Source organism: Erigeron canadensis, chromosome 9 (genome assembly GCF_010389155.1).
Source record: "Erigeron canadensis isolate Cc75 chromosome 9, C_canadensis_v1, whole genome shotgun sequence".
Lineage (NCBI taxonomy): Eukaryota > Viridiplantae > Streptophyta > Magnoliopsida > Asterales > Asteraceae > Erigeron > Erigeron canadensis.
Window position 1 is genome coordinate 26,589,521 of NC_057769.1, and position 72,089 is coordinate 26,661,609.

Sequence of the window (72,089 nt, forward strand, 5' to 3'; positions counted from 1 at the left end):
TTCTTGGCACACCAAATACCTTCCCATCTCTTGAATCAGTGAATGCATAGCCAGCTCGGTAGTTGATCCAATACGAAGAAGGCATCTGTCTACCAGATTAGTGATTCCAATACTTGTGTTTATATTACATGCCTTTAATATTGTTTCAACAATATCTCTATGCATTCCAACAAAAAAACAAACAATATGCTTGAACAATTCCTTATCATTGCTATTAGACAAACTGTAAAAGCTCCCTATCAAGGCATTATATATACGGTAATCAAGTTCTGTCTTTAAGTTTTCGACGCATTCTTCCCAATAAAATGTTTCTCGATTATATAGAGACCTGCCAAGAGCTTCAAGAGCCAACGGATGTCCATCACAGTATTTCACAAGCTTTTCTATAAACTCTTCATAACCTTGTTTGGGATGTTTGCATTTGAATGCATGAAGACATAATAGCTCCACTGCTGCAGGTTCATATAAGCCTTCAGTTAAGAGCTTCGTATGCTTGGGTTTAACTTTTGATTTGAATAGTGCACACCTCTCTGTCAACGATGCGTCCGTTGTTGTTATTAAGACTTTGCTACCTGGATGAAATCCTTTGTTTCCAAGTAACGCATCCAATTGGTCGAGACTACCAATATCATCAAGAACTAAAAACACCTTCACACTGGCCAATGCTTTCTCAATCTTAGAGGTGTATGCAGAGGTATCATGAACTAGTGGCTTCTTCATTATTGATATGTCACCATAAAGTTGCTGTTGGACATCAAGCAATCCATTGAATTTTTCAGTACATCTTAAATTGATGCCTTCAATAAAGCTGCTCTTTTCAAATGTAGGAGAGTGCAGGTGGAAGACATATTTGGCCAAACATGTCTTTCCAATCCCACCCATGCCTAAAACTGTGAGAATATCAGCAGTATGACTGGAGGAACCATCCGTCAACCAAGCCTTGATTCCTTCAATTTGATGGTCCCTACCGATAAGGAGTGGCAACGTATCACTTAAGGGCACACCTAATATCTGACGGATATCAGTAACAATTTCTTCAATAAAATATGTCTCTTTCCTGAAAAAGGATTTTCAATAAAAATCCAAACTAAGCAAGGGCATTGGCTTTAGGCTAGTATACATAATTAAAAAAAAAAAAAGAAAAAGAAAAAAAGAGGGGTAGAGAGATTTGATTACCTGCCCTTGACGTCTTTCCCTTTTAAGTCGGCAACATCTGTGAGTGCCTTAATCCACCCATCCATCTTTTGGCCCCATCTCAGTCTTTTCTCTGCATTTGTTTCGGCCTCCATCTTCTGCCGATGCTCTGCCATGGCATCTCCAAAGCTGTTTTGTTGCTTCCTTACATTGGTGGGCTCAACGTGATAGAAAATGGGGATCACAATCTGGTCAGCTGTCAAACGCTGGTGAAGGATTAGTGCCAGCTCATCAAGACACCAAGTGGAAGTGGCGTAATTCTTGGACAGCACTATCACAGAAGCCCTTGATGATCTGATGGCATCCTCCAATTCGGGTTTCAGGTCTTCGCCGGTTTCGATCTCTTCATCATCCAGAAAGGTATTTATACCGGAATCAATAAGGGCGTTGTAGAGGTGATCCGTGAAGTTATTACCAGTATCGGAACCTTTGGAACTTAGAAACACATCATATCGTAGATCAGAAGTCGAAGAAGATCCTTGTGAAGTTTCAGTGTGAATAGCCATTATGAATTATTAAAGAAAACACATAGTTAAATAATGCATCATAAATTTTAATGACCAGTTAAAAGAACAGAACAAAAATGGTAACGTGCCCTAATCAAATCGGGAAAAAGTTTGGGACCAGAGAGGAAAGCATATATGAAAACATGGTAAAAAAAAATTTGACCGTCAAATTATAAAAGATCAAGGTACAGGCGATAAAAGTGAGAAAAGAAGGTAAAAATTTGGTGTTACATGTCGTGCATTGCTTTTCTCAACGCCCCATAATTCCACCTTGTTAGGGTGTTACATTTTGTTTAAGATTATTGATTCTCGGTCCAAGAATCGGGTTGTTCAGTACTTTGTTTCCCTTGCTAATTCGATTATAATGTTTTTTCGATATGGGGTTTCTCTTCTTAAGATGACTACTTTTGTTGAGTTACATTTTTTGCTCATCTTTAGACATATGATTTGTTTTTGAGCTTAAATTACTTAATTGCGGTCTATTTTTAGGGGTGGTTATTTACGTTTATTAATAGGGGTTACGAATAGTAAAATCCATTTTTGTTTATATAATATTCAAGTTTCCATGAGGATGTTACATATTATAGATTAGTCTACAGTGGACAGTTTCTTTAAGTATTATTATAGAGAGCAAAGAGACAAGACTAATTTTCAACAATGTGGAGGATATGCTTATAGATTAAAGAAATTAAAATGTAATAATATAGTGTTTTTTTTTAAATTTTTTTGAAAAATTGACTTTTATTCAATAAAGAACACCCACCAAATCAGTGGGTAGGTCACGGAAACATATACATATTTACACCTTATCGAAACTACACCATTTATCCCATGTAATCACATCCTTTTTCTTTTTAATTATATACCACAAAAAACTAATAGCTTTGATGTCCTGTACGATCTTCTCGGTGCTTGTCTTGCCATTGTTGAACACATTTTCGTTCCAGTCTTTCATAAAATCTAACAGGCCACGAACACAATTCCTTTGAAAACCATCCTTTTCTCCTTGCAAAATTCAGCCACATTATGTAGCTTAAAAAGGTCTTTAACCTCAAACATGAACAAAGGTGGAAATTTGCACCACACCCCCACCTCATGCCAAACTTCCAACACCACCCAGCAGAGGAGATTAAGTGTTCCACAGTCTCTTCTTCATGATTACACAACGAGCCCATGTTGCAGCTCCTTGTCTTAAAAGCCAAGTGTGTGGGGAGTCGATCCAAACCAACTCTCCACATGAATATATTACATTTTTTTCGCTACCCATTTGGACCATTTAAACACAAAAATGTTGTTGTTATTCTGTTCACTTCTAATGACACCTTTAATCGCCTTCACACTGAATTCAAAATCCTTTTACCCATTCCAGACCCATCTATCTTTTTGATCCATATGAAAGACGTCTCCAAGGGCTTTCCTCAGCTTCTATAACTCTTCATTAGCCTCGTTCCTTTCCAAAACACACCCATCATCCCGAAAAACCTCAAACCATCTTGTATTTTGATTATATTTATCAGCAACCAAACACTTTTTGTTATCATCCTTACTAAAGAATTGGATAAACATTTTGTATTTTGATTATATTTACCATCACCTACTTCCCCTTTCAACAGATTCTCTGAAACAATTCCCGATGCCTTAGTCTTACTAAGTGTCTTCACAATGGAGCTCTACACTCGCTCATTAATATATTATTCTCAAAAGTAAACACTATTTAAAACAAACTAAAGGTTGAATTTAGCACTCACCTTGGGATGGATAAGGTAATATATTATTTTATTCGGAAAACAATAATATGTTTGTATTAATAATGCTTAGCAATAAAATTTAAATTTTTACTCATAGGCTTAAATTCAATGAATGTATTGCATATTTTTTTTAAAAAATGTTTGTTTATTAATCATGTACTTATATATTATTTAAAGTCTCATAGTATTCGTGATAAACGAGTGTTTTTACAATTCATTTATACAGTTAGATATTCATAAAAAGATAGTGATTCAAAATATAATTTTAAAAGGTTCAATTATCATTTCAAAACTAAACAATTTCTATGTAAATAACGTATGATAATAGTAATAACAAATGTTACGTAAGTCGTTAGGACCTTCTAGGTCGGTCGATTTGGGAGTTGGAAGTACTCGGGTCTATGCGAGGAGTACTCGAGGGTCAAAGCGGCCATGGCAGGGAATAGTCGGAGTAGGGATGTGCAATTGACCCGAAAACCCGTAACCCATTTTTGACCCTCCCAAAACCGACCCGCCCGAGAGGGTAACAGATCGGGCCACGGTTCCCGTTTTGGTGTACTTTTTGGTTTCGGGTCGGGCAGGGTCTGCCGGTTTTTGACGCGTGAATGAACAAAAGTCCCTTATACACGACAACTGAACCGAAACCCGCCCGAACTCAGAACGAACCGACCCACCCGATAGGGTAATGGGCCGGGTCATGGTTCCCGTTTTGGTACATTTGCGGGTCACAGATTTGTACATGTCCGATAGGGTTGGGCCGATTTTTTACTCGCACACATCCCTAACTCGGAGTAATCGGCCTACCCGGCTCGATTCGACGTCCTACCTTGTAGCGAGTACCTAGAGAGTGTTCGGCTCGACTCAGGTAGCTTTCCAACAGTAATAATAATAATAATAATAATAATAATAATAATAATAATAATAATAATAATAATAATAATAATAATAATAATAATAATAATAATAATAGTCGTTCCAAATAATAACAAAAATACTAATTTCTTGTAACTTTTATGAAAATTTAATAAAAGTGTTATTTTTATAATAATAATAATTATAATTTATATTTGTGTGAAATTTTCATAAACAACAAAAACATATTTGTAAATGTGAATTCAGTATAGTAGTTGTGAGAGTGATAGTAAATTTAGTATAGTATTTGTAAGAGTGATAGTAAATATAGTATAGTAATAGTATAGTATAGTAACTAGATTTTAGATCCGTGTCCGACACTAAACACGGGATTTACGATATTCAACATTAGATCTTCATACATTCAATTCATAAAAGCTTATAATTTTGAAAATATACGGTGATGTGTCATATTTTATACCTATCTCCCACAATGCGTTTAGTTGATTTAGCATAGTTTTCGAGTCGTTTTAGTATATATTTGATACGTTCATGGTATTTGTTAGTGTTTCAGGTTACTAACAGGTACTTTAACGTAATTCTGGAAGAAACGACATTTTTGAGGTTCACAAAGGAGGATTCGGTTAAATAGAGTTACAAGACATAAGACGGCAAGGCGAGGCTAAAATGTTCACATAAAATGACGTATTTTGGACTCGACTAGATGAGGAGTGGCTGCAACAAATAATATGGACTTATAAATATGTACAAAAGGTGGTGGTGGCCTCGTTGCTTGTTCAGCCGAGAGAGTATACTACTAGTGAAGCAGCAGCCCAGAAGAAGAAAAAAAATGAAAGCCAAAGTGGGCTTTGGCCCCTCTTGTCTTGCGTCCGGCCCAAAAGAAGGAAAAAGAGGCAGTGGCCTTTTGTTTTTGTACGCAGCAAACAACATCAACAACTTGAGTATATATATTTTTGCAAGCTGCTCAATATAAAGATACTAGGTTACAATTAATAGGAGGTGTTGGTTCGGTGGGATTTGGAGAATTAGACGGTGGTGTAGGAAGTCAGCCGCAAAAAGACGAAAACACTTTGTTTTTGGTTTTTCGTTCGAGACAACAACCGCATAAAAAGTGAAATACATCATTCAGCGTTCATCAATCTCGTTCGACTTTTCAAACTCACTATTATTATTATTATTATTATTATTATTATTATTATTATTATTATTATTAGTTACTTATTGTTAAGACTTTATTGTTATACAATTATTATTATGGATTTTATTTATATGATAGTTGTTAATTTTATTTGTCTTCCCATGAGTAGCTAATCTTTTTATCATCCGTCTTGATGGAGTGATATAATATGTAGGATTGCACAATTTTATAATTCAAAGTTGATTTCAATTATCGTTGTGTCGGGATCTTGATGATTTAATTCCTTATTAATTATTATTTGATATTGGTGGCATATGTGTTCTTCGTTAGTGGTACTAGTTGAATACGTATGTGATTTTCTATTAATTTTTTGTCTATAAACAGTTATCACTAGTTCATGGTATGATAGTGAATGTCATTTAATAAAAGGGGTTATTTTGTCAACGTGTTGTGTAACGGTTGGTGGTACCACGTTATCTTCACATAGGTACAATTGTTAATTTGATAGTCAAACAAACTAGTTGGTTAGGGAAATTTTTTTAAGCGTTGGTGGTACCAGCTTTTACAAATTAAGGAACTGATTAATTAGGTGATTTAAATAATTTTACAAACGTTGGTGGTACCAGTTTGTGTCTTTGTTTTGTCACGATTATCTTTATCAACTTAATTTGAATTTGAGCTTCATTAATGTGCAATCCGAATATGTTGTTGAGCGGGGTCAAGACGGATGACTTTTAAATCTCTTTTGTCATAAAATACAACCAAATTCTCTTTTCGATTAATCCTGCGGGATTACTAACTATTTTCACTAACTATTGCAACGTGGCAACTCGGTCATAAAAACCCCTTTTTAATCTGAATTACTTTATTTGAACAATTGCTTACAAAGTCCTTGTGTTCGACCTCGGATTTACCGGTTTACTATACTGCATACGAACGGGTTCACTGTCTGTAAGTGTGTTGTAGTCAGTTTTCTAGTAGTTCGTGTTTTATAAATTTTATTACTCGATTTAACAAATCAAGTTTTTGACGCCGCTGCCGGGGACTTAGTTTAAGTAGTTGTTTTATTTTGTAATTCGATCCTTTCTTGTATTCATTTATGAGAAAGTTATTTGCTTTCTTAGCATAGCATAATTTAAGATTATTTTCTTTATTTTGTTTATTTAGTTTATCTTGTTTTATACACTTGCTTTTCACGGGGTTTCTTGCTTGTACTTTTACATATAAATTCAGATATGGAGGAATTTTTTAAGGAGTTCATGGAGCCAGGTGATACTTTTTCACCATCTGATTTTGGTGACATGACGATGGATGAGTTTTTAAAGGAATTCATGGAGCCTGGTGTGCCACAGAAAGCGAAGGAACCGGATCTCATCAGTTAATGCTCTCAGTCTGCTTTGCTCCATCTAATATTGAGTAAGATCATCGCACAAGAGGCCAAATTGCTTCCATTGCCTTTGATAGAAGTCAATTCAAAAGAAGATAATCATGTAGACTTCCCTCCAGACATGAAGAAACCAGCAAGTGTGGTTCAACCTTACATACTTCTGACTGAGCATATTAATTCTCCTTTCCATCTTTGGTTAGGTATTTTATTTTTCTGAGGTATATATAACTACTATCACTCCCACTTAAACTTAAGTGTGGGGGGAGACCCCCTACTACCTAGTAAATAAGGGTAGAGTCAAACTAATGACTTGAACAAAAATTAGCCCCGTGTTTTTATTTATTCAATTTTATTTTATTTTAATTTATGTATTATCTTTAATTTTTGTATTGTCTTTAATTTTTGTATTTTATAGTTTTCAATTAAGTTTTTCAGGTGTCGAGGGGTATAACGCAAGCTGGTAAGTCAGAAATGTTTCCCAGGTAAGTTAAAATTTTTGGAAAAAGGCTTGAAAGTCCAAATTCTTAGTGACCAGCCCATCTGGTCCCCCTTTTCTCTTTCTGAGGTCAAAATGAGACGTGACCTTCCTTTGGTCAAGTCGTGAACCCCTGGTGGACCCCTTCAAGACTCTCCATGACCCTTCTGTTTTCTGACCTCTCTATGGTCAATCTGTGAACCCCCTGAGACCCCATGTGCTTGGCTCTGTAGTTCAGATGCGACACGACCCCTCTGGTCATGCCGTGGCCCTTTTGTTCTGAACTGCATTTGGACCCCCTGTGCTTAGTTATGTGATTCTGATACGTCTGGACCAATAATCGTTATGTCGTGACCCATGTGTTTGTTTTTTTTTTAGAATTTCAGAATTTTATTTTAAAAAATCCATAAAAATTGAAAAAAATAAAAATTCCAAAAAAATTTGAAAAATAAAAAAATACAAAAATATTTTGATTTTTAGTTTTTTTTTTTTTTTTTTACTTTTTCGTATTTAGAATTTTTACTATTATTTTAGGTTTTTTTTTTAGTTTTTCTTTTTATGTTGGTATATTTAATATGTTTTCCGAGTGTGTTTAGAGCTTTAAGGATACATGCGGTTGAAATAAAGTTTACTGCTTATTTTTGGAATCAACCGAGCATCATGGAGCAAACATTAAACCCGGGAAGTTTCACTTTCTTTTACTCTTTTTATTTTATTTTTCCTATTTCCCATAATTTTAATTAGTTTCTTGTACATTTGGGACATTGTACAACTCAAGTGTGGGGGGAAATGTAAATAGGAAAAAGCCGGGTTGTTTTGGGTAAATTTGAAACTTTTGCATACTTGTCCTTGTAGTTAATTGCTTTTGTCACTTAATTATAGATATTAATAAGCAATTTGACTACACCCTTGGTACAAAGTTTTATATGTGTGGAATGTGTTTTGACTGATTAGCGTGGCATCCCTTCTGGATTAATAACATTACTAGTATGCTTATAGCACCAAAACACCAAAATTGTGAGATATATTGATTCATTTTAGTATGATAGGTGTACGGTTTTGGATTTATTAGCCTTGTAAATTTGTCCATCTCTTAGGCTTTTGGATTTATCCAGAAGTAAGGGTCTCTTTTAAAGCTCTGAACTATGATGTGCAAGTTTGAGGTTGGTTTTTTCATTTCCGGATTTTTTCATTTGCTATGAGTGTGCCGGTGATAGCGTTGATTCTAGAACTTGTCCTGGTTGATCGTTCCGTGGTTTTCTAGATGATGAAGAGGCAAATTTAAAATTAAACCTTTGTTCTTTGTATTTTCACACCTTGTTTCGTAAACATTTGTTATATGTGCATGTTTTTGTAATGTGCTTAGTAGCTAACTACACTAGTTAGTGAACTACCTGTTTAAAACCTTATGTTGCACTCACTTTTAGTGCAAGAAACAATAGAAAACATGTTGTCACCAGCCTGTTCTTTGTTTAAATCCACCTAGATATACACCTTTCCTAGCCATACCGATAGTCGAAGTCTTGGTGGGTCATTGGTTGCTTATGCTAGTGGATGGTTTGGGTTTTGCCTTATTATGTCGGGTTGGGATATTCTCATCTTATGAGGGTAGTTTGATTTTGTCATGGTTTTTGGATAAAGTCTAGATTGTTCATCTAAGCATGTTATTAAATGATTTGTCACTGTTTCAATATTATTAAGAGAATACCAATTAGTCAGAGTAAAAGTAGCTCACAAAAAAAGAATAAAGAGAATAAAAAACTTGAAAAACAGAAAAAGAAAAAAAATATAAAAATCGAAAAAGGAAGCTTGGACTGTCAGTTGGTATTTCTGATTTTTGGTCAAATCATTTGTGTAAGTTGGTTAATCATTTACACCAACAAAAGGATTGTGTAATGTTATATTCTTTGGTATCATTTTGAGGTTGGCAAGTTTGTTTAAGTCAACATTGGTTAGATTAGGTGGAAGAAGTTGTTTGATTTGTCATACATCACAATGGTGTCGGTTTTTGGATCGTTCTGTTGGGGGTATTTTCGGAAGAGCTTCTTGGGATTTGGACCGTTGGCAACTAATGACATGGGTTTGTTTGTGGACTAGACTATATGTGAAAACTTTGTTAAATGTTGTGTTAGTTTTTTGTTAACACTACTTGTTTACCCAAATTTCCATACCCTTGTTTAAATACTCTGTTTAGCCTCAGATATGTTACAACCCTTTAAAGTCCTCTTCTGATAGACGTTATGGGCGCTAGCGCCTTGGCGATGTAGGAACGAACCTAGCACAAGCCTATGGTTAAAAGATTATGCATCACGACTTGGCATTGAGTGATTATTCAAATATTCAACCCCAAGAGTAAGTTAGTTGGAGTAGGATAGGCGTGATATCACTTATTCATTTCATTTGTGCTTAGTCGTGTTATTAAGGCTTGTGTATCGGTCAAATATTGTCAAACATCCCGGTTTTCATTTAAGATTAAAACTGCCTAACCATTTATTCTCATTTTTTATTATGGTTGAGCTTCTTTTTGATTACTGAAATGTGGTTCCATAATGTGCCAAGGTATTTTATGTTTTTCAGCTTGGATTTGCTTGAGGACAAGCAAAGATTAAGTGTGGGGGGATTTGATGTGTCGTATTTTATACCCATTTCTCACAATGTGTTTAGTTGATTCAACATAGTTTTCGAGTCGTTTTAGTATATATTTAAAACGTTCATGGTATTTGTTAGTGTTTCAAGTTACTAACAGGTACTTTAACGTAATTCTAGAAGAAACGACATTTTTGAGGTTCACAAAAGATGATTCGGTTAAATAGAGTTACAAGACATAAGACGGCAAGGCGAGGCTAAAATGTTCACATAAAATGGCGTATTTTGGACTCGACTAGATGAGGAGTGACTGCAACAAATAATATGGACTTATAAATATGAGTAAAAAAAGTGGTGGTGGTCTCGTTACTTGTTCAGCCGAGAGAGTATACTACTAGTGAAGCAGCAGCCCAGAAGAAGAAAAAAAATGAAAGCCAAAGTGGGCTTTGGCCCCTCTTGTCTTGCGTCCGGCCCAAAAGAAGGAAAAAGAGGCAGTGGCCTTTTGTTTTTGTAGGCAGCAAACAACATCAACAACTTGAGTATATATATTTTTGCAAGCTGCTCAATATAAAAGATACTAGGTTACAATTAATAGGAGGTGTCGGTTCGGTGGGATTTGGAGAATTGTACGGTGTTGTAGGAAGTCAGCCGCAAAAAGACGAAAACACTTTGTTTTTGGTTTTTCGTTCGAGACAACAACAGCATAAAAAGTGAAATACATCATTCAGCGTTCATCAATCTCGTTCGACTTTTCAAACTCACTATTAGTAATTAAAAAGGGGTTTTTATGCGGTTGTAGTACAATAACCACAGGTTCGTCACTGTCATGATTAACTGAGGCATATTGATGAAATTATTTGTCGTAGTCTCCACAAGGCGTATGCTACAATAGTTTCTCTATTGTATAATTATTTGAAAACAATTGTACTCATAATGTGATATTATAATAAAAGGTAATTAAGAATTAAAATATAGACATACTTATGATCTTGTACTTGATATTCAAGTATATGTGCTTGATCATGATGCGACCTATAACATGAATATGTTTATTTTTAATTACTGTCCTATGATAATTAGATAACAATTAGGATTATTTTCATATTCTTTGATAATAACTACTTAATTTTAGTGACAGTTATAAGTTTAAAAAATTAAATATAAATACTTTTTGTATTCAGGGGTAAAAAGTGTAAATTACTGATGGAAAACAAAAAAGTGTAAGTTAATTAGACTTTTTATACAAATTAATATATATACTAGTATAATAATATATTTAGATAATGGTTATTAGAATTTTTAATTTATAGTTAATCTAAATGATGACATAAGCGAAAATTAATTTGATAAAATTGAGCGATTTGATTGGTTAATAAGTCATTAGTTCAAATGTCTTATAATATATATATATATATATATATTAAGATAATAAATGTAGTTGATGTTTTTTTGTTGCTTATTGTAGTGTTTATGAATCCTATTCCAAAAGGATTCGTATATTTGTTGATCGGCGGTGGCGGGATCCGTATAGATATGAAAATAAGCTCGGGCAAACAATTTATCATCTTCGCCACTCCAAGTGATCGGGGGTGCTCTTGTGGTTGAGGTAGCTTTTTTCACCTTCCCACGACCGGGTGGAGGTGGCGCCTCCACCTCATAGCTAGAGGTGTCTCGCACATCGTCATATGGCTCGTCAAGTTGCACTTGGTCATCATCATCTTCATGAAACGTGATCATGGGTTCGGTAGGAGGAAGTTGAAAGCGGCCCGTGTCGACTTGCACGGGGAAATCCGAGGTCAACAATTGAGAGATGTCATCAACGACGTTTTGGTTTTGACTAGAAGAACCACCAAAATTGTATTGTGGTTCGGCGGTTCTAGGAAGTTGAAATGGAAGTTGACTTTTTGGTGCTCGGTATGTTTTTGATGTTTTTTTAGTAGGAATCATTTTCAAGAGTATTTGTGAAAAAGATGAGTAAGAAATATATAGAGAAGATGTAAGTATTTTTAAGAAGTGAGAATGAATGAAATATTGAAAGATATATATCGTAATAAGGATATGGGTAAATTTTGTAAATGTTTTTAAAAAAAAAGGGTCACATTTGACCAAAAAATAAATAAAAGGTCTCCCAACGTTGACATGTCAGCTCCCCAACGTTCACTTGCATCGGTCAAAACTAGCCGATGTAACTTGCCAAACTTGCCGATTAAAATTGCTCATGTATGTGCTATAGCTTTGCCAATAAGCCGATTCTAGCCGATGCTTTTTGCTGATATAACAAGCCTACTATACCCTTGCCCCTAGTAGTATCAAAGTGGGCAAAAAAGCATGAAGCATAAAAATAACAAACAGAGACAAATTTGGGATACTGCGTAGTGAGTACGAAAGCAATTGCATCAGTATGATTTCGGATTTGGTACCCACTAACAATTGATAAAGCAAATAATATCATAAAGAGAAATACGATAAAGAGTAAATCATAACAACAATAGATTTTCAATAACTAACACCACTCTTAAACAAACAACACCACCACTAACAATTGCTAATTGTTTAAGGGTAACCATAGATTTTTCAAGAAGAGAGCACGAAACTAATTGTTAAGGATAAACACATCCCAAAGATTAGCAATCAACATGACGGAGTAATACAATAATTCCCAAATTTTTGTTTTTATAATCTTTAAATAGATAAGTTGAAGGATAATATAAAATAATTATTGAATCCATTACCTTGATATGTTGGAAACATGAAGCTGTTGAATGAATTGGCTAATGAGAAATTGTGGAAACTTGAAGAGTGTGGGAGACGGTGAATATAAAAGGGTATTAGGGTAAAATAAATGGCGCAAAAACAAATATAATAAGTTGAGGGGAGCTATTTCTGGATTACTGTGTTTTGATGTCCCAAAAACCTGAAAAATTGATTTTTAACATTTTTTTATCAAACACTTATTTTTTATGATTTCAAAACACAATAATAAAAAAATCAACCTAAAAAAGCAATGACAAACACCCCCTAAATGACTATCCTTTGCTTCCAAATCTTGGACCTAAGAACCCGATGAGTCTAACGGGTGATGGTTGAATTTAAGGATAAGTTTGTCAAAATGTAGATAACTAAAATTGAAAAGTTACAGTATATACAAACTATCAGAACCTCTATTGTATACACGAACTTAGTAAAAATGTTCAAAACATGTAATTAACTATGACCAATCAATTAAAAACTTGCACGTGTCAGCTCATATGAGGTGCTACATGTACCATGTTACATGATTTGAACATTTTTACTAAGTTCGTGTATACAATAGAGATTCTGATAGTTCGCGCACACTATAACTTTTTAGTTTTAGTTACATATATTTTGGTGCAATTATTCCATAAATTTATATAGTAGAAAAAGAGTGTATTTTCTTTTCTTCTAAATCATCCAGAAAGGAATTTTTTTACAAAAAATCGGTCATTCTATTTCTTTTCCTTTCTTTAATTTTTTCTTCCTTCTTTAAATAAATTTCAAGAATACAATTTCTTTAAGAATCCTTTTCATTCCTTTCCCTTCTTCCCAATATAAAACTCAAGAACATAGAATCTCCAAGGAGAAAATTGGCATATGGCTATTGTGTTAGTCAGCCGTTCAAATGTTATTTTGCATTTCCAAGAAAAAATAGAATCAATCACAAATCTTGGTGGTTTTTATGAGCTTAACTCTACCAAAGGGAACAGTTACGCATGTCAACCGACAAAAACCTGCCAATGGTGTCGCTATAGAGACGCTCGTTAATTCAAGCCGACAATCGTTGACGCTTTGCACCCTTGGGAGGAATCTTAGGACTTGAGAAAGCTCTAAATGGAACGGTCTCTTCTGATGAATAATAGATTAAGAAGAAAAGAAAAGCCAGTAATAATACATTAGTATATAGTAATTAGATTAAGAAGAAAAGAAAAATAATACATTAGTATATAGTAATTATTAGTTAATGAAGCAAAATATTGTTATCTAAGTAACAGACAAGTGTAGTCCTATCGGTCCTATTTAAAAGTATAACCCAAAATAAAAAAAAAAACCTAACTAAAACAGACAACCCAGAACGAAAATAAAAACACAGTAACATTTTGCAATTATGATAAAAAGGCACAATATGTTGTCAGTGTTTTTATTATCTTTTACTTTGTACAATTCATTTATAAATAGTAAAAGACAATAAACAAGTATACAATATATTGTGCCTTTTTATTATGATAAACATTATTCTCATTTGGCAAGAGCGGAATGCAAGGATTTAAACAAAAGAGGAGGTATGTGGATCAAGTTAGCAATGACATATTTGCTGTTGTCCGTCTAAAATTGCTCACTTTTCATTACAAGAAGACAAGTGGTGTCGAGCAAGCTCTTGCAAGTTCTAATCTTCCTCCATTATTAATGTGTAATCTATAGCTGTGTTTGTGTCTAGATGTTTTATGTATAGCTTGTTATGTGGGTTATATAACGTCTAGATGAGACATGGAGTGTGTTGTTCCTTGGGTTTTAGGTGGTCGTTTGATGCACAATTGTAACTGTTGTGTAATCGATATGATAACTTAGCCATATCGCCTAAACTGTTAGTGTTTTTTTTTTTTTTGTGTATGTGTAATACAAGCTTACCGTGGTACATTTAATAACACATGAATAACAATGATGTATTGACTTACTATTTAGTCAAAACAAAAATAACATATATATATATATAGGGTTGGTTATTGTAAAATAAGTATTAAAGTAAAACAAATAAGACAAGATTTTGACCTTTAGATCATGGTTAAATTGATGCACGAAGATTCACGAAACAATTGATGCACGGTGATCTTCAGTGAAAAGAAACCTATTGTTTTACTTTAATTCTTGTTTTATTTTACCTAAAACCTATATATATAATAGAGAAAAGTGAGTATGAGGCTGTTATACACCCAATTTGGGTGAAAAACCCCTCACATACCAATACTTTATTATTTTGAATAAATGCTTGCCCCCCCCCCCCCCCCCCCCTAAAAAAAAGTATGTGAGGAGTTTTTCACCCAATTTAAGTGTCTAACAGCCTCATATTCTCTTCCTATATATATATATATATATAATAGACAAAAAAAATGCATAATAACAATAAAAAATAAAATAAAACGTATAGTTGCTTTATTTAAAAGTATAACCCAAAACAAACTAAAACCGAAATCCCGTAATGAAAATAAAAAACAAATGAAAACATAATAACATCTACAACTATATGCGAAAAATAAAATAAAATGAAACCCATGTTAAGTATAGACAATTCATAATTATTGTATAAAAAGTAAAGAAAAATGAAACGTATAACTTTACAAATTAAATGAATTAAAATGACTTCACGAATAGGAACCGTAAATTTAACCTTATTCATTTAGTAAAAGTATTTGAAAAATGTGTTTTAAAGTGTTAAAAACGTAACAAAAGCATATATAATAAAAAAAATTATAAAAAAACTTAAGAACATAAAGTTTTTAACAAAAAATTATACCGTATATAATGGTCGAGTAAAAAGTAAATGGGCGGGGCATTGGGCCATAAGTGGTGAACGTTTTCTACTTGCAATTGTAATAAAATTTTTATCATATATCATATAATGCAACCAAACCCGTATTTTCACTTTTTTTAATAAGAAAAAGGTACCCGCGTGTTGCGGCGGTGATGTCGATGTAATGGCGGTGGCGGTGGCGGTGACGGGGTGATCTACCTGACGGGTTCCGCCCCCGGATTTATAAATTCGTCGAAAGTATATCAAATGACCTCTCTAACGAAAAAACATGAAATTTTAAAAACAACCATATCGATGTACGGTTTTTAAGATAAAAGATTTTAAATGAATTAGAAGAATAAAATGATTTATGAAAGAGAGAAAAAATGAGTGGTTGAGATTTGAGGAGAGATAAAGGGTATTATAGTTATTTTAGGTAAATATATAATAGATAGGAGGGACATTTTGAGGAAGTAAATGCTTAAACTTAAAATTTTAGACAATGACTATTTGCTTTATAATATAGTATAAATAAAATAATTTATGGAGAAGAGAAAAAAATTAGTGCTTGAGATTTGAGGAGAGATAAAAGGTATAATAGTTATTTTAGGTAAATATAGAAAAGATAGGAGAGATATTTTGGGGAAGTAAATGTTTAAACTTAAAATTTTAGACAGTAGCTATTTGTTTTATAATATAGTATAAATAAAATGATTTATGCAGGAGAGAGAGAAAAATGAATGATTGAGATTTGAGGAAAGAGAAAGGGTATTATAGTTATTTTAGGTAAATATAGAATAGATAGGAGGGGCATTTTGGGGAAGTAAATGTTGAAACTTGAAATTTTAGACAGGGACTATTTAGTATTTACTTTATAATATAGTACGAGGGAAAGTACCCGCGCGTTGCGGCGGTGTGACGGTGGGGGTGATAGGTCATAGAGTGTGATTGGTCATAGGAGGTGATAGGTCATAGGAGGTGATAGGTCATAGAGTGTGATAGCCAAATTCCTTAGCCGTACGGGCTCCGCCCTCAGATTTAAAAATTCGTCGAAAGTATATCGAATGACATCTCTTATGAAAGAGCATGAAATTTTAAATAAACATAATTTTTATAATTTATCGATGTATGATTTTTGAGATAAAAGATTTTGAATGAATTAGAGGAATAAAATGATTTATGGAGGAGAGAGAAAAATGAGTGGTTGAGATTTGAGGACAGAGGGAAAAATGAGTGGTTAAGATTTCTTCTAATGATATTATGAATAAGTGACAGAGATATTTTGGGGTTTTCACTTAAAGTTGAAAAAATAGAAGGAACAAATGCTTTATAATGTAATATATATATATATATATATATACACACACAGAGATATAATGACACGTACCTTTGTATTTTAAGGAGGCGTATTTTGCCCTGTAAGTCGGTGGGTACATGTTAGAGTCTCGTCTAAATTCACGTTGATATAGAAAGTATTCTCCGGTTGTTGTTTGAAAAGAAGAAAGATCACCACCAATGATGTGATTCCATGACTTGTAATATTTTAACGCATCTTCTTCTTTTTCATCTTGATACATAAACCCCACCCCACAATTCTTTGTAAATTCATTTGCGTAATCGTCATCTTGCATGCTACCATTATCATCTTCATCGTATATATCTTCTCCTTCCAAGGTAATAATGATACTGTCACCGGCTTCCATTTCATTCATGCCAAACATCCAGTGGCTTAGAAATGTTAACCACTCTCCGCCTACATCGATAACCTCAATACAATGGATGTATATCCAGGTGCGGTTTTTTGTTTTATTACTTATTTTGATTGTTGGCATTTCAAGTAATCCATCCGTGATTGCGCGTGGGAAGCAACTCTTCCTCAGCACGTAGCAAAAATTGAGACCTCTGAGCAGCTTGTTTGGAGATGAAGGGATTGTAAATGATATTGGTGTCTTCTAGCTGCTTATACTCCAGCTAATCCAATCTGGCATCATCATCCCTGATTGCCCTCCATAAATTATGCTGAATATTCCAAATTCATAATACATCTGCTCTATCCATCAAATTAATTAGTTGCAATCAATTATTATTAGCCTAATTTATTAATTAATCAACACAAACGACAAACAAACATAGTTAATTAACTAGACAATACCTGGATTTGAGATTGCTCTGTTCCTCTCCAGTCACAGTAAGTTACAGCTTGCCTTATATCAAGTAAGTCTAATAACTTAGTCCAGCCCAAACTAGATAATAGCTTTTCCTCAACACCTTCCAGTGGTTGGATTTTCACCATCCCTTCTATTTCATATGACCAAGCTCGGAATGAATTTGATAGTAAATCTATGCTGACCGGAGACATATCTGGATCAAATAAAATTCTCTGTAACAAAGGCTTAACAGAACTTACAACAGGTGTCCAAACTTTCAACCGTTTTAGTGCACATGGAGGATGCTCGATTGACATGAGAGTTTTACACTCCGACATACTAAGTTCCTCTAGACTACAAAGGCTTCTTACACAATTAGGCATAGAAACAATAGGATTTTTATCTAAACACAGATACTTTAACCTGGATAGGCAACTCATGTCCACCGGAAAGGATTCATTCGACAAATTATTATCTGCAAGTGATAAACTTACTAACGAGCTCGGGAATGAAATCCTCATCCCAGAGGGAACCAATTGTCGCAGAATAGACTCGCCAGTATTGCAACCATCTAGCAATAGCTTGCAATCCTTCTTCAGCTTGTGTATTGTTGTTGGAAGCTTTTCTAGCTTTACGCAATAACTAAGATCGATGTGGACTAGTTCAACACATTCCTCAAGAGATTCACAAATATCAACCAAACGTATGCAATTTCTAACTATTAACCTCTCAAGTGTAGGTAGTTCGTAAAAGCCGCAGAGTTTATGAAGTTGTTCACAGAAACTTAGATCAAGAATCTTCAATGATGGAAGGATTCTTTTGCCTTTTGTACACGATCCAATCACCTGCTCAATTGAAGGTGTGAGTTAGGATGGTTAGAATTCCATCTACCAATATACTAAAATAATGACATCATTTGATCGACACGTAGCGTTTTATCTAAAGGACGCATGTCTTTTTAAATCTATATCACAAACCTACTTTTTAGATAGCACAAATACATCGTTTAATCAATCAATACATAGATTTAAATTCTTTTAAATAATTAAAACTCTTATATTAAAGGTATTATTAAACTTATTGATACCACAATTATTTATTTACGCCTTCATTTTTACTTATGGTGGAAGTTATAATTTACAACATGGTGTCATCTATAATATATAAAAATAAAAATTATTTGTTTTATACCATGAGGTCAGTAATAGCCAATGTGTCTTTGGCGGTAGCCTTTATGTCTAACCAGTGGTAACAAATTTAAAACATATAATTAAAAAAAGCAAAATACAAAAACTAAATACATCGGCCTAAATCTAAATATAACCTAAAATTTTATAAGGTAAAAAATCATTCGGAATATGAAAAGCAACATGCTTGATGCTTGATACTTGATAGGGCAAGATCCGAGAACGAGGGAGAAGCTAAAGAGAATAGAAAATTCTTCAAATCTTGGATGGTTATACCACCGTAATTCATTCCAATAATATAGGCAATCAACTTACAAAACAACCCTCAATCATACTAATTTACTTATTACTAGGGATGGCACTCGCCGGTAACGGATGCGGATATCCTTTTCCCATTACCATCCACGCGGGGTTTTTTTTATCCGCCAATTCGCGGATATCTGCAAACGGATTAAATATTTAATCCATGTCCATTATCCGCGGGTATACAAGCTCGCGGATAGATCCATGGTTTTCATTATAAATCTAATAGTATCCATCACAGTAAAAGACATGCATACTAAACAAAAAACAACCATTACACAACTGTTCATATGCTATTAATAAAAACAAGGGGAAAAAAAATAAGACAAAACAATAAATCTCCAAGAAAAAGAGTCAGTCCATCACTAGATTTTTTTTTAAAAGAAATGAACTCAATAAAACTACTAATGTTCCAACTTCCGGGTGGCACTTGAGTTGATCTCTTTAGCCACTAAGATCAACGACATCCGGTCAATAAAAGCATTACTATCAAGTTATGTCAATAAAAGGATCATTATGAAGTTGCTTCAACTATAATAAATATATAATAGTTATGGGTATGACGGGTTCGCTAAACGGATATATCCATGACGGATATGATATATCCATTAGCCATCCGTGATCCGCAAACGGGTACATATTGATATCCGTTATGTATGCACGGTAAATTTCTTTTTGAAATAACCTATCCATGACGGATGGATATCCGCGGCTGACCGTTTTTTTCTTGTCCATTGCCATCCCTACTTATTACCCCCATACTTAATAAAAATTGCAAAAAATATAAATTAAAACGTAACAATACTTCCCCCTTAACCCACTTTTTGCCCTCAAAAAGTGAATCAAGGACCCTTGTCTTCATCTTCAGTTGTTTGTTTCTCATCATCTGCCACCTCAAGTATGTAAAGCTGTTTTTTCTTACACTTGTGGCATGGGACGAACTTTTCAGTACACCAGAAACATTCTCCTTTTGCCTTTTTAACTCGAGTTCATCACTCGTCAAACGCCTTGAGGTAAGAGTTCCTGGTTTAGAAGTCGATGGCTTGGTAAGAGTTCCTGGTTTAGAAGCCGATGGCTCGGTTGTTGGACTTAGCAACAAGGGAAGTTTTGAAGCATTAATCGGCGGTGTTATTTTGGCATGTTCATTCCCACTCACGACCTGTTGTGAGCCGTCCTCAGCTGCCTTAAGTTTATTCACCAGGCTCTAGTTGTTGATATCTTGAATTCTTGCTAACCCATACGCCTCATGTAGTGTTTGAGGCTTAAACATTTTCACCGAACCCTTAATTTCTGGTTTAAGGGCTTTGAAATAAAGGCTAACAACTTGTGACTCACTTAGGGTAACCTTGTTCAGCAAGGAGTCAAAACTGGTGTTGAGTTCATGAAGGGAACCTGTTTGATTAAGTGAAGCCAATTCTTCCAATGAGTCCTCAAACATAGCATTGGAGAAACGGGTTTTGATGGATCGAACATAGTCGTTCCATGAAATCTCAGCTACAGCTGCCCCGCGTGTCTGCATAAATGCCCTTAGCCATTGAATGGCTTCCCCTCCGAGGTGAATGATAGCATATTTCAACTTCAGGTTATCTGGTGTTTCATCGATGCTTAAAAAGTGCTCGCAATGGTAAACCCATGCCTCCATGCCCTCCCCGGAAAAACGTGAGAATTCCACCTTACCTATTCGTATAGGACGTGTCCCCCCTCGGGACTCGACCTCACTGGAAAAGCTTCCCCCGCCCCCGCCACTGCCGGAAGTACCTGATCCGTTGCCACTTGAACCCCCGCCTTTTGATTGATCCTTGAACGCCTGAAAGATCTCTACCTGTAGCTTCATTGACTGTTCCTGTTGCTGCATCAACGTTGCTAGGGCTGCCTGCAGATCCTTGATAGCCTTGCCGTGGACCTTGAGGGTGCTCTCCACATCTTGATTGCGAGTAGTAGTCATGGTTGATCGAATGGGAATCCGAAAAGGATCGAGGGTGCTCTGATACCCTTGATAGGGCAAGATACGAGAAAGAAAGAGAAGCTAAAGAGAATAGGAAATTCTTTAAATCTTGGATGGTTATACCACCGTAATTCAATCCAATAATATAAGCAATCAACTTACAAAACAACCCTCAATCATACTAATTAACTTATTACCCCCATACTTAATAAAAATAGCAAAAAATATAAATTAAAACATAACAATGCTTGTAATGAAATATAATTCTTTAACCCCCAAATCAACCAACTTAAAATATTATAACAAAATATTAATAATAATGATAATAATGACAAAAATAGATCAAGAATAAAAAATCATTCATAATATAAAAAATAACATGTTTGTTGTGCAAGAGTAAATCTCTTTACTTAGAATATTAAAACAATATTATAATAATAATAATTATTATTATTAATAAAAATAATAATAACAATATTCAAATATATACTAATTAGTAATAACCAAGAACAAAAATAAAGAAAAAAAATTAGGAATTATTATAATAAAAAAGATTAGAAAAAATATGAGAAAAAAAAAAGGAAAAAAGATAATAAAACCCGTGGATGGTTGAGAATGCTTTCTACTTTTTAAATGGTTTTTGTTTGATTTTTATTTTATATATATATGGGGAAGTGAAGGTGATGCTGTTACACACCCAAGTTGCTTGAAAACCCTTTCACATGTTAATATTTTTAATCCATAAAAAACATGGAAAACTAATTATTTATTCATTATACATTAGAAAATTAGAATGTGAAGGGTATTTCACCCAATTTATATATATAGGGGACCCTTATTTTGAGAACCCATTTTTTTGTAAAAACCGTGAGAACTCCTAATATTTATATTGGATCACATGTTTTTTTTGTTCATTCATACGTGAAACGTTATAAAAATATATGTTGCTGAAGAAATTTTTTTTCAAAACCTTACATATAGCCGTTTGTCACATGTGAACAGAAAATGTAAACAAATTCATTCACAAGTTCATAAAAGGCTACTTTGAAGGTTTCATAAAAAGTTTCTTCTACAATATACCTTTTATATCATTTCACATGTGAATGAACAAAAAAAACATGTGAATAAATATATTATCTAAGAGTTCTCATGGTTCTTACAAAAAAAATGGTTCTCAAACTAAGGAAACTCTATATATATATATATATATATAGTGAAAAGTTATTTTGAGAACCCTTTTTTTGGGAGAACCTTTGAGAACTTTTCAAATCTAACCCAACCGATGATTATTCTTTACATGAAAATTGTTTTTTGATTGTTTTCTGAATAACTTATGTGTAATTTTGAGGTTTATAATTGTGTGGAGGCATGGATTATCATCCGTTATACAATTATGTGGAGATTTGGATTCTTGATCACATATGCACGAATATTGCCATGATTACATGTGGTTAGTTTTATGGACTTTTAATGCATCAAAATGTAGTTTTTAAGTGTTCTCACCGTTTTTATTTTAAGAATGTTTTTACTGGAGTATATATATATATATATAGGGTAAGGTCAATGTGAGACATGTTCACATATAAACATAATTAGAGATGTGTTCATTTGTAAACGAATTTGTTCACATATACATACATATATGAAAAGTTTTGATTTAGAGGTTCTCATGATTCCTTCAATTCAAATGGTTCTCACATAAGCTTTTTCCTATATATATATATATATATATACACACACACACATAGGGACCCTTATTTTGAGAACCCATTTTTTTATAAGAACTATGAGAACTCCTAAATTTCATGTTGGAACACATGTTTTTTTTTTGTTCATTCACATGTGAAACGTTATAAAAACATATGTTGCAAAAGAAACGTTTTTTCAAAACCTTATATATAGCCGTTTGTCACATGTGAACAAAAAACGTGAACAAATTCTATCACAAGTTCACAAAAGGCTAATTTGAAAGTTTCTTAAAAAAATTTCTTCTACAACATACATTTTTATATCATTTCACATGTAGATCAACAAAAAAAACATGTGAACAAATATATAATTTAAGAGTTCTCCTGGTCCTTAAAAAAAATGGTTCACAAAATAAGGAAACTCTCTCTCTATATATATATATATATATAGTATGTGAAATGATTAACTCTCCTCAAATAATCTTCTAAAAGTCCCCGTATCAATAGGATTGTGACGTTTGGTGAAATCAAAGGATGAGTTTAGGACAAAAAATGAGTAGAATACACTTGTCAAATAGTTACGATATTAGGAGGAGTTTTAGGAAGCTATATTATTTCCCATATAGTATATAAGAAAAGATTTATGTTAGAACCATTTGATTTTAAATAATCATTAGAATCTTTTGTGACTTGATAGTTTGATATCTTCATATATAGATAGTATATGTCAACCAAAAAATTTAAACATGAACATATGAAGTCATATTTAATATTAATTATGTTTATATGCGAATGATTAGACTTAATATACTTAATATATATTTAGGGAAAAATGAATATAAGGTTGTCCAGTATCTAAGCTTATGTGTGAAATACACACGTATTAATATTTTTAATCCATAAAACATGGGGGCCCAATCAATCATTTATTCGGACAACCTTATATTCTGATCATTCCCTACTAACAAATGACAAATTTTACCTTTTGCCCGCCCTGAAGTGGTTGAGGGTTACAGCTAGTACTGCACGGGCCAAATGATTTGATATAGCTGTATGAAATGTCGAGAACAACCAGCTTCTCCATTGGTATGTCCAAAGGTATAGACTTCTCAGGGAACCCATGCAAACGCAGCCATCGTAGATTTTTTGGAAAATTCTTATAAGACCCACTGAGTTGCACATAGTTAAGATGTAGTATCATTAAATTATCCATATTTCTGAAGGCATCTGTTTTCAGATCACAAAACTTCTCTTTCTCAAGCATTCTCTTGTCAAAGACAAGGCCTTTAAGCTTTTCAGTACCCTAATAAGAAAGAGAATACAAATTAATAGAAATTAAAAATATTACAAATAACTAAGACAATAAACATGGTAAATAAACTTCCTTTTCTTACCTTTTTCCTTTTTAAGACTCTGAATGACTCATCGTGACACCACAATCGACTGCGCTTTCCTGGTTCATCGGGTGATTCTTCACGTATTATAGCCTTTCCCATCTCTTCAAGTAGTTGATGCATCATCAAGCTCCTATTCTCTTGATCAACACTAAGAAGGCATCTCTCGATGAGATTTGTGATTCCGGATTTTGCATTTATATTACATGCCTTTAGTATTTTTTCGCTAATCTCTCGATCTATTCCAACAAAAAAACAAGCAATATGCTTAAACAATTCCTTATCATTAGAGGATGGCAAAGAATTGAAACTCATTTGCAAGACTGTCCTTATATCAGAACGAGGTTCATTCTTTAAAGTTTCTACACATTCTTCCCAATAAGTTATATCTCGATTATATAGAGACTTTCCAAGAACTTCAATAGCCAATGGATGTCCTTTACAATACTTCATAAGCTTTTTGATAACCTCTCCATAACCTTCTTTGGTATCATTGCAATTGAATGCATGAAGACGTAATAGCTTCATTGCTGCAGCATCATACAAGCCTTCAACTTTGAGTGTTGTATGTTTGCGTTCAACTTCCGATTTGAATAATGCACACCTCTCTGTCAACGATGCGTTCCTCGTTGTTATTAAGATTTTGCTACCCGGATGAAATCCTTTGTTTCCAAGTAACGCATCCAATTGGTCGAGAGTATCAATATCATCAAGAACTAAAAACACCTTCACACGGCCTAATGCTTTCTCAATCTTAGAGGTGTATACATGAGGATCATGAACCAGTAGCTTGTTGTGTTTTGAGATGATATCGTAAATTTGCTTTTGTACATCAAGCAATCCATTGAATGTTCCGGTACATCTTGAATTAATATTATTAATAAAGCTGCTCCTGTCAAATGTACCAGAGTGCAAGTGGAAGATATATTTGGCCAAAGATGTCTTCCCAATCCCACCCATCCCTAAGACTGTGAGAATGTCAGCAGTATGACTGGAGGAGCCATCTCTCAACCATGAGGTGATTTCTTCAATCTCACAGTCCCTCCCGATAAGCAGTGGCAAAGTACCACTTAGGGATACACCTAATCTTTGACGGATTTCAATAACAATTTCTTCAATAAAATCTGGCTCTCTCCTGAAAATGACAATGAGAAAAACAAAACTCTTGTATTTATTGCTATCATCATCATCATCATCATGATTATTATTCAAACTTCTTTTTAAAGTTATCAATAACCAATCAAATCTGAAAATCAGTATTACTATTATTATTATCTTCTTTATTAAATCAAATGGACGCGAATAACAATTTTTGTCTTTTTATGGGAGAAATCAGTATAGGTTGATTTTTAGGCACATAAGTTAGGTTGATTAATCATTTTCCTATCTTATATATTTAATAAACTAAACACTTGAATAAAAATGGATTTAGAAGAATTGGTTCGATACCTCACCTTTAATTGAAAGGTTTGGAGTTCAAATTCTTGCATTAGCCCTAACCATAAAATTCATGGGGGTCATGTGATTTATTTACTATGTTATCAATTTCGGTGAAATTTCGGTGGTATTTCGGTGATAGGACATAATTTCGGTTTTAAATTTTGGTTTTTATATCGTTTCTGAAATTTTCGGTGGTTTTGACCGAAATTCAACTATCTAAATTTCGGTGAAATTAGTGATTATTTCGGTGTAATTTTTTTTTTCTTTTTTGGGCCTAACTTAATAAAATAAATGGGTTGCTTTTTCTTTTTAGTAGCCCATATGTCAATTAAACCCATGAATAATAAAACCCACCAAAAAAAACAACCACCCAAACCTAATTTCTCATAAAAATCGATCGGATCAAGATTCAAGCAGCAGCAGTAGCAACTTCAAGCAGCAGCATCATAAACATCAATTAGGTATGATTTGTATCTTATTTTCTATCTTAATTTATATTTTATGAAGTAGAAGCAACATAAATAAATATCTGCAATTCTGTTTTTCAGTTTCATGTAGACGTTATGTTTTCTGTTTTTAGACTTCTGTTTTCTGTATTCTGCTTGCTGAAGTCTGTTTTTCAGTAGCTTGAATTCTGTTTTTCAGTTCGAGTGTTTTCAGCAATCTGTTTTCTGCCTTCTGTTTTCAGCAATTTGTTTTTAGCAATTTGTTTTTCTGTTTTCAGCAATGTGAATTCTCTTTTAGCACTTCCAGGTTTTATCTTTTACTCTTATTTATCTCTACTTCTCTACTCCTCTATAATAATTATCTCCCTCCCCAAATTTAGAAATAGTTAGAAAATAGTTAGTTGCGAATGTACTGAATTACCCTTATTTCTTACTTATATAACCATACCTTTGGGGCAGTTTTGGTATTTTGCTGCTTTAAAGATGCGTACAAACTAAACAAGCACATGTACAAATGTTTTAATGCATCAAACTTACACGTCTGTCACCAATTTGAATAGATCTAGCGTGACTATATGCACAAACTCCCACACACAATGTGGTATGTGCTTTAGCTCTCTTCAATCCAAATTCAAAATGGGTTTCTTATCCCTATGCTTCTCATATTTCTCATATCTGATTTCTCTTATGATTTTCTTATAAAACTTTTATTTTTCAACCGTTTGAAAATAGCCAGGCAAAAGTTCGAGGATGATGTTTTTTTAGGCTAATAGTGTAGATAATATGAGATATGATATTATTTGGTAGGTTGTTTTTATCCTCTTGATTTTGTTAATGTTTAATATCATTATTATCATTCAACTTCTTTTTTTCATTTTACCTGTTTTGATGTCGCCTTGATTTTTGTTTTGTTTTTTGTGTGTTTATTATCGTATTTGACTTCCAAATTTGAGAACTGTGGGAGATTTTGTTCAAGAACAGAGCATTATGGATAAAGAACGGTTCATTTATTTTATCCTTTTTTTTAAAAAAAATTATATTATTTTTATAATCAGCATCATTAATTTCGTATTGATTTTTTTGTTTGTTTTTTAGGTGTGTTTTCAACTGCAAGAAATCAGAATACTTTAAGCAAGTTGTACGTTAAGTAAGATTCTCACATTATGAATATAACTGCAAATCTGCAATATGTCTTTTTAATTCAATATGACAGCCTTTTTTCCCTATCTATCTGTTTTAGGGCTTTCGATGGTGTTCTGAGATTTGTTATTGTCAAGTAGTGTGAGGTTTGTTTTATAGCTGTATATATATTCCATGTTAGTACAACAGGCTATTACTTTTCTCAACATCGATCATCTTTCGTTTAACTAGCTTTACTTCTTGCCTGTAGATCATCTTTTGGTAAGTCCTTTTCAAATTCGTTAGTTCCACTGCCCCTATTGAGTTCTCACCATGTTACAAATTTAGGCAGCAAGGGAGTTAGAGTTTTACAAGGGCATAAACAGTTCTGGACCTAATACTTATGCCCTGGCCAATTGGTTATTGATTTAGGGGTTTAGTTGATATTGAAGATTTAGGGTTTATTGTAATCACTGCAATTAGATCTTGTTTTAACAACTTATGTATCGATGTTGATGATCCTTACAACAATGTATCTACTTAGTTATTTACGTTAGCCATAAGCCATAAGCCATATGACTGACTTGCTGTTACATTATGGCCATATGCTATCAAAAAAAAAAAAAGGTCGTTGACACTTTTTTAGTTTACTTGCAAATATAATTTCCATTTATGTTTACAAATGAAGACCAACATCCAATCCCAAAAGCGTAGACTACTTTTTAGACTTAGCCAATGAGAAGCATTTTTGGTATTGGGATACCTTTTTGTCCATTTGGAGACAGAAAATTAACCAATTTGTGATTCATCTCGGGATCTGGGATCGGGTCACAAGCATGTGTGAGAATTCTTTGTGATCTGGGCTCGGGTCACTACAAGTTTCATTGGAAGAAAATGATTACTTAGCGTATATACAACTTGCCTAGAATGATTAAGTGGCGTTTTAGTGGCGCACTTTGCACACCTGTTAGCTAACCATGCAAGCTAACATGTGTTTTCCACTTCATTAGTTCCTCTAATAAAATGATCAAGTTCATTTTGATCAGAACATATTCTCTAACACCAACACTCAAACAATCTGGATCATCAACCAAACTCCTTCTCTTTCACCTCACTTAGACTTGTTCTTGAAGGTATAATTCCGGGTTGTGGTTAACTCCGGCAGTACAATTTGCTTTGGCTGTTGTACCCTGGGAAACTGACGGGTTCACTTGGGTGGCCTGAAATCAGTTTTAAGGGACCTTGGTTTAACCATATCCTCAGCCCGTTTTTGCCTTTCTTTCTGTTTCTGTTTTGTTTCTTTATTTTGCTTTCTTGTATTGTTTAGTAGTACTTAATTTACTTGTAATTTTGTGTTGTAATTCGAATGTATCTTCAACAAAATGTTGTTTTCTTGAATGGTGCTCCAACATATATATCATATTGTAAATCATTGAATAAATGAGACAAGAAGCTGAATGCATCAAAGAATCTTATGTAGATGTTTTATTTCTGCAACAGGAAGTTTGTGCAAGATTTTCTGGTTTTAGTCATGATGAAGATGAGTGGGTGAATGTAAGAAAGGGGATTCGTGAGCGGTCAATCCCCTTGGAGGCTTCAAAATGTCATAAGATCAAAGTAGGTGATTTTGTTTTATGCTATAGGGTATGAATGTATGATTTACGTTGCTCTTTCCTTTTATTATTTGCAGTTCTATTAGTCGGTAACATTGAATAACTGGTCAAAGCATGAAACATTTTAAAGCAAACCAATATGCTACAAATTAATTACTCATCTGTGGTTATTCTCTTATGAAAATAATACGTATAATAGATATGATTGCTAAAATGATTATTTATTTTATTTCTTAGAATAAAGCAGTTTAGGAGGTTATAAACTTCTGACTTCTGAGTATGCTCTGGCTCACTTTAGAATTGTTTTACTTGTTTATATTCTAGCGAAATTTAACCTATTTGACCCATAATGTCATAACTTGTAGTAGTGTAGGGTTATATTTTAGTTTCTCGTTAATAGTTATATGGAGTATTATTTTTTCATTGCTTGTTTATTAAGATAAAACTATATGTCATTTGCTAAATTTTGATTGCTTGTTTCATTTTTCTATGAGTATTTCATGCATAACTAATTTAGCATTAGGCGTTCGCATCTAACACTGAGTCACTGACTAGTGTCTTTTAGAACACTTATTTTGTGCAAACTGCTAAAAAGAACTTCCTTGCTTCTATCTTTTGATAAAAGTAGTGAGCAAGTTAATTTATGTAAAGAGAAGCTTCTTGTATTGCTATAAGATGGTAGGAAGCTATCCGGAGTACTATTCATTCTTTTAATTAATTTAGTATGAAAGTTCTTACTAGTTAACAATCTTGGTCTACACTAATTAATATTACTTTTTGTAGTAAGAAATTTGAGAATGGTTTTGTGGCCACATTTAGCCAATGCTGATCTTGAGCTGGTATTTCATAATCCATTTATCTTTTTGTTTCAAAACATTATGCTGATATATAATAATAATTTTTTTTTTTGTGATTTCCTCCCATGAAATTCTTAGGAATTGGAGAAAGAGGAACTTCCCCCTTGTATGACTTCTGTTTCCGAAGATGAGATATTGAGGGTAATGACTGCATTACCCTATTATTGTTAAGGTTTGAAACATTACCCTATTATTGTGTGTAGCATTATATCTAATATGATAATTTAAAAAAAAAAAGAAAGATATTCTATGTTCCAAGTCTGCTTACTCATCTTGACCCGTTGCCCAAGTTGTCCATTTTTAAACCTCCTAACATTTTTTTTTGTTCATTTAAACAGTTGGTACTTGGTAGTCTATTGTAGAGAGACATGTTGCAGGCCTTCATGAAGGTCTCTAGTAGAGGGCTGGAATTGTATCTCATATGAATAACAGAGATGGACTTTGAAATCTCGCACATGTACCCGACATTGCTGTTGCAGATTTCGAGCGATCTCAACTCACATTGTGTTAAACGAAAGAAGCACATTATGTTATAAGGAGTAGTATAATAACTCTTGTATTAATTAAAATGTCAATGACACATCAAGTTTCTGTTTTTTCATTTTGAATATTGTAACTCTCTGTATTATTATTAATAGACCAAAGTATTGCATTGTTTATTAAAATTGTTGTAATTAATTGTTAAAAGCATTTATATAATCATTCAAGGTATTGCATTATAGTATAAAAAGTGATGCACTTAATTTTATAAGTGTTGCATTATAGGATAAAAAGTGTTTGCACTTAATCTTATAAGTGTTGTCTTAGAGTGTAAAAGTGTTGTAATTGAAAGTGTTGCATATTGTGATGAAAGTGTCGCACCTAAGGCGACGTTAGCTAATGGAGCACTTGATAAAGTGTTGTATTAGCCTATTAGGCTTAAGGGATAATTGCATATATCCCCAACTAAAAACCTAAATAACAAATATACCCAATTCTATCTTTTAGACATTGATCTGACAATTATACCCTGCTACTAATTGGGCGCCAAAAAAAATTAATCCCGTCTATTAGTGTACTAAATTAAGCGGGCTCTCTAACTTCTGTACAATAATCATTGTTTCCTTCTCAACAACGGACCTCCATTCCTTCTCACACAGACCTACATCCACACTGTAAGTATTTTCTTTTCTTCTTTTACAGAGTATTGTTTTATCCCTATTTTTCATATCTTTATGGCTTTTTCTTTTTTTTTCTATATATGGAGAATTGAATTATGTGCTAATGACTGATGTAATTTTCCATCAAAAGTTTGAAGAATATATAATTACATATTGCTGGTGTTTTGGTAGTAGTGGGTAGGCCTATTATTAGGTATGCATATCATTTTCCAATAAATAAAAAAGAAATATTGAACAAAACCAAATATATATAGGGAATAATAACAAAACCAAAGATTAAAAAGTGTTACCTGCCCTTCACACTTTTCCCTTTCAAGCCAGCAACCTCTGTGAGTGCTTTAATCCATTGATCAATCTTTTCACCCCATTTAACTCTTTTCTCTGCATTTGGTTCGGCCTCCATCTTCGTCCGTCTGTGCTCTGCGATAGCATCTCCGAAGCTGTTTAGTTGCTTCCTTACATCGGTTGGATCAACATGATAGAAGATGGGTATAACAATCTGGTCAGAGACCCAACGTTGCTCAAGGATGAGTACAAGTTCATCAAGACACCATCTGGAAGTAGCGTAATTTTCAGACAACACGACTATAGAAGCCCTTGCCGACTTTATTGCATTTTCCAATTCAGGTTTCAGAGCTTTTCCGGTTTCGATCTCTTCGTCATCCAAAAAGGTAGATATGTCATCATTCACAAGGGTATTGTAGAGATGATCCGTGAAGTTATTACGAGTGTCGGTTCCTCTAAAACTTAAAAATACATCATATCTTCGTTTATTATTATGATTATGACCAGATGAAGATCCTTCGTCAATTTCACTGAGAATAACCATTATTATTATTACTATTATTTTTATTATTATTACGTCTATTATGAGTGATTTGATTATATATGTGACAATATGAGCTTGGTTACCATCAATCCAATAATTAATGAGTAGTTAAAAGGTCCACAGTCAACAAGTCAACCACTAGTTTCGTGGGACCCCTATGGCCTGAAAGGGTTGTAGATTCTACTTTTAAACTAGTCATTGTACCCATGTATTATTACGAAACATGTTTTCCCAAATGAAAATATTAATCAATTTAACTTATGTACTTTAAAATTAACTTAAAAGTCTTAAAAATTTTACATCTAGATTCTATTAATTTTTTTTTTTTTTAATCTTATTCCCTGATTTTTTCACATATCATCATCTTACTATTAGACATATCTTTAGGCATACCAATTAGGTTGATTTATTATTATCCTAATTGAAAAATGATTAATCATTCTAACAAAATAGCCTAAAAATCCTCCTAATTATTGGATGATGACATGTAAAAATTAGGGAGTAATTGTAACATCCCAAACTCTTTTATTAATTTAGTTGACTTTTACCGTTAGTCAATGTTGACATATCGTTAAGTGGCTTTATGTGAGTTATTACGTGGTTATTAAAGCGGCTTAAAATGTGTGGTTATTAAAGCAGCTTAAAATGTGTGTCTTTAGGTGGACGGGATAGGTGATCCCACTTAGTGTGACAAAATGATAAATGTTTACCAAAATGCTTGTTGTGTTGTGTGTATTCTCGATTAGGCAATAGCTGAATATAAAATGTAGTGTTGAACAATTATTAGAGATCGTTATATGAAGTTACTTGAAGTTGTTAGTTAGTTAATAAGATTAGAAGGGTATTAATGGTTAATTTAATAAAACTTAAAAAGAAAAGGAAAAAGAAAATATGTATCATATTTACCCCTGATTCATATAGTATAAAAAGAACAAAGTAAATCGAAAAGAAACCCTATCTTTATGTTTGGCCGATCGAAAGAAAAGTTAGAGAAGTAATTGTGTTTTGGGTCGAAGGCGCAGCACATACTCATAGATAAAAAGAAATTGAAGCATCTTATCGTATACCCTTACGGAGGAGAAGAAATAAAGCACAATATATTTGTGGTTTCTTTAACCGAAGCTATTCAATCAAGTAAGAACAAATTCAAAATCATTGCCTTTTAGTTATTATACCTATTTTAAAAACTAGTTATGCTATATTATACTATATAAGTCAAATGTGTCCTTTATGGTGATGGCCTGCACAAAAGTAAGAAAAGAGTCAGATGTGTTGTCTCGTATTGCTTTTCATATTTCATTCAATCAAATTATATAATATATATAAAATAAATTTTGTTGTCTTCTTTTGATGGTGGGGCCGAAACAATGAAGAGAACAGGGTCATGGTGTCTGGTCTTTTACAACAACCAAGAAGTAAAGATAAGAATTGTGTTTTGGTCCTTTTTCCACATATATAAAACGTGACATACATGCATACATATACATATTATGTTATATATATAAAATAAGAAGATTGGGATTGTTGTGTCTAGGTAATTTTGTGGCCATGTGCAAAGTGCAGTAACATGAGAAAAGAATCACATATGTAGTCCCATGTTATTTTCTTATACTCTTGATCGAAATGTATATATTAAATATATAGTACTTGTGGTTTTTGAATATGGTGGTCTTTTAGCCATCAATTCTATGGTAAAAGAAAATAGAGTCAATTATTAGTTTTATTGTCAGAGATTGTCTTGCTTATGAGCCCACATAAACTATATTCATTTTAGTAAATTGGAGTCTTTTAAATATGTTCAACCTGGGTAAAGAAATGTAAAGTTTTTATTGCTTACTTTGTACGATACGAACAAATGGATAGAGATATGGTATTACCTTCTGATGTCTCATGTTATTCGAGCAACAGCAGTACATGCATTTTAGTTTTGATTTAAGAAGTCTTTACCACTAGTATTTATTCTTTAATTATTTGTCGTTTATAGGTTGTTAAGAATACATAACAAGCTCGATAAACTATTATTATTTGTGGTTTGTGAAGCTGCAAAAGGTAAGATAACTTACTTTTGACACACGAGGAACACAACAAAACATAGATTTTATAATTACTCCCCCTTTTATGATGTTTAACTATCTCATGCGTATGTTGGATATGTGATGTTTGTGGGGGGTTACTTGTGGACATTTTATGCATGATTATGTATTTATGCTTGTGATAAATGGTTTGTTGTGTGATAGTTGTTTGTTGTTGGCCTGTACACATAGTACACTAGACTTATTTAAGTTGTCATGTCACGAAGCACGTTAAGGGCCCTAATAATGTAACGAGGAATTATTGTGTGTTAACGTGAAATTTATAGTGTGTTTAAGTCTCGAGCATAACGTGGAAAAGTGTTAAGCTTAACCCACATTAGTCCAATGGACTCTTGTGTACGTGGATCACTCGGGGGCAATGTACATGCTTTCAGTGTGACTCAATCACCGTGGAAAGAGTATACCGGGTGGAGTGATTGACCACCATATGTGCGGAAACGGTTTGCTCATGGATTTGGTTATGCCTATCCATAACGACGCCGATGGATCCCGAAAGGTTACCCATCATGTCGGGTGTGAGGTTCCTCAAGGTCTTATGACCGCCTACACACAAATATTTTATTGTTGACTATAATGGCATAACTATACGTGGATAACGTGGAAATTGTGTTGTAACGTGGAATAATAAGGATTGCTAGGCACTTTATAGGATTAAATATCCTTATGATGTTGTTAACGTGGAATTGTGTGATTGTGCCTATATATATGTGTGAGATATATTTCTTTAGAAAAATATTTTAATTGGCAATCCTTGTTTTGTACTAACCTGTTATCTTACTCGGCTTTTAAGCTGACACTTGTATTTTGTGAAAAAATGTTGTGCCCTCAGGTTAGGACTTGAAGCTGATCGATAGATGGTGAGATGGGTAGCTACTTGTGGAGCTTAAGGATTATGGCTTTAGTTACCCATAGTTGCATTTACTTACGTAGATATTTATTCAGCCGTTTGGCCATTATTATGTCAGTTGTCTTTTACGTTGATTGTGGATTTCATTTGGGCTATTGTGATGATATTGTTGGTAACACCTTTTAAGACATTCATTATGTTTTATTGATTCCGTTAGGGATCAGATGGGATTTTTAAACGACGCTTCCGCACTTTATTTAACGGAGTTATGTTTTATTTTGAAAAAAAATTTTGAAATCCACATTTTCATAAGCAGGGTGTTATAGTAAGATTAGGAAAGAGAATTAGTGGATAACACATGTCACATTCTTAAAGTTTTAGGAAGATTTTTAGGCTAATCTTTAGGAAGATTTATCATTTTCCTATTTAATTTTGGGTGTGGAACACTCATAAATTAATTTTTTAATCTATAAAATTTATAGGGGCTCAAGTATTTATTCATTAAACAAAAAATATTAAAAGTTAATATGTAAGTGGTTTTACACCTAATCTTAGGTGTCAAACAATCTTATATTCATTTTTCCCAAAAAATATATAGTAGTATTAGTTTAATACAAATACATTTATGTCAAATCTTGTAACCTAAATCTTATATATATATATATATATATATATATATATGTATATGGGTAACACTCCGGTGAAAACACTTTTAAAATAAGAACAGTGAAACACTTAAAAACATCATTTTGATGCATTAAAAGTCCATAAAACTAACATAGTGCATAACTAATTATCATTATTTAAGTGTTTAACAACACATTGATTCATCAAAATCGAAAAATTCACGTTTTTTGTTGTGTGAATCCATCTTGGATGCATATTCATCAAAATGATGTAACCAACAAAAAACGTGATTTTTTTGATATTGACGGATCAATGTGTTGTTAAACACTTAAATTATGATAATTAGTTATGCATTATGTCAGTTTTATGGACTTTTAATGCATCAAAATGTAGTTTTTAAGTGTTCTTATTTGTTCTCATTTTAATTTGGTTCTCATTTGATAGTCACCTTATACCCTATATATATATATTTATATATATATATATATATATATATATATATATATATTGTAACATCCGCCATTTTGACCGGTCAACATAACAGGACTAGTAATTTTGGAAATAAGTCAAACTTTGATAAAGTAAACTTTTGTAATGAAAGGTAGGCATATGAATGGTCATTAGAAACGTAATTTCAAATTAGATAATAATATGTCAACAAAAAAATTGAACAAGCCGCGAGTTAAAAGTCTTAACTAAACGAATCATTTATCAGGAGAAATCGGAGCTAGTCGCAAGAGTGCAAGAGGGGAACAAAACCCCTCCCCACCTCTCATTTTTCTCTTATTTCTTTCTCTTACACACACACACACTTTCTCTCCTTGCTCTCTATTTTTGCTAGAACACTCATCATCATCACCTCCTTCTTATTTCTTCATAAAATTCGGATTCTTACATCATAATTGAAAGAGAAATTGTTAGTAACTAGTAAAATAATAATCATCTTGAAGAATCAAAGATTTTCATTCATTATCTAAGTATGTTCATCCACTTTAAAGCTTCAAATCCGAATTCGAAGCTCCGGGTTGTTTTGGTAAGCGATTCTTAGCTCAAAATCATCATTATATATTGCTTAATATGTTCCTTGGTCGAATCTAAACATCACTTGTCTTTTGGGTTGTCAAAATCAATTTTTGAGTTTCTAGGGTTTTGATTTAAAACTAGGGTTTGATTCTTGGAGAAATTGTGTTATGGAAAGAGTTTGATGACAGGTTTTGTTCAAAATATGTTGGTAACATGTTTGGTAGCTGATGACATACCCTTATCGGTACACAGGACATACCGCTAGGAACTGCGATACGAAGGGTTGTCCGTAACGAAGGCTTCCGCTGTAAGATAAAGAGATAGGAATTGTTCCCCTATAATTCAGGGATTCGGCCTTATCTCTTAGTCCATTAAAGAAGGAAGCGGACCTCCTGGACTCTTATTTTCTAAGACTTAGGGAAACAATGGTAGAGCAGATGATATGGTGTTATTCAGCAACGGTGGTTTCTGGTGTTATTCCAGTAGGCAACAATGGTAGAGCAGATGATATGGAGATGAAAATAGAGAGTGGGCTGAATTGATAAGGTAAACTTTAATTGTAAAAGAAGGGTTTTTTTCAAAAAAGTTGAATTCCATTGGAATTCAAACATTCCATCAATATAGTGAAGGAAACCCAAATTCTGTGTTTTAAGGAATTTGGTGAAAAATTTTAGATTCCAATTCCATCATTTATCTTAACCAAACATGATAATGAATGGAATTCAAATTCCAATTCATAAGAATTCTAAGAAATTTCATGAACCAAACACCCCTGAGGGTATTTATTATTAGTTATTAAGTTGGAATTCTTAGTAAAATTCCATAAAAATACACATCACGTCATGGAGAATTCTCCTCAGGTGTATCCCCACAAAATTCAACCTATCTATAAGAGGGGTTCTGATTTAAGACCTGACAATGTTCAGTTTGTCTAGTCCTGGCTGAATAAGTGCACGCAAGCGAAAATTGATTTGGGGCCCTTTCAACAAATGGTGTAATTTAAAAGACATAAACCACTACCACTGCTCCATTTACACCCAAGCAAGAGACAACTCTTCAACCTCATTATATTAACTTACTGCTAGATCATCTGGAAAAGTAGAATTGAGTGCATCTTCACCAACAAATCCCCGTCCATTCGCTTTGCCATCAAGGAATTAAAGAGCACCAGTTATTTATGGCTCTTTAACCGTGGTTAAAAGCTAAGTATAGATTGGCACAAATGGTGTAACTTCCGTTTTTAACTTACCTCTTTATCGTTACTTTCTTTTCTTTCTTTGTATTCCTAGGTTCTCGCTAGTTTATTATCAATAAAAATGCCAAACGTTATAAAAAAAAAAAACTACCACTGCTCCATTCGTGATCCCTTGTTTTCCCGGCTGAATTTTTGGAGTTCTCCAAACAAAAGACTCTCTTTCTTGATGTTTCAATCAAAACCACCTTCTAGTCTCTTTGGAAGAACCAAAATTCGTCTTGCTTTTAAAGAAAGAACATGATACCAGAAGGCATTATGGATGCGATCATCTTTTTTTTTTAAATGGATCAAGAATAGAAATTTTATATGTAAAATTAATTGCTAGAGTGGCAAATTGATTCCCAATTTTTTAATAAATGATTGTATCATTTCGTGTATATATACATTGATTCTGTTAAAAAAAAGGTACATTGATGACTGAGATTTTTTTATGCATGTAGACGTACAGTTGGATAAAATAAGAAGAATATCATTAGACATTTCTAAGTACGTCTTGCAAGGTTGCAACTCCTTTATTTTGTTGATGAAAACATATTTCCTTGTGTGTGGCCTTTGTTCATGTTATAAGAGAACGATTTGGGTGTCAAATTCATGTTCGTCTTCCTTTAGGAGAAAGCTCTAAAGCATACATCTTCTTCTGATAAAACAAAAAAGAGAGAATGAAGAAATATATTTGTTAGAATAGAAGATTTCGAGATCAGAATAATATCATCATTTCCCGGAATAAAAGATTTCTTCTTCGGCAACAAGAAAGCATTCATTACAATTGATTTTGTTTCCCTTTATATTTCATCATTCTCTTGTATAGATAGAGATAAACCATAATGTAATCGATATCAATCTATATACAAATCAGTTTAATTAACATGGTATCAGAGCCAGCAAGCCTGGCATCATCATCTACCCAATAATCCCACCCACTGTATCACCGAAAATCAAACCCAAGCCACCATGACAGATACTGCCGGCGGCTCTGGGTCAGATTTGGCATTACAGTTAGCCAATCTGTTGCAAAATCATACAAATCAACAACCTCAAAACCCAAAGATATCTGATAATCTTCAAATAAATTTGAAATTAAATAACCACAACTACACCTTATGGACTTGAATGATTCGAGTAGCCATTGGCGGACATTCAAAACATCTGTTGGACCATTTAACCGATAACCCACCATCAAAAACAACATCAGAAAAATATGAGAAGTGGGAACAAGATGACCTGATAGTCTTTTCCTGGCTCATTCAGAATATCGAGCCACTTTTAGCCGGAAACCTTACCGAGTTTGCGACTGCTAAAGAACTTTGGGATACATTAGCAACCACTTACAGTAGTGGAACTGACAAGCTACAAACCTTCAACCTGCATGTTAAGGCAAATGAACTTAAACAAAGCAACAAAACCCTCGAAGAATTTTGGATCTCGTTGCAAGGGATATGGGGTGAAATCGATCGAATCGATCCCAATCCAATGAAGTGTGCAGACGATATCAAAACATATGCCAAAATCAGATCCGATCAAAAACTATTCCAGTTTTTGAATGGTTTAGATCGGAAGTTTGAACCAATCATACGAGAAATTCTCCGAATCGACCCACTTCCAACCGTGGAATCCGCTTATGCTACAATTCGTAAGGAAGCCGCTTACCAAAATATTTTGGGAGCAACAGTGAACGAATCACAGGGAGAAAAGGGGAAACCCTAGTTTCCCAAACATAACAAGTTTCCAAAATAAAACAAGTTTCCAAAATAAAACAAGGATATCAAATGATATACCCTTATACCGATCGGCCTCTCTCTCACACACATATGGCCCACCTTTAAATAATGGGGATAGGCTTGAAATTAAAAAACAAAGCCTAAAGTTGAATGGAGCAGCTCACGTGGCCCAAAATGATCATAAAAAATCTAATGGGCCGTGGATTTTTGATTGTGGAGCCACGGATACAATGACGTATGATTTATCTGACTTCACAATAACATCGAAACCTCGAAAAACCCACATTGAAGCTGCGAATAAAGGGAAAATGGATGTAAAAATTGGGGGAATAATTAAAATTTCTCCAGACATTAAATTGTCTAATTGTCTTTATGTTCCCGCTTTGTCACATAAACTCTTATCTATAAGCCATGTGACAAAAGAACTCAATTGCTCAGTTCTAATGCATCCAAATTTTTGTCTTTTACAGGATATCAGGACGGGACGGATTATTGGGCGTGGCACTGAGAGAGGGGGACTGTATTATGTTGATGAAGTAAATTCAAGTGGAAGTGTGATCTTAGCTCATGGAACAAGGGAAAGAGAAGCATGGTTGTGGCACAGAAGACTTGGACACCCTTCAGTTAGTTATTTAAACACGTTGTTTCCTGAACTCTTTCCATTAAATAAGCATATTTCCTGTGAAACTTGCATTTTAGCTAAGAGTCATAGACAAACTTACAAACCCAGTAATACTAGAGTTCAAGTTCCTTTTTCACTAATTCACTTAGATGTGTGGGGCCCTGCACCAGTACTCGGGGGTCAGAATTTCCGGTATTATGTAATATTTGTTGATGATTGCACCTGGATGACTTGGATTTATTTTAAAAAAAATAAATCTGAGATATATGATAGGTTCATTGTTTTTTATGCCATGATCCAAAACCAATTCCAACAATCTATCAAAATTGTAAGGTCAGACAATGGTGGAGAATATATAAACTCACAAATGTCACTGTTTTTCCAAAACAAAGGGATAATCCATCAAACCACTTGTCCACATACCCCTGAACAAAATGGTGTAGCTGAATGGAAAAATAGACTTTTATTAGAAATGGCTAGAGCAATTTTAATTGAATCATGTGTTCCAAAACATTTTTGGCCGAAAGCTCTAGCCACTGCCACCTACCTGATCAACTGACTTCCAACAAAAATTCTCAATATGAAAACACCACTCAAAACCCTCACTAAATATCATATTCTTCCACCAAAAGTGTTTGGATGTACTGTATTTGTGCATGTCCCAAAATCATACCGTGATAAGCTTGATCCCTGTGCTGAAAAGTGTGTCTTTGTAGGGTATGGAATAACACAGAAGGGGTATAGATGTTATAACCCACAAACTCGACGTATGTTCACCACAATGAACTATGATTTTCTTGAAACAAAGTATTTTTACTCCTCGCCACACAGTGGTCAGGGGGAGGAAAATCGTGACACACTGAGTTGGCTGGGATATACTTCGGGAGGAATTCCTGAAGTTAATAAAGGAACGTCTCTAGATGAACAATCTCCAGAAAAAGAGCCTCAATCCACTGAAGAACAGTTCCCTCAATCTCAAGGCATCAGTGTCACCGAAAATATGAGTCCGAACCTGATATCCGAGGTACGTAACTCTTCACTAAATGATAATGCTGTACAAGATCCCACAAATGAAAATGTGCAGGAAAGTGAAGAACAAGACAATACCGAGGCACCTGGAAAGTATGTACTTCCAGCAAGATCAACTAGAGGAATTCCAGCAAAGCGATATTCTCTAGAAAAGACTTCGAGAAGTTCTAAATATCCTCTAGCTAATCTAGCAAGAGGAAATTTATCCTTAGAAGCAAGAGCATTCGTGGCAAAGTTATATTCAGAAGAAATTCCATCGAGTGTAGAACAAGCTTTGAAAGTAAAAAAATGGAAGGATGCAATGAATGTAGAGATGGATGCATCAGAGAAAAGTGAAACGTGGAACAAGTGTATGTTACCTCAAGGAAAGAAACCAGTAGGATGTTGGTGGATCTATACAGTTAAGTTTAAGCCAAATGGTGAAATTGAAAGATATAAAACTCGATTGGTTGCAAAAGGATACACTCAGACATATGGCATTGACTACTCTGAGACATTCTCTCCAGTTGCAAAACTGGATACAATAAGGGTATTATTTTCTATGGCAGCAAATCAGGGATGGCCACTTCATCAGTTTGATGTTAAAAATGCCTTTTTACATGGAGAATTAAAGGAAGAAGTGTATATGGACCCACCACCAGGTTTCTCTCAGAGTTTCAAACCGGGAGAGGTCTGCAAGTTAAAAAAGTCTCTGTATGGACTCAAACAGTCACCTAGAGCATGGTTTGGTAGGTTCACACTGGCCATGAAGAAGTATGGATATAAGCAAAGTAATTCTGATCATACTCTCTTTCTTTATCACAAAGGAGATCGGATAACATGTCTCATAATCTATGTTGATGATATGATTATCACCGGAAATGATGAAAATGAAATCAAAAAGCTAAAAGGTGATTTATGTGCAGAATTTGAAATGAAGGATTTGGGAAATTTAAGATACTTCCTTGGTATTGAGGTGTTGAGATCACAACAAGGAATCTTTATTTTCCAAAAGAAGTATATTCTGGATTTTTTGGCAGAAACGGGGATGATTGATTGTAAGCCAGCAGACACTCCTATGGTTACCAATCAGAAGCTGTTTATGAAGTTAGATAGAAAGCTTGTTGATAAAAATGAATATCAACGAATGGTGGGAAAATTGATTTACCTAGATCATACTCGTCCAGATATAGCATATGCTGTGGGAGTAGTGAGTCAATTCATGCATCAACCTCAAGAAGAACACATGAATGCAGTTCTAAGAATTATTCGATATCTCAAAGGAACTACTGGTCATGGTATATTGTTTAAAGCAAATGGTCATCTGAATATTCAAATATATACAGATGCTGATTGGGCTGGAGATAAGGGAAACAGAAGATCGACTTCAGGATATTTTTCTCTGGTAGGAGGTAACCTTGGCACATGGAAAAGTAAGAAGCAGAAAGTTGTTTCTCTATCAAGTGCAGAAGCTGAGTTTCGAGGGATAGCTAAAGGCTTAGCGGAAGCATTGTGGCTGAAAAAACTTGTGACTGAGTTAGGATTCGCTCCCAAAGAAAGTATACGGATCATGAGTGATAATGAAGCTGCAATTCAGACATCAGAAAATCCAGTACAACATGATAGAACCAAACATGTAGAAGTTGATCGTCATTTCATCAAAGAGAAGCTCGAAGGTGGAATTATCAAACTACCGTTTGTCAAGTATGAGGACCAACTTGCAGATATTCTTACGAAAGCGGTAGGAACCACTATATTCAGCAAATGCCTAAACAAGTTGAATTTCGGTAATCCCACTATTCAACTTGAGGGGGAGTGTTAGAATAGAAGATTTCGAGATCAGAATAATATCATCATTTCCCGGAATAAAAGATTTCTTCTTCGGCAACAAGAAAGCATTCATTACAATTGATTTTGTTTCCTTTTATATTTCATCATTCTCTTGTATAAATAGAGATAAACCATAATGTAATCGATATCAATCTATATATAAATCAGTTTAATTAACAATATTAGTCACTATAATCACATCAAGTTCGATTACATGGTCATTGTAAATAGCTGTTGAAATTTTTTGTCGTTTTAACTAATTATTGGTGTTGTTATATATATAGGGAGGTATCTAATTCTCCTTTGAAAACCAAGTGAGACATTAATGATGGTGAATGATCAAAAGAGATAAAACTATTTAGCATGTACTCCCCTGTAGTTAATTGAAAAGCAGAGAGATCTCCACCAAGGATATGGTTCCATGATTTGTAATAACCCAACACATCTTTTTCTTCCATCTTTCCATCGTTGTATACAAAACTAACCCCACATTCCATTGTATGATGACTTTCTACCTCTGTTACAGTGACAGTTATTTGATCACCGGCTTCCATTTCATTCAATCCAAACATCCAATGGCTTAATAATGTCAAATACTTCCCACCTATAGAGACTGAACCAATATAATGTTGGTATTTCCAGGTGTGATTCTTTGACATATTACTGATTGTGATCAGTGGCAAATGAAACAACAGATCAGTTGGAAACGGAAACTTCCCATTCAGAGTTAGAACATAGCAGAAATTTAATCCTCTAAGCTGGTTAGGAGATGAGGGGATGGTAAATGATATTGATGGCCCCTTGTTTCCATGGCTAATCCAATTTGGCATCATATATATATATGTATATATATGTATATAAACATTTCAATGAACAATACAATACTAACAAATTAACCAATCTCCAAACCAATCCAACGACCATATTCAATTTCACCTCCCAATCTATAAAACTGCAAGTCTACAAAACCCCCCTAAGTCACATAATATGCAAAAATAACTACGTATAAAATTAGTTATGAGAAGTGTGTAGGAATGCTTGTTTGTACACCAAATCGCGCTAGGGTTAGAAAAGGGGTTTGAGGGGTTTTGGGCTATTCGTTGGCGATTCCCATACGGTAGAGTATAAGCCTCTTTACGCCAATTGAATAGGGTTTGTGGTGTAGCCGATTAAGATCGGACTATATATATGAATGACCGACCGTGTTTATGAACATGATCTTATGCCATTGATGTTTACGGTCAGAAGTATGTATATATGTTGAGTGATCGATTGTATATCCCTTTGTCAAGGTTTTGGGTCTTCTTAGGTGTGTAATCGACGGTTGGGACTTTTTCTCTTCTGTGCCAAAATATTTGGCTGCGCAGAAATATTTATTGCTTCAATTGAACTTCTGCCTTCAGTCTTTTCGCTGCTCCCTCCCCATAGGTCACTGTTTCTACTTTTTCTTTCATATACCTCCATCTTGTTTTATTTTTGTTTCTTCAAAAATCTCTGTCTTCGTTTTTCTCTCAAGACTTAAGAGCCATGTCAAAGAGAAAGATTACCGACGTCGATGATGACTTTGTCTTGGATAAGGGGAAGGGTCCTGCTGCTTTTCCTCCCATCTCCTTTTCTGGTGATTCTTCTCGAAAATTCATGGAGGAGGAACTCTTATCTGATAACATGAGTGGAACAAAAAAATCTCTTGGTCCGTGGTATGTGTCGAGAATATGAGTATTCTCAGGATATGTTAAAGGAGTCCCAGCTTGTCATCACTAGTTTATTTGACCGGGTTGCCTACTTAGAGAAGCGCTTATCTGAGCAAGATGTGGAGATGAAGGTGTTGCGTGCAGGCTTGAAGAGGCGTCATGATGAGCTTTTGAAAAAGAATCTAGACAATGTTGAACTTCGCCGGGAGGTAAAAGTGTTTGTGAAAGAAGTAATTCCCCATATTTGTGAAACTCTTGCTGCAGGGCTGGAGGCTATTGCTTTGGTTGATGCCGTCGTGAATGCTTCAAAGAAGAAGGGGATGGCTTTTGCTCAGCATTCCGATCAATCTTCTGAATATCTCCAGGCTAAATAGGTGTTTGACCAAGCTATCTCAAAACTGGAAAATTACCAGAGTAACTATGTTCATGATCTTACCCACCTGCACAATACTGGGGCGCACAGTTTCCTAGTCGTGAAACCCCGGTTTGATTAACTATATATATGTTATGAAATAAATATTTTAAGACTTATTTTGGTATGTATCTTTTAATCTGATTGAGAACCATTTTTTAGAAGTAGTTAAAACTTGCTTCTCTTACGTAATCACGTGTATAAGGTTAGCTTGTTCAGGCGTCCCTGTTAGCTTGTTCCCTTTTTACGAGGGTAGCGACCCCCCCAAGGCAACTATCACCTTGACGCTTTCGCCCCAGCCGTACGGGACTTTCTGCGGTTTTTCATTTTTATATATATATGGCCATTTTATATATATTTTGTTTGCACTTTCCCGTAGGATTTTATGCTTAAATGAGGCACTTGGCCCAATGCATGTATGATCAGAATTGCTTACAGGTATTTTTATTTAGTACTACATATATTTTTAAAAAAGAAAGGAATTTAACAGTAGAATTTACGCAAATTTGAGCCATTCCATGTTCTGTCAACCGGAGCTCCTTCAGGCGTTTCCAGCTCGTATGCTCCTTTTCCAAATGCTCTCCTTACCCTGTGTGGGCCCTCCCAAGTAGGTCCCATTTTGCTAGTGTATTCTTTTTCGCTCGTGCTATTCAACCGCAACACGTAGTCACCGACTTTGAATGTTGTTGGGTTTACCCTTTTGTTGTAATACCCTTCAATCTTTTTCTTAAACGCAGCTTCTCTGATGGCGGCGATTTCTCGTCGTTCTTCCAGCAAGTCCAGATCTATCCTTAGTTCGTCTTCATTCCCTTCAGTGTTTATCATCCTGTGGGTAGAGACTTGGAATTCTGCTGGGACTACAGCCTCCGTTCCGAATGCTAGACTGAAAGGGGTTTCTCCGTTGCTTCGCTTTGGTGTTGTCCTGTTGGCCCGTAGGACTAGTGGTAGTTCGTCCATCCATCCCTTGTGGTTTCGCCCTAAACGTTTCTCCATTCCCTTGATTATTTCTCTGTTGGTTACCTCCACCTGCCCGTTCCCTTAGGGGTGGTAAACTGATGTGAAGGATTGTTGAATTTGCAATTGCTTGCAGAATTCTGGGAAGATGCCTTTGGCAAATTGTGGGCCATTGTCCGAGACGATTGTAAAACCTATTCCAAACCTGTATATGATGTGCTCCCATATAAACTTCTTCATTTGGTCTCCGTTTGTCGTGGCCAGCGGCTTTGCCTCCACCCACTTGGTGAAGTAATCGATGGCGACAACCAGGAATTTTTTCTTATTTTGGGCTTCGGGAAGTGGTCCCACAATGTCGATACCCCATTGTATGTAGGGCCATGCCGAAGTTATGGAGGTCATATCATTCTTAGGTTGTCTCGGGACATTGGCACGTATCTGGCATGACTCGCAGTTTTTCAGTAATGCTGTAGAGTCCTGATGCATTGTCGGCCAAAAATATCCTACCCTCATAGCCTTCATTACGACGGATCTTGCTCCTGCATGTGTTCCGCAGATTCCTTCATGTATCTCTCTGATGATCATTTTTGCTTGGTTTGGGCCTACGCATCGGAGCCATGGCGTGACGAAGCCTTTCTTGTACAGCTTTTTATCTTGGATTTTATATTGCGGGGCTTTTACTCTTATCTTTCGGGCTTCATCCTTGTCTGCGGGGAGTATCCCGCTTACTAGATACTCGTAAATGGGGGTCATCCAATTTTTGCCCTCTTCCTCCACAAGGTCAGAGACTTGTTTTTCTTCGATCGATCTATCCTTGAGGACTTCTACCAGTGCTTGTTTCCCTAGGTGTCCGAATGTGAGTGAAGCTAGCTTGCTCAGGGCGTCTGCTTTTTTTTTTTGGTTCCTTCGAATGTGCTCTATTTCGAAGTGACTGAAACATTCCATCAGCTCCCGCACCTTTTGTAAGTATAGATTTGTAGTATTCTGCTTGGCTTCGTAGTCCCCTTTTACTTGATTTGCGACCAATTGGGAATCGACATATACCTGTGGGTTACGGATCTTCATATCTCTGGCAATCCGAAGCCCTGCTAGCAATGCTTCGTACTCGGCTTCGTTATTTGTTACTTCAAACTCAAATCTCAGAGCATAGGTAAACTCTTTGCCTTCGGGACTGATTAGCATCAGACCGGCTCCACAACCATCGAAGCTTGCGGCTCCGTCGGTGTACAACTTCCATACATCATTTTCGACGTTTCCCAACACCTCGAGTGACACAGAGTGTGTCATCGAGTTTTCGCCTTCATGGACTTCGCTGATGAAATCGGCCAATACTTGCCCCTTAATTGCATTCCTGGCCCTGAACTCAATGTCGTGCTCCCCCAATTCGATGGCCCACTTGGCCACCCGTCCCGACTTTTCTGGCTTAAGCAATATCTGCTTTATTGGCTTATCAGATAATACAACGATGAGGTGCGCTTGAAAGTACCTTCGCAACCTACGTGCCGCGTGGACAAGGGCCAAGGTCAGCTTTTCTAACTCGGGATAGTTGGCGCCTGCGCCTTGTAGGACTCTGCTCATGAAGTAAATGGGTATCTGTTGTTTTTCCCTTTCTGCCACAAGCACAGAGCTAACGCATTCGAGTGAGGCGGCTAGATACACATAGAGTATTTCTTTTGGCTTTGGGGCTGTTAGCGTTGGCAGGTCTACAATATATTTTCTCATCTTTTCCAAAGCTCTCCCCGCCTCCTCTGTCCATGTAAAATCCTTATTTTTGAGACATCCTTTCAATACTTTGAAAAAGGGTAATTGCTTGTCAGCTCCGCGTGAGAGGAAGCGGCTAAGGGCGGCAAGCTTGCCGTTTAGGCTTTGGGCTTCTTTGATTGTCCTTGGTGCTGAAATTTGCTTTAACTTATTTATCTTGGAAGGATTTGTGTGGATGCCTTTGTTACTTACATAGTATCCTAAGAACTTGCCTTCCTCCACACCAAACGAACACTTTTTGGGATTGAGTTTCATGTTGATTTTCCTGAGGTTCCCGAAGGTTTCCAGGATATCTTCAATGAGTCCTTCTTCATCCCTGCTTTTGATAACCATGTTGTCGACGTATGCTTCTAGATTCCTTCCTATCTGTGTAGCGAAGGCTTTGTCGACTAACCTTTGGTACGTAGCTCCTGCGTTCTTAAGGTCGAAGGGCATCTTTCGATAACAATAGGTTCCCTTACTAGTGTAGAAGGCTGTCTTGTCTTCATCTTCTTCCGCCATCTGTATCTGGTGGTATCCTTTGTATGCATCCAAAAAACATTTTAGCTTATACTCTGCTAACGACTCTACTTTCTAGTTGATTTCCGGGAGGGGGTAACAGTCTTTTGGACATGCCTTATTGATATTTGTAAAGTCAACACACATCCTCCACCCTCCGTCTCCTTTTTTGACCATTACCGGGTTAGCGATCCAAATAGGGTAGATGGACTCCCTTATTATCCCAGCTTTGAGTAATTCGTCTACCTCCTTCCTAGCATCCTCATCTCTATCGGGGGAAAGGCAGCGTTTCTTCTGGTGAACAGGCTCTATATGCTTGTGTTCCTTCAGATAATGCTCCGTGACGAAGGGCTTTCCTTCCAACGTTAGGGTCCTTGGAACCCCCGTCATATCTGAATAGTCCCATGCGAAGACATCTACATTGGCCTGTAACAGCTTTTTAAGTTTGTGCTTGCACCCTTCTGAAAGTTGAGCACCTATGGAGATCGTTTGTTCGGGAAAGTTTGGATTAATTACCAACTTTGTTGCGTCCTCTTCTTCTTGCGTTTCCATGGGGGTAGGGGGGACGTCGTCATCCACCCTTTTCACATCATTGATTTGTTTTATTGATTCGTAAGAGGAGTGGATCGATCCTATCCGTGTTTCAGATTGGAATTTAATGACCCTATGGATGACAGAGGGGACCATTTTCATCCTTTGCATCGCAGGTCTTCCCAAAATTATATTGTAGGGGGATGGAGATCGTACTATCGAGAGATCCAGCGTCTCCGTCCGTTCGTGTATCCCATCTGTGATGGTCACGTCTAGATCGACTTCTCCTAACGGCCATGCATGCTCTCCGGAAAAACCTACCAATGGTCCCCGGGGATCCGTCCTTCGGGCTCGTATGGATTTTGGCATTTTGAGGAAGCAGTGTTCGATGATAACGTCACACTCACTTCCACCGTCCAGATATACCCTCCGGACATCAACGTTGAATATGGTGGCTTGGATGATGAGCGGATCACTTGAAGGTTCGCTTTCTCCCAATAATGGGAAATAAAAACCTCCTGGTGTCGTTTTGGCCACAGTCAAATTGCTGATTCTTGCTTGTTGAATGGCCAGAGCAGACCTCCTTCCTCTCATCATCCTGTCTTTTTTCTTTACCATTTTTTACGGCGTAAGATGCACAGAACGGTATATTTATGGGTTTTTCTAGTTCAAGAGAGTGGTCCCACGGATGGCGCCAATGTTTGTACACCAAATCGCGCTAGGGTTAGAAAAGGGGTTTGAGGGGTTTTGGACTATTCGTTGGCGATTCCCATACGGTAAAGTGTAAGCCTCTTTACGCCAATTGAATAGGGTTTGTGGTGTAACCGATTAAGATCGGACTATATATATGAATGACCGACCGTGTTTATGAACATGATCTTATGCCATTGATGTTTACGGTCAGAAGTATGTATATTTGTTGAGTGATCGATTGTATATCCCTTTGTCAAGGTTTTGGGTCTCCTTATATAGGAGATGTGTGATTAGGAGGAAGGAGAGTCTTTATGGAAACTTCCTCCTCATTGAGTTTATCCGTTAATTATGGATCGGATTACCTTTCTTTATCAGTTGTAACCGATTGTCCTTATTTTAGGGAAGAAGAGATTTAGGTGATCTCTTCCTTATTTGGGTATTATTTCCAGTTGGACGCCTTTCCCATGCAGATTCCTTCGTAACGCTGCGGGTTAGCACTTGTCCGTTTGGCAGACCTTTCGTAGTATAATATGGATACGCCATCAATGCTCCATCTATTAGACTACGGTAATGTTTATTTAACTTGACTTCATGTCAAGATGTCATCAACTTTTTCAGATTTACTTTTTTATAAAACCTGATTTCATGAACTACTTTTGGAAAACATAGTATCTCTCATCTATATCTATCCTATACCTATACTATATTATAAAGGAAATTTATGTTTAATTTTCAACATTGAATTAAAATTTCAATAATGATTTTAAGTTTCAACATTACTTCTCCAAACTGTTTCTCCCATGTATTCTATATTTACCTAAAATGATTATAATATCATATATTTCTTTCTTTCCAAATCTCAACTAATCATTTTTTTCTTTCCTCTATAAATTATTTTATTCTCTAATTCATTAAAAACCTTTTATTAGAGGAACCAAAACCGTACATCGAAAAATTATAAAAGTTATATGAGTGTTCTTAAAATTTTATGTATTTTCATTAGAATGGTCATTCGATATACTTTCGACGAATTTTTAAATCTGAGGACGGAGCCCGTCACGTAGATCACCACATCACCGCCATCGCCGCCACCACCATTACTTCACCACCCAACCATCATCTCCATCACCGCTGTAACGTGCAAGTAATGTTCTTGTTAGATATAAAGTGTATTAAATAATTATTAATTGAATATTAACAAACAAAAATGATCTATCTACTATTTATCCAAAACAGAATTATATATATAAACATACAGTATAAACAAACAGAATATAATGGGGAAAGAAAACCAGCCCACGATAAATTCATTAAAATTAGGTGAAAGGATATTTCACCACACTTTCGTGGCCTTTTGATGATCACCACTTTGGGGTTATTTGGGTAATTTCAATCATTAGGGGATGGGGCTTTTTTTTAAACGCTCATAGCAAAGGGTTTTTATTTTTAAGCTAGTTGGAGCTTTTTTTTTTTTCAAAATAAAAACCTTATTAACCAAACAAGGTTGCCTTTTACTATAAAATTTTTTTTTTTTAAATCCAATCCCATAGCCCTAAAAAACCCTTTTGGCAAGCATACACTTTATTTTCGCTATGCAATGGTACAGTTGTTCAAATGAATTCGTCACACATTCACACCTCATTACCAATTAACTCGATCTCCATCCTCAGTATATTTGAATGTAAAAAGTAAAGTCACACAAATTTCTTGAAACATTCTTCTTTCATTCTCTAAGCAATTCCGTTAAACCCATATGCATACACCACTGCCGTATGACGTATCCTTTCCGAACCAGATCTACTAATTCCGCCATAAACGAAAACAGTTAAACATCTTCCACCAGAAAGATATCTCCTTTATTTCTTCATCTTCTTCCTTTCTTTTTCCTCATTTTCCGTCATCATATAGTCGTCATCATCATCATCATCCCAGATGTGAAGCTTGGAAGTACTAGCCCCTTGGGGGGAGTGGGCTTGGCTCGGTGGAACCCCTTGCACACCCCATGGGGGTTGGTGGTCACTGTTGCCTGCCAACTTCCCTTTACCAAGTGTCTTGGGACTTTTCATCTTGGAGAAAGCTCTAAAAGGTACGGTTTTTTCTGATGAATTATATATTAAATACAAAAGAAAAACAAGTAAGAATACATTAATTATTATTCACATCCAATTAATTAATGGAGCAGATACATTGTTATCTAAGTAAACAAACAAGTCTATATCGCTTGTATGATCAAAACGGCGTTCTTGGCACACGAGTATATACAAAGTTGTCATTTGGTGTATTGATATATGAAATTTATGATTCATGTTAAAAAATACAAGCTCAACATTATTATTGATAAAAGTCTAACAAAACTTGAAGTTGATAGTGTTAGTATATGATCACGTAAAATAAACGTATGTCCGTAAATAATTTAAGCCTACGGGGTTAAACGAAATGACACGATAACTTTATATTATTAATTAATATATTAAAGTAATATATTAATTAGTTTGATCACGAAATAATTAATTTAAATAAGTTAAAGGGTTAATTGTATTTAAATTAATTAGAAGAGGTTAAATGTGAAATTAGGAAATTAGAATTGGACTCTAATTCCTAATGTGGGGCCGAAATTTTAAGGCTTTGGGAAGCCCTAAAGATTACTTGCTCACCAAGTTGAAATCACTAATTATTCCCTATAAATAGAGAGCTTAATTCAAAGAGTTTTTCATTCCTTCACACAAGCAATTCTCCTCTCTTCTCCCTTCTCTCTTCTCTCTTCTCTATATATATAAGCATTAATTATGCTTGGTATTAATTATATTGGGAATGTTAGACGACAACTCATGGTTTGGTTCTAAGGGTGTCGAATGGAATGGGATAAACAAAGGGTTGTTTGGTCCGTGATCGGGGTACTAGCATACGATATAAGAGGTGTCTATTGTGCGATCGTAGAAGGATTTACTTCAAATTCTTTTAAAGTTTCTTTACTTTATCATTTACATTAAAAGGTAGTCCTTAATCCTATTTCAAAGTTAATTATTTGATTACATGGTTTTATTTGCTTCCGTTGTATACTCGTGAATAATGATATTTAGTTATATATTCCAACAGATAGAATTTGAACAATGAATTGCCAATAATATCCACTACAACGAAAATGTCATTTGCTCACACTTATTTCTTCACACTTCTAAAAAATGTGAAAACTTATGTTAATTTGTTAACACTTAAAAATTGTATAAAAAAAAATTCACACTTAGAAGTGTGAAAAAAATTCAAAAAGTCATACTCTTCTCACAATTATAAATGTATATACAAAATGTTCACACTTAAAAATGTGAAAAAATGTTAAATATTGTCACACTTAAAAGTGTGAGAGCTAATTTGTCACACTCAGTTTCCTCGCACTTCCTTTTGTGTGAGGAAATTTGGTGTCACAAACTGCTTCCACACTTTTAAGTGTGAAGAATTTTATATTTTTTTACACATTTGAAAATGTGAACTCTATCTTTTTACATATACAAGTGTGAAAAGTTTTTGATTGTTTAAATTTATTCACAATTTAAAATGTGAGTTCTTTTTACATATTTATAAGTGTGAACATATTAACAACTATTTAAACATTTTTTAAAAGTGCGAAGAAATAAGTGTTAACAAATGACATATTTGTTGTACTGATCCCAAAGCTTGTAAATCTATATCTATATATTTCTCTCTCTCTCTCTCTATATATATATATATAGCAATCAAATAAGAACAGTTTTAAAATAAGAACGGTGAGAACACTTAAAAAACATCATTTTGATGCATTAAAAATCCATAAAACTAACATAGTGCTTAACTAATTATCATTATTTAAGTGTTTAACAACACATTGATCCGTCAAAAGTGAAAAAATCACATTTTTTGTTGGATGCATCATTTTGATGAATATGCATCCAAGATGGATGCACAAAACAAAAAACGTGATTTTCTCGATTTTGACAGATCAATGTGTTGTTAAACACTTAAATAATGATAATTAATTAAGCACTATGTTAGTTTTATGGACTTTTAATGCATCAAAATGATGTTTTTTTAAGTGTTCTCACCGTTTTTATTTTAAGATTGTTCTCACTGGAATGTTACCATATATATATATATATATATATACCTGAGTTGTGTTGGGCCAAATTGTTACTATATCTAAATTCACCATAATTGTTATATTCGGGTCTAAAGCTCTAATATAGTTAAAAACTTAAACGAAACTACTTATCTTTTTTCATTTTATCCTAAATTATTTATGTAGATATTGAAAACTATTATTCTTCAGTTTTCTTAAAATGAGGATTATTTCAATATACTATGATAAAAATGTTAAATGTTTGTGTAACAACCGTCATTTGGGTCGGTCAACTTTATGAGATTAGTAAAATGAAAATGAGTGAAACTCGAAATAATTGAACTAAGGAATGAGAAATATGGTCATGTGAGTAGTCGTTCCAAAACTAATTCAAAAAGATGTTTTAATGTGTCGGTGAAATATTTGAAGAGACTTGACTTAAAAGTTTTAACTAAATGAATCATTTATTTATTAGGGGTTGTTATCATCGGCCCATTTAGACTACCAAGTTCTAACAACTTCTAAAGGCAGCAGGCCTTAGTTAATTAGGCTGGTAGCAGGCCCAATTATGGTAAGTCTAACTTTGAGAGCAAGTTTGTCAAACCCTAATTTGTGTAGCCTATATAAAGATATTTTTGATACATGTATTTTTGAGGGACTTAATAAAGAAAAAATCAGTTCACATAGATTAGTGTGAGATACCACGTTAAATCTCTTGTGTCATTCCTTCTTGTTATTTTCTGGTTATTTTGTATGTGTGCAGTTTTATTCCTAACAAGTCGTATGAGAGCCAAGGTTCAGGCTTGGGCAAAGCTGGTTTAAGCAGTATTAGGTCGGATTTGGTCGAAATCAGGTCTGGTCTGATTTGGTCAGAATCAAGGTCTGATTTAAGTAGATTTAGGTCTGAGTTGAGCTGTTTAAGCCTTTAAGAATTCGGCGAAATTGTTTTGGGTAGACATGGATATGATTTTAGCAAAAGTTATTAAGCCTTTTAAGAATCAAGGCTGCTTGTTCTTAAGGCAAAAGTTATTCCAATCAAAGCAAAATAAGCGGACATGAAAAATTCATCAAGCCGGAGGCTGTGAAGCAGGTCATCCTTAGCTAAAAAAAAGGGGGACATAAGCAGAATGCTTAGTTGTTGATTTTTTTTTTATTTGGTTGGTGGTTGTTGAGAAAGAATTTCTAGGTAATGAAGATCAGATCAAATTTTAAAAACCCTGTGTGCTGATGTTGAATTCTTTGTGGGCCTTGCTTGGCTTGTTCATGGTAAGAGGAGACCAACGTGTTGCATGAAAAACAAACAGTACTAAGGATCCGTCAAAGCAGGAGGCTTTGGAATCGTCTTTTTTAGCAAGGTGAAAGAAAACAAGAAGTTTGTTTTCTTGGTCGGTGCAGATGCTTCTTTGAACAAGCATGATCAGAAAAGGTTGGACATTTTAGGAATCAATGTCCAGAAAATAACAAAGATTTGAACACTACAGAAGACTACAACTCAGACGAGGCGCTGATAGCAAAGTAGAGAATAGTGTGGATTTCTCAGTCAGCATTACACCACTCAGAACTCTCTTCAGGACTTTCTCTGCCTATAAGACAAACTTCTATCCCACATGCTACCCTAAAAAAAGAAACAAAGGTCTTATTTGTTTTTTAAATTTTAGTCGCATACGCGCTCTGCTGACCCCACATGCAAGCGTCCTTCAACTATTCCGGAAGGACTATCATGGCAAGACGCATGGCTAGGACTCCCGCTGCTTGGAGTTGGCAAATCAAGTTTACAAAGGGGGGTGTTGGATCATAAACTTGATTTGGAAATACTAGTTGAGAAATCTAGAATTTTTTTTTATAAATATCTAGATATTTGTATGTATAAGAAATATTTAGAAGATACAAGTATATAGAAGAATAATCTAGACTTTAGATATTTATATCCATAGAAATATCTAGTGTGTAAGAAATTTCCATGGAGTAGCATATATATATATATGAGATGTTATAACATTTCTGTATCATAAAAAAAAGTTGTAATAAACACAACTAAGGCCTTTTCTTATAAGGAGGGAGTCATCAAGACTTCTTTACTGTCACGTCAGCATCACACCACTCAGGACTTCCTTTGGGACTTTCCCTGCCTATAAAAAAGCTTTTATCCCACATGCTACCCTTAAAAAAAAGAAGAAATTAAGGTCTTATTTTTCAAAAATTTTAGTCGCATACGCGCTCTGCTGGCCCCACATGCTACCCTAAAACAAAAAATAATAAAGGTCTTATTTTTTAAAAATTTTAGTCGCATACGCGCTCTGCTGGCCCCACATGCTACCCTAAAACAAAAAATAATAAAGGTCTTATTTTTTAAAAATTTTAGTCGCATACGCACTCTGCTGACCCCACATGCTACCCTACAAAAAAAGAAATAAAGGTCTTATTTTTTTTTAAATTTTAGTCGCATACGCGCTCTGCTGACCCCACATGCTACCCTAAAAAAAAAGAAATAAAGGTCTTATTTTTTTTAAATTTTAGTCGCATACTCGCTCTGCTGACCCCACATGCTACCCTAAAAAAAGAAATAAAGGTCTTATTTTTTAAAAAATTTTAGTCGCATACGCACTCTGCTGTCCCAACAAAAATTTTAGTCGCATACGCACTCTGCTGTCCCAACATGCAAGCGTCCTTCAACTATTCTGGGAGGACTATCATGGCAAGACGCATGGCCAAAACTCCCGCTGTTTATAGCGTCCGACGTCCTAAACAAATTGAGTCTAAAAGACTCTTCATTATCCAACAAATACTTCTATAGGTATTATTATTATTAAATAAAAAATGGCATTACCTGCATTAATGGCGCTCAATTTAAGGGGAAAATTTGGGTCCTGGTCTCGTATAAATTCATGGTGAGATAGGAAGTGGTCTCCGAACGTTCTCCATTGAAAAGAGGAAAGATCGCCACCAATGATGTGGTTCCATGACTTGTAATATTCCAATGCATCTTCTCCTTCCTCCATCTTTCCATCTTGATCATCTTCATACACTAACCCCATCCCACATCTCAATGTACCTTGCTTATATGCTATGTCTCTTCTTATCAAAATGGAAATAAGAATATGATCACCAGGTGCCATTTCATTCATCCCAAACATCCAGTGGCTTAAAAATATTACCCACTTTCCATCTACATCGATTCCCCCACTACAATGCTGGTATCTCCATGTGCGTTTTTTTGTTTTATTACTTATTTCGATCAATGGCAACTGAAAGAATTGATCAAGTGGAGGATATCCATGAGCGTTGATAAATTTTTGGTCATGTTCTCGATCCCTTTCCCTCCACTGCACGTAGCAAAAATTCAGACCCCTGAGCTGCTTATTACCAGATGAAGGGACTGTAAATGGTATTGATGTACGGAAGGGTGTATTCACAATCCAATTACAATCTGGCATCTTCGCATAATCCGATCCATAAAATGTGCTGAATATTCCAAATTCATAATACATCTGCTCCATCCATCAAATTAATTACAATCAACTGTTAGCCTAATTGATTAATGAATTAAATTTGCACAAACAAACAAACATTGTTAATTAACTAGATAATACCTGGATTTGAGATTGCTCTATTCCTCTACACGATTCATAAGATACGACCTGCCTTTTATTAAGGACGTCTGATAACTTAGTCCACCCCAAACTAGACAATACCTTTTCCTCGACACCTTCTAGTGGTTGGATCTTGACCATCCCTTGCACTTCATATGACCAAGCACGGAATGAATTTATAGTTACATCGATTTGAGACATCTCTGGATCAAATGTAATTAAAGACATAGCTGAAGGTTGATACGTCCGAAGCATCAACCGTTTTAGCGTACATGGAGGATGCTCGATTGACATCAGAGTTTGACAGTTGACCATACTAAGTTCCTCAAGCCAACGAAGGCTTCTTACACAATTAGGCATAGAAACAATAGGATTCTTATCTAAGCATAAATACTTTAAACTGGATAGGCAACTCATGTCCATCGGAAAGGATTCGTTGGTCAAATTACTATTTGCAAGAGATAATCTTACTAATGAGGTCGGTAAGGAAATCACACTGTGATTCAAATCACTTGGTAATTTCTCCACAATAATGGAAGAGATATTGCAACCATCTAGTAATAGCGTTTTAACCTTCTTCAATTTACCTATTGCTGTTGGAAGCTTTTCTAGCTTGACGCAGTAACTAAGATCGATGTGGACAAGTTCAACACATTCCGCAAGTGATTCACAAATCTCAATTAAACGTTTGCAATTTCCAACTATAAACCTTTCTAGTGTAGGGAGTTTGTAAAACCCACCGAGTTTATGAAGTTGTTCACAGAAACTCAGATCAAGAATCTTCAGTGATCTAAGGATTGTGTTTTCTTTTGAACGCGGTCCAATCACCTGCTCAAGTGAAGGTGTGAAATGATTAGAATTACCAAAACATGATTGGGACCCCTTTGATTATTTTTTTTTTAACGGAATTCTATTCTACTCTCTTAAATTACACGGATGCCTGAAAATAAGTACTCTCGAAAAACCCTATTAATCCATTCTCACAAATGTGAGAAAGGAGACTCAAACCGATCCACTTAGAAATCCTTTGATTGACATGAATTACATGTGCCTTTTAGATCTATCATTAAAAATCTTAGTTTTTGATACCATAAACAATTAAACCTTTTAAATAAATGAAATATATGGATACCTAAAGTAATTAAACTTTAACAGTAAATGTTATATTATAATTTATAATTGGTGACCATATTGTAAATTTATAATACATAAGAAATTGTATATTCAAGTTTATAAGACATGTTAAATTATTAGTTGAGACTAATAATATATCTATATTTATAACTTATAGATTAGTATTACTTATTACTTAATTATTTATTTATTTACTAATAAAACGAAATGTAGTTGAAAATTGTAATATCATACGAGCCATATTTTACCTTCATGACTTTAGAATAAGTGATATATTTACCAACTAGCTAATTAACCCGGGTTTAACCTGGGTATATTAATAAAAGTTTTATAATAACATATATTCGCCACTAAAGTTGAAACAATCAAACGGTACTCATAACATCGAAATAGTCTACCTTATAATTAACTTATTAACTCGCATAATATAAAGATAATTTAAATATCTGTTATTACAAAATTATTTAGATGATGAAACTTAAAAGACCATATATAAATTATTAGAATTTTCAAAAGAAATTAAAACATTTTTTAAAAATTAACATCATAAAAAAGAAAAATAAAAATTCAATAAATTTAAAAAAAGAAAAATGTTTATGACATCATAAGTAAATTAAATAAAAAAGAACTTAATATCAAGAAAGAATTGAAAGGTGACAAGCAAGTTATTTTTATAAATGATGATGTCATAACAATCCTTTTTTATATAATATAGAGATGTCAAAAGTAATATCAGATTTTGATAAATATGTTTATGATAATGTTTTCCACTATTAGCTATTATTGGGAGACTAAATGCATGTGATGCAGCATCTACAAACTTTTTTCTTGATAAAAAAAGTCAATCATACCATATATATATATATATAGTCAATCTATACATCGTACAAGTATTAAGACTATTTTGATATATATATATGAATATATATATATACAAACACACATATCTACCAATAAACTAAAACAGGATTGAGACTTTCCCTTATCGACACGTGACACTTTATTTAGGCGACACATGTCCCATTAAATATATATTAAAAAAATTATATTTTTTAGATACCATATATAATTTAAGTTTTTATTAATAATTAGTATATATATAAATATATGATATAGATTCCTAATATAACTATAACTCTTATATTAAAAATCATATTATATTTGTAGTTGCTATTACAAGTATACATTTCTATCACCATTATTATTTTTGGTATTAAGTTTTATTTAATAACTTATATAAAATGTATTTATAAGTTAAAAATAATTCTATACTTTTATCTTATAAATTAATATTATAGATAATTTAACTATTTATCCAACTATTAATATTACGAAACACGACTAGAAATTATAAAACGATGTTTTACATCGTGTTTTCGATCAAATGATATCATTACCAATATCGTTGTTAATATTAGATCTTGAAAAAAAAAACAGTTTTTTTTGATACATGTTTGTTACTATTGGATTATTATTGAAGCCAAAAAATGAATGTGATTGAGTATGTTCAAACTTTTCTTTCTTTATAAAAAAAATTAATCAAAATATATATAATCGATCCGTACAAAGTATAGGTATTAAGACTAGTATAACAATATATACTAAATCATGATTGTGTAACACCTACAAGTTTTGACTTATTTGACTAGGTTTGACTTTTGTTGACTATGTGACTAATTATGATTTATTGGGAATATCGATACTTGAGAACTTATGTGATTAATAAAAGTCGAAACTTATTTTATGAGACTTGGGGTAAATTGTGATATTTAGCATTTACGTGACTAGTCGAGATACCCGTAACGTTGTATTACCAATGTTAAATTAGATATTTATTTTATCAATTTCACATACATATTTTTTACTATCCGATTATATTACCAATGTTATATAAAACTAGATTATATTGATAACTTTATCTAATTTTTTACTATTCGATTATATTACCAATGTTAAATCAGATATTTACTTTATCAATTTCACACACATATTTTTGATATTTGTTTATATATTCGATTTAAATTTTCTTGTCTTTACCTTTATATCTTCTTTTTCCTCTTTTTTTTCCCTTTCTTTATTTTACTTTATACGTGTTTCTTTCAGATTTTACATGCATAATAAAAATATAATATCATTAAAAATTTTTTTTAGTTATTATTATTATATAACATATATTGATACTCTTGACGTATATATGTTAATAATTGTTTTCAAGTAATATTACTTCAAATATTATATTTGTAATTAATTTAATGTAATGTGTATATTACCATGCATCGCATGGGGCATAATCTAGTTATTTATATTTTAATGTAAACTTTTTAAAAAATTGAGTCGGGTCATGATTGGATATAATTATTGGTACCAAAACGTTACGTAAGACCGGGGGATTCTTACCCAATTACTTTTTTTTCTTTAATTTAGCAAAAGAGGTATGCGTATGTGTATTACATGTTATTTACCATTTTCGTGTGAAATATTTTGTAAGAACATCAAAACAATAATTTACCCATTATTGTGATACTAAATATTGATACACATTATATATGTTCATACTTTAATCAATATAATATTTTTGGGAACACATTATAAATTTATCTTTCGCACAAAATAAACATCAAGTTTTCCATGGCGCGCAAAGCCCGGATTACGAAACTAGTTTCTACTGAATTACATATTATTTTAATGGTTTTGTTCTTTTTTTCTATGTTTTCTATAGTTAAAAGCCGTAAATTGAAAACATTTTTTATACCGTTTTCATATACAAAATATATGATTAATCATTTTATTTTATTCTTAGCCAACTTTTATCAGAATTCTATTATGAACCGTGCATCGTACATGTTTAATTAGAGAATAATTTGATACTTATGTGACATTTTTCTTCCTTTTGCCAATTAAGTAAGGTCTTCCCATGTATCATTTTGTTAATAAAGAAACGAATCCTAAAAATTAGCTAGCATATAGTTAGCTCAAGTGGTTGCGCATCTGCCTTATAAGCAGGAGGATTTGGGTTCCAGACTTGGGAAGTACATCAGAAGTCTTTCTAGGAAGGCTTGGCTTGGGTATACTCAGGTTCAAGTCTGAGGAGGCAGGGTTTACCCCTATTGATCGTCGTGCCTTCGGGCGGATTAGTAGGGGGTTTTCCCCCATCGGATATTTAAAATAGGCATTTTGTACTTCGAGAGAGCTCTCTAACACGGACCCAGTTAAGACAACGTATATTAGACCTCTCGTTGTCGTATCGCGACACTTTAAAAAAAAAATATGATCTATGTTACTTAGAGTGAAAGATGGTACGAGGTGCCGGGCGTCTTTTGCCATGTGGAGCCACGTGGGCATACAAAATTTTTTTTCAAAAATGGGGGATGAGGCGTTTTGGGTGGTCATGTGAACTTCAAATAATAATTTCGTTCGTACCTTTTGTCGTGGGTTACTCCAACACATACCAAATGATTCGATGTTGCTATATGACATGTCGAGAGCTACTAGGTTATCCAATGGCAAGTCTAAATTAGGCATAGACTTTAAAGGGAACCCATGCAGACACAACCATCTTAATTCCTCTGGAAATTTCTTATAACTCCCCTTCATTTCCACATAATTGAGTTGCAGTAGCATTATATTATTCATTTTACTCAGCACATTTGTTTGCAGCTCAAATGATACACCTAACTTCTCTTTCTCGAGGACTCTCATGTCAAGGGTGAGGCCCAGAATATTGTCCATGTCCTAAGAAGAAAGAAAACACAAAGGGGAAGTCGGATTGATTATTATACACAATATGAAATAGCTTGGGATTAGCATAAGAGTGCAGAGAACAAAGTAATGCAAAAGTATACACAGCCTTACCTTTTTTTGTTTCAACACTTTATATGACTCCTCGTGACTCCAAATTCGACTTCGCTCCCATGGCTTATGAGTTGATTCTTTACGTACCTCATCTCTTCCCATATCTTGTATCAATTGATGCATCATCAACTCGTTATGCCGTCCAATACTAAGAAGGCATCTCTCAACAAGAATCCTAATCCCAGATCTTGTGTTGATGTTACATGTCTTCAATATTGTTTCAGTATAATCTCTATCTTTCCCAACAAAAAAGCAAGCAATATGCTTAAACAATTCCTTATCATCATCAGATGGCAAAGAATTGAAGCTCATTTTCAAGACCTTGTTTATGAAGGGGTCAGTTACTTTCTTTAGCCTTTCTATGTAATCCTCCCATTCATCTACATCTAGGTTGTATAGAGTCTTGCCCAATACTTCAAGAGCCAATGGATGCCCTTGACAATACTTTGAGACCTTTTTTGACACCTCTTCATAGCCTTCCTTGGGATTGTTACAAGCGAACGCATTACAACATAAAAGGTCTAGGGATGCATCTTCAGATAAGCCTTCAAGTATCAATTTCGTATGCTTGGGTTTAACTCTTGATTTGAATAGTGCACACCTCTCTGTCAATGAAGCGTCCTTGGTTGTTACTATGATTTTGCTACCCGGATGAAAACCTTTGTTTCCAAGTAACGCATCCAACTGGTCGAGACTATTAATATCATCAAGAACTAAAAACACCTTCACACTGGCTAATGCTTTCTCAATCTTGTAGGTATATACTTGAGGATCATGAGCTAGTAGCTTGTTCTTTTTTGAGATGTCCCCATAAAGTTGCTTTTGTACATTAAGCAATCCATTATAACTTTCACTACATCTTGAATTGATACCTTCAATAAAGCTACTCTTGTGGAATGTAAGAGAGTGCAAGTCGAAGACATATTTCGCCAAAGATGTTTTCCCAATCCCACCCATGCCTAAAACTGTGAGAATGTCAGCAGTATGACTGGAGGAACCATCTGTCAACCATGACGTGATTTCTTCAATATGACGGTACCTCCCGATAAGGAGTGGCAAAGTATCACTTAAGGGTACACCTAATCTTTGGTGGATTTGATTAACAATTTCTTCAATAAACTCTTTCTCTTTCCTGAAAAATGATTTTTCAATGAGAAAAATAAAACTCAAATCTAAAAACCAACCAAGGGCATCGGCCCAGATCGAATTGGGGTGGCTATCAACCTTGAGGTTGTGGCCTCAACTGTCACTCAAGACAATTGGTATATGTATTGGGTGCTTATACTTTGTAATTCTTTGTCTATCAAAATTAAACTAAGAAACATCATCCTAGTCTTAATTTCAATGGAGGTTTGTTTTACTGAGAACAAACTATTATTTTTTTTAGTGATATGATATTCTTTTTTCAATAACACCAATAGATTTTTTATACTTTGGGTAAAGGGTTACCCTATCAATAACAACACCAACACATTGTATATTCATGTATTGCAAGTTTTTAACGACAGATATTCTAATGTGCTATTACTAACATGCTTCTTTATATGATGTCACTTAATTATACTAGGGGAAGAAGCCTGTCCTACGGACGTCGGTGTTGATTCGTTAGGTGTTGTATTACATGTTTAGCTTTGGATATAAAATAGATAGGTACGAACGTATAGTAGTTACGGTTTTGTAATGGGTTTGGTAATTTGACTTTTGTTATGAGTTTGTATTTCATTCATTAGGACCATTTGTTATATTCAATTTCACTAAGTATTCGTGGTGTTTATTGATAAAATCTTTTTTGTAAATATTTTAATGTATGTTAATAAATAAAATTTGACTTTGTAAGAGTGTCAAAATCTTGATCGGTACATTAATAGTTCAAATATTAATTATCCCTATATTTATTATAGCATTTTATATAATTAATTAGGGGTTGAGTATTGTAAATAAGTATTAAAGTAAAACAAATAGGACAAAGCCTTGACTCTTAAATCATAGTTAAATTGATGCACGAAGATTCAAGAAGTAATTGATGCACGATGATTATCACGATATACGGTGATTTTCACTGAAGAAAAACCTATTATTTTATTTGTTTTACTACAATACTTGTTTTATTTTACCTAAAACCTAATTATGCCTTTTTATTAAATCCTTAAACATGGTATATATAAATAATTTAAATAATTAACCATTAATTACCCTTATTTAATTGTTGCAAAATTGTTACATGTTACTTCACTTTTAATTATTTTTCTATTATATCATAAATAAATTAAATAGTTAACCATTAATTACCCTCATTAAATTTCTATTATATCATAAATAAATTAAATAGTTAACCATTAATTACCCTCATTAAATTGTTGCAGAATTATTACATGTAACTCAACTTTTAATCGACCAATAAACTAAAACAGGATAGACATATTCTTAAAACGACACGTTACGTAATCCTTGATCGCACGTGTCCTATTAGATTTTTTAGTGTATATAAAATCAATTTACTTATTAGACTTTGAACTAAACTATAACTCTTGGCACGCTTATTAATACAAAAGATATTAATTATAATAAGTTACTAATATGAAAACTTCAAAAGTTTGAGTTTACGATCCGAAATCACAAGGCTATTTCCCATCATCCACTATGCTTACAAGTTTTGATTTTGATGTGGTTCTAAAAATTTAAGTTAATCCAAATTTCTAACTAAACATATATTATATTTATTACTGTTTATTATAATTTAGTTTCGCTCATCGATTTACTTTAACCGCAATTTATTTTATACTCACGAATCATGTATGAGGCATATTTAAATTTCTTTATGATACAATCTATATAAGTACCGTACATCGTACGGGTATTAGGACTAGTATGTATATATATATATATATCAAGGTGCTAAATTCATTCGTAAACAAATAGGAACCCTTGGATATATTTCATCTTTGATTTATAACCATTAGATCAAATTTAATTATTTTATCTTTATTAAATGACAATATAAATACTTTCACTTTATATAATTAGACAAAATATACCCCTCTTATTATTACTTTAAATTTAGCAAAATTTACATAACTAAGATTTATTCGTAATATGCATGCGTAATATGAGGTAAGATCTATGTGATTTTTATATTTACCGTTTTTGTAAATAAATAAATTAAGGGTATAATCTTTACTATCAATGTTTAATTGTGATGTGATTCACAAACACATATACATGTAATATACTATTTTAATTTTACTTTAAAGTTAATTAAAAATAACATAAAGTCATAAAATCATATTAATATGTTAAACTATTTATATTATTTTTATTATTTTCTAGAACTATAATACCCCTAATAAGTTTTAGCCACACATATATAATTAAAAACAAAGAAAGTCAACATAGCTAGCAGATGCACCTAAGGTTTTTCTCACAGGTCATGGGTTCGATACTTGGGAGTGACGTGTTTGTGGAGTTGTTCTTTGGAAATGCCTTTGTGCTGTAGCACAGACCCGGTGAAGACAATGTAATCTATCCTTATTACATCATTCTATGATGAGCTAGAATGCAATTCGCAACATGTTTCTTCAAAACATACAATTAAAAGGTCTTTTCAAAAATTATATATAGGGAAACGGGAATATATATATATTGTCATCCAATATTGTCATCCAATGAACATATATATATATATATAGGGAAACGGGAATATAAGGTTGTTCGGTGTGGAACCCCTCACATACTAATATTTTATTATTTCTTGTTTAATGAATAAATGCATGGGCCCCCATGATTTTTATGGATTAAAAAAACAATATGTGAGTGTTCCACACCTAAGCTTAGATACCCAACAGCCTTATATTCTCATCCCCCATATATATATATATATGATAATTATATAACTTTTATGAGTATTTGTGTGACATTTTTATTATAAACATGACTTTCCCATATTTGAATTACTTCCCTGCCCAATTTAAGTGCATATTTTTACTTTTTAAGGGTTTTTTTTTCCGGATTTGACAGTAAATATTTTTATATGTATTATATAGTTGTTGATAAAAATTATATCAATGAAAAACACCTTTAAAACTCAATCCATTTATATATTTTATATCAAGTGCTATATAACACATGCCAATATTACGGTAAATTTGAAAGAAAAAGACTTAACTCAAAGTCGGACAATTAACATAAGACGAATGAAGTAATATATAATGACTTTTGTCATTGTAATTTCATGTTTCTTTATTACCTAGAAATTTGATATTGGTAAATATAGAAAATAAGATTTAACTTCACAATATCATTAGACAAAGATATATCACAAATATCTTATTAACGATCACGATACAAAATACTTTTTAATAATGACATCATCATATTTTTACATGTACCCACAAGACATGTTTAAAAGTATTAAATAAAGTTGAGAAAATGTCACAAATGGTCCCTATGGTTTGTCACATTTGCATTTTGTCCCCTGTGCTTTTTTTTCGTTGCAACTGGTCAATGACCTTTTTATTTTCGTTGCCAGAAACCCTTGGCACTAACTTCCGTTACTTTAGGCCGTTAAAACCCTCACGTGCATATCACGTGAGGGTATAACTGAACGTTGATAATGATGATGATGATTTGACACCACAAAACATACATCAAAGTATCAAACTGGAGGCACCACATCAAGATACAGATGATGATAAATGAAGACACCATATAAACAAATCTGTACATAATCATTTCTAAAAACCCCTAAAAATAAAAATTAGTGGATTTTTTAATTTGAGTTTTTGGATCAAAAATATCAAATGAAGAATGGTAACGATTGTGGTGGGTTCACGACGGTAGTAGTGCGGTAAAAGTGGATGGTCAGATCGAACATCAGGAGGGTGGTCCGGCCTAGCAATTCCAGTGGCGGCGGCACTGTATCTTTTTCTTTTTCTTTGATGGGTGCGATGGTTGGGTGGTGGTGGTGCTGGGGATGATGGCGATGGCAGTGGCTAGGTGAGAACGTTGCAGCTTATCTTTTAGACCATGATCATTTTGCTTTTGTGCGATTTACATCTTTAGTAAAGATCAAACGGTGTAAGTGGGAACAAGCTTATAAAAAATGAAGGGGTTAGTAACATTACTTATATTCAACAATTCACTCCTCATGGTTTTGGTTTCTTGTTTCAATGATGTAGGTGTATATGTATGTGTAACGGTGTATGTAAATATTTTGTTAGATTGGAATGATGAAAAAGGCATTGGTAGTGATGAGTGAAATAAAATCTGAAATAATACATTAGATATCTATGTGAGGTGCACATAAGTTTTAGAAAAGGGTAGTGAAGAAGTAAGGTTTTTTTCTATCCGATTTCTTAGTGAGATTGAATCTACTTGTTATGTAGATATATGCATATAATTTTATGTATATAAGTAGCCAGAAAAACATGTTTTGTCGGAATTGGATGTGGGAGTGGCCGGAAAAAGGAAAAAGAAGAATGAGGAGGAAGATGAGTGTTGTATATGTATCATTATCACAAATAGTCCTTATGGTTGGCAAAATGACGGTTATACCCTCACGTGGTATGCACGTGAGGGATTAAACGGCCAAAAGTAATAGAAGTTAGTACTAGGGGTTTCTGGCAACGAAAATGAAAAAGTTAGGGACTAGTCGCAACGAAAAAAAAAACAGAGGACAAAATGCGAATGTGACAAACCACCGGGACCATTTGTGACATTTTCTCATTAGGTTTATTTATCCTATTTTAATTTATTTGTATCTCAATCAACTTCATGAATAAAAAAGGTGTACAAAGTGAGCACCTGCCCTTGACGTCTTTCCCTTTTAAGTCGGCAATATCGGTCAGCGCTTTCTTCCATCGATCCATCTTTTGACCCCACCAAACTCTTTTCTCTGCGTTTGTTATCTTCTTCCGTCTGTGCCCTGCCATGGCGTCTCCGAAACTACCTTGTTGCTTCCTTACATCGGTCGGCTCAACATGATAGAAGATAGGTATAACAATCTGGTCAGCGGTCAAACGTCGCTCAAGGATCAGTGCCAGCTCATCAAGACACCACGTGGAAGTGGCGTAATTCTTGGACAGCACAACAACAGAAGCCCTTGAAGACTTTATTGCATTCTCCAATTCCGGTTTCAGGTCTTCTCCGGTCTCGATCTCTTCATCATCCAAAAAGGTATTAATACCGGCATCGATCAGGGCATTGTAGAGGTGATCGGTGAAATTATTACGAGTATCGGCTCCTCGAAAACTTAAAAATACATCATATCTTTGACTTGTGGATCCTTGTTCAATTTCACTCAGATTAACCATTATTATTAGTCTATGTGCAATTTGATTATTTTAGTGACGTGGCTATCATCAAAGTAAAAGCAATTAAGCCCTAATTAGCTAACTTCCAATGGAAGCTGCCTCGTCACCCTTCAACCGAAATCAAAGGTGATCCACTCTTATGTTTTATAAACATATCGTGAGTTAAAGCTGTTGATTTCGTGAGTTAAAGGAATGTAGAGAATTTGGTGGAATTATAAAGTAAGTTTAATTTGATTCATTCATTTGGCCATTTGGGGGTTTTAATCGTGCTTAAGAAGACAAATAATAAAGTTGGGATATCATGTATTCATGTGTCTTACCAGCAAATCAGGGAAAGTCAAACTTGTTTTTCATATTTTATTGTAAAAATAAATCGAGTTGAATTTTAATTTTCCTGAAAAGAATTTATTTCAACATGTATTTAAAAGTTTTAAAATATTTTCCTACCTACCTTACAACTTTTGTATATACTATAGAGATATTTCGATCAATTTATTCGTGTGATGGTGGAGGTGACCGGTGGTGTTAATAGCGTCGATAGTGTAGGTAATCGATGTATATAAGAGAATGATAGACTTGGTGTTAACCTTTAATATGTAAAAAGGGTAATGTGAACATTTCAAAATCTGAATTTTAAAACATTTCAAAAATTATGACTCCAAAATTTTTTATTAGTAATAGATTCTTTAGAAAACCTTAGGTCTTTGTACATAGTATCAATTATAACGAGTCTAAAGGCGCTTGAAAGGAATAGACTAGCGAAAGGAAATGAAATATGAAAAAAAAAACATGCTTTAGTTCATGTAGTTGAAATTGAAACGATATACTTATTGATTTCAATAACGAGAAGGTCAGGTTTTAAGTCCCGTATGTAACAAAAGGTTAGGCTTCATGTTAGAATGAGATTTCTCTCACCTAAGTTAGATGGATGAGGATTCTCTAAAGTTACTTTCAATTTTTACTTGTAAAATTAGATGCGTCTTGACCAATAGATTAAAACCAATGTCAAGATTCAAAAGTCACTTTTAAATCTTGACTTTTGATACTAATCCAGGGATTAGGATCCCCAAATTTAGTAGTAAAGTTAAACTAACTTTAGACGATCTCAATCCATGTTAGATTGTATCTTATGAAAATTAAAGATGATCGGGTACCAACAATAGTGATCCAATTTAACGTTAAATATGAAGAAATAATTACTCTTCTAATTGTTTTTCCTCATGTATGTATTTAAACTTTTTAATTATTTGACTTAATAGTCATTTTTTAATTTTCTTATTTAGGATTTTTTTTCATAGTATTTTGTATACATTTTAAATAGTTTTATGTCGTTACCCAAGTCTTTTTAGTCGAGTACGACCGGTCATTCTATAAAGAGACAAATTTGATGTCCGGTTATTTATGAAAATCTTGAGTTAAAATCCACAAGTCAACAAGCTCAAAAGTCTAACAAATAAACCACTACTTTTCACGTTTTGCTTAGAAAGATCTAAACAATCTGTTAGATATATTTCATCCTTATTTTATTCTTATATAATCAAGAAGTGTGGAGAAAATGCTTTGAGACAACCCAACAAAACGTGACAGATATGACCATACACATTGGCAATGTGGGGTTAGCCCATTAAAGGCTCTCGCTTCTTGAAGTAAAGAGCAAGATTATATCTTAGATAATGAGATAATATTAATTGGTGTAATTTACTAGAATAGATATTTGTCGTTAAATAAAAAAAAACATCACCATACACAATACTACCCATATTGACTAGTGACCCTACAAATCATTTTGATACCTTGCTTTGTTTTGTTTATTTTTTCTTTATGGGAAATGATAATCCTACAACAAAATTGATATATCAAAAGACCGCCGAAGCGGAAAAATAACAATGCAAACACAACTATGGTTCACGACCCAGTTATATATCCGCACAACCACGGAAACGAGAAATAACATGGTCATACAATACAGATATAGACGTAAAAAACCAACCTTGACTCAACTAAACAAACCAAACACACCATTGTTTCTCTGATGTTCAGCAGACATAACCCGGTTCCTCGCCTTCCATATACTCTACACCGTCCTTACCTTGCTTTGTAATTTTGTGTCTTTGTAAGCCATTAAAACTCACTTGTCCTATTGAATACCAGTAATTCGTAAGTTCTGATCTGCTGAAGTGCTTAGGATATAGGAAGACAAACAAGAAAGTTGGGAAATCATCTGTCTACCAAGTCAACAACCCCAAAAGTCAACAAATCAACTATTACTCTGCACGTTTTGCTTTGAGATTCCTAGGCAATCAAATTGAAATATTTCAACGTACTTCTATTCTAATATAATCAATTATTTAAATAGATAATTAATAAGTGTGGAGAAAATGTTTGGTGACAACCCAACGAGATCCGATACACAAAATTACTTATGTTGACCGGTATCCTAGGCAGTCCATTTTACTTTGTTTTGTAAATTTGTATCATTGTAAGCCATTAAAACTCATTTGTCCCATTGAATCCCAGTATCCTCGACTCATTCCAATAAAAACGCGGGTCTCAAAAGTTGCATCAACGCAAGTTTAAGGACAATTCATTGCATCTATAAGCCAAACAGTTTCATTTTAAGTAATATTAGCTTTTCTATAGTTAATTATTACAGTACTATTCTACTAGTTTGTCAAAGGAAATCTAAGTAGTTTGGACAGCCCGTCCAACCCATTTAACTCATGTCATTTTCTGCTGCATTCTAAAGTATGCTATATATATGTTGGAGGCGTTCCAAAATAAGGAATAAGTGTTGCAAATTTTATAGGACACCCCCCTAAAGAACCGATAATTTTGAATGTATGAGGTTGTGAACCTGGAACTAGCTATATAATTTACTTTGTACCTTAGTTGATTTTGGTTGATGATATATCTGACGATTGATAAATTATAGTAAAGAAGCTTATAAGGTTTAACAACAGGCTCAATAACCGAAGCCACGACCTTCGTAGCCGTGTAGCTTCCATGGGTTCTGACTCCTGAGGTGATTCTTGGCGTACTACATATCTTCCAAATCTTGAAGGAATTGAATCATTGATGCATCATTAATCTATATATCAGTGAGATTTTTGATCCCTTGCAGTGTATGAACACCACATGCGCTTTTAATAGTGTTTTAGTACGTGAATAGTCTCTTTTAATAGGGCTTTGACATATTCAATTGGCCGGTCTACGTTATCGACATCATCAAGAACTATAAACCTTCTTACGAAATGCTGCATTCTCAATCAAGGAAGTGTATGCTAGAATATCATTTACTTGAGTTGCTTTTGTAAATCAAGTAGCACAGTAACTTGTGAAGCACAAAGTTCACACAACGCCTTCGATAATGCACATGTATAAAAAGTTGTAAATGTTCAGTCACAAAAGTGAACAGAGTAAAGTAAAGTCATAAATGTCGATTTACACCAACGCCTTAGATAATTCACAGTTATGAAATTAAAGTTTGTAACTCATCTACTTTTTTACCTCACAGTTGTAACCTTTCAAAAAATAAAAGTGCACATACACCTTATATCTGGATATGTGCTTGTAAAATAATATTAGTAAATTTATTATTCTATGTAGGACTAGGATTAATATATGATAATGCTATAAGACTAGAATTAGGAAACGTTTAGCTTGGAGTGCAATATAAGGAAAAGCGATTTATAGAAAGTCTAGAAAAGTTTCCATATTGTAATTAGACTAGGATGTTCCCCCTCCTCTATAAAAGGAGGAGGGGAGGCTGATTGGAGACACCCCAATCATTTCAATGTAAGCCGAAAATCACTTGGTTAATAAACAAGGCTAGTTTTCGGGGAACTTCTTCTTCTTGGTTTTCTTTGTAGCTCGATTTGCTTTAAGGTTTGTTGGTTTTATTTCCAACAGTGCTAATCTCAAAATACAATTATGCATACGTACTACTAGCAAAGATAACTACCTCGATGGAGTACAAAATATCTTTGTGAATAT

At 34.0% G+C, this 72,089-nt stretch overlaps 5 protein-coding genes and 1 long non-coding RNA gene across 8 annotated transcripts in view; 1 reads left to right on the top strand and 5 right to left on the bottom strand.

The window, feature by feature from the left end:
• LOC122583988 (inactive disease resistance protein RPS4-like) overlaps window positions 1-1,706 on the bottom strand; it is a 7,827-nt gene extending 6,121 nt beyond the window's left edge. Inside the window, exons 1-2 of the mRNA XM_043756359.1 lie at window positions 1,177-1,706; window positions 1-1,057 (exon numbers count right to left, since the gene is read on the bottom strand). The exon at window positions 1-1,057 is cut by the window's left edge and continues 75 nt beyond it. Of these exons, the coding sequence (XP_043612294.1) occupies window positions 1-1,057; window positions 1,177-1,700 (1,581 nt within the window). The 5' untranslated portion in view covers window positions 1,701-1,706. The remainder of the gene's footprint in view (window positions 1,058-1,176) is intronic.
• An 11,799-nt stretch (window positions 1,707-13,505) lies between these two features.
• On the bottom strand, window positions 13,506-31,590 carry LOC122580822 (disease resistance protein RPV1-like). The gene is made up of 6 exons (XM_043752980.1): window positions 31,021-31,590; window positions 24,096-25,230; window positions 23,684-24,004; window positions 17,584-18,423; window positions 16,819-17,476; window positions 13,506-13,771 (listed from the first exon to the last, which is right to left on the bottom strand). Exons 1-5 carry the CDS (start codon window positions 31,557-31,559, stop codon window positions 17,384-17,386), a joined length of 2,928 nt encoding a protein of 975 aa, XP_043608915.1. The 5' UTR covers window positions 31,560-31,590; the 3' UTR covers window positions 13,506-13,771; window positions 16,819-17,383.
• On the top strand, window positions 25,955-30,235 carry LOC122580823. 3 transcript variants are annotated; one of them, XR_006320887.1, is made up of 6 exons: window positions 25,955-25,996; window positions 27,077-27,128; window positions 28,601-28,717; window positions 29,497-29,552; window positions 29,649-29,742; window positions 29,909-30,235. It is a non-coding gene; the product is annotated as an uncharacterized LOC122580823 (long non-coding RNA). The 3 variants fall into 3 exon arrangements; XR_006320886.1 differs by lacking the exon at window positions 25,955-25,996 and adding an exon at window positions 26,737-26,982; XR_006320888.1 differs by lacking the exon at window positions 25,955-25,996 and having other exon boundaries at window positions 26,738-27,128; window positions 28,605-28,717.
• A 19,388-nt stretch (window positions 31,591-50,978) lies between the features above and the next one.
• LOC122583436 (disease resistance protein RPV1-like) lies at window positions 50,979-63,273 on the bottom strand. The gene is made up of 6 exons (XM_043755837.1): window positions 63,221-63,273; window positions 61,789-62,920; window positions 61,357-61,668; window positions 56,803-57,630; window positions 56,040-56,700; window positions 50,979-51,220 (listed from the first exon to the last, which is right to left on the bottom strand). Exons 1-6 carry the CDS (start codon window positions 63,271-63,273, stop codon window positions 50,979-50,981), a joined length of 3,228 nt encoding a protein of 1,075 aa, XP_043611772.1.
• Window positions 63,274-67,510: 4,237 nt separating this feature from the next.
• LOC122583437 (disease resistance protein RPV1-like) lies at window positions 67,511-68,096 on the bottom strand. Its single transcript, XM_043755839.1, has one exon. It carries the CDS (start codon window positions 68,094-68,096, stop codon window positions 67,530-67,532), a length of 567 nt encoding a protein of 188 aa, XP_043611774.1. The 3' UTR covers window positions 67,511-67,529.
• A 3,908-nt stretch (window positions 68,097-72,004) lies between these two features.
• Window positions 72,005-72,089, bottom strand: part of LOC122583438 (disease resistance protein RUN1-like) — a 5,499-nt gene continuing 5,414 nt past the window's right edge. The window contains exon 6 of the mRNA XM_043755840.1: window positions 72,005-72,089. This exon is cut by the window's right edge and continues 376 nt beyond it. The gene's annotated coding sequence lies outside the window, so the exon portion shown is untranslated.

Bases quoted from the DNA above. Each gene is read 5' to 3' on its own strand.
- LOC122583437 (XM_043755839.1), bottom strand. From the start codon at position 68,096: ATGGTTAATCTGAGTGAAATTGAACAAGGATCCACAAGTCAAAGATAT.
- LOC122580822 (XM_043752980.1), bottom strand. From the start codon at position 31,559: ATGGTTATTCTCAGTGAAATTGACGAAGGATCTTCATCTGGTCATAAT. The intron at 24,005-24,095 runs GTAAGAAAAGGA...CTTTCTTATTAG, and splicing joins GAGTCTTAAAAAGGAAAAAG to GGTACTGAAAAGCTTAAAGG. The intron at 17,477-17,583 runs GTATTGTCTAGT...TGGATAGAGCAG, and splicing joins CAGAGCAATCTCAAATCCAG to ATGTATTATGAATTTGGAAT.
- LOC122583436 (XM_043755837.1), bottom strand. From the start codon at position 63,273: ATGAATATACAATGTGTTGGTGTTGTTATTGATAGGGTAACCCTTTAC. The intron at 62,921-63,220 runs GTATAAAAAATC...ATCATTTTTCAG, and splicing joins AGGGTAACCCTTTACCCAAA to GAAAGAGAAAGAGTTTATTG. The intron at 51,221-56,039 runs GTAATGCCATTT...ATAATTCATCAG, and splicing joins ATTGAGCGCCATTAATGCAG to AAAAAACCGTACCTTTTAGA.